Source organism: Calliphora vicina, chromosome 4, assembly GCF_958450345.1.
Source record: "Calliphora vicina chromosome 4, idCalVici1.1, whole genome shotgun sequence".
NCBI lineage: Eukaryota > Metazoa > Arthropoda > Insecta > Diptera > Calliphoridae > Calliphora > Calliphora vicina.
Genome location: NC_088783.1, coordinates 84,822,676 through 84,894,156, shown reverse-complemented (window position 1 = coordinate 84,894,156; position 71,481 = coordinate 84,822,676). Strand labels below are relative to the sequence as shown.

Here is a 71,481-nt window from a genome sequence, read left to right as displayed (position 1 = left end):
AGGAACCACTGGTTGTCAATGCGTCTAGCATAACCAGCCAGCTCTTCTTGTTGTTTGATATATTTAAACTGTAGACCTATATTTAATTTTGGCAAATTATCGGGAAGATCTGCTTTAGGACGCCTGCCACCTTTAACAACCAGCACAGAGCCTGTAATACGGGCTAAGCTTTTCACATGTATACCGATTTGAGCAGCTGCCTGATACGTATTTATGTAGTCTCTTTCAAGTTGGTTTTGAACGTATTTCGCTTCGGAAAAGTCCGGTTCTGGTAATACGGTAATATTTACTAAATTTCGGAACAGTTTATTATTTATTCAATTTTCTACATTAGCTTTCTTGGATTCTTACCTTTAAGCCTGCCACACTCATATACCAACATAGGATTCATGACTACACCCTCACTGCCGTAATATGGATTGCCCACAAAAAATATTTTGCTGTTTTCTGGAAACAATTGTTCAATTTTCTTATGTTGGTTCGTCACGGAATTGTGAATGGCAATATGAGACACCACCCCCTGAGCAGGATAGGCTGTAGTGAATTGACTCCACACTTCGTTGTTGGTGACTTTTCCCTGGCTGCCACATATATATGACGAACCTGTATATGTTCGTACATGAACCATAACAGAATAATCTGAAAATTCGATGCCCATGCGTGTGGATAAACTAAAAAAAATGTATTTATTTAGCATTAGATATTTATTACATTTGTATTAATTCTATACTCAACTGTTCTTGGGCTGTTTTAACATGAAAATCGAATATTTTCGGTTCCAAATCTTTAATACCATCCACATCTATGTATTTCTCCTTATTTGATACGCCTACAACTTTGGCCCTAACTAAGTGAGGCCAGCCAATGAAAATGATTTGATTTAGATATTTTTCAGCTACTGCATAAACATCGTCCATATTTTTGCGACTTTCCGGTTGAAGAATCATATTTTCGTTACGACTGGGATAGTCAAAAACTTTGACACGACCATTCTTAATTTGAAACTGCAATAAGCGAAACAAAGGCGAAACAATGTAATATATAAACAACAATTTCGAACATTTTCATTTTCGAATATTAAAACGAACCTTATAATTTAAATGTTTCATAGTAGGAAAACCTGGGAAAAATACTGAGCGAGCTGCGTTAGGCAGTTCGACACAGACAGTCTTTTGAGGAGATACTAAAATATCTTGCGACCAAAATGGTTTTTCTGTACAAAATACGTGGTATAATGCTTTGAGCGAATATACGCCTGCAACTTGTCCTTGGGACTCGGGATGGTAATCGTACTGCAACATAGGACCGTGTTGGTTACGTTTTCGTTCGCTAGGCATCAAATTTTGGTCACATGCTGCCATGGCTTCTAATAGTATTTTCTAATTAATTAATCAAAAAGAAATATATAAAATATTATGTTTAAAAAAGTGCAAAGGGATCGTACTTCATCTATAAAAGGAATAAGAACAACAGCCTCCCATTCATGCTGCTTGCCATTGAGATCGGTTGCAAAGTCTTCTGGATAATAATCTATCAAGTCGCTGCTAGCGCTGGTCATTAGATCTCTATAGGCTGCCGGCAATAGGGTCCTACTGGCGGCTGGGAGCACTGCCAACAACTACAAACAAATCATATAATTAAATAACCATAAAATTAAGAAAGAATGGGAGGAAATCGTTAGACATACCTGTTGAAAGGGTAGAAATGGTTTGCCCATGTTAAATTTGATTTCATAATCTTGGAAGCCTTTCAAATCGCTTATAAAGGGAGCATAATGGTGAGGATAATACCAATCCCATGATTGCACACCACGATAATAATAGTCTAATATCCATTGTAATGCCGTTATATAGCAAATCGCTTGTTCTCTTGTATGTTCGCTAAGACAACAAATATTCACAATTACAAATCAAAGATAAGCCTTTTTTACGAGTTCAAACCAAGGTTGGCTACCGCTAATTTAAATTATTTCGGTAACGGTAGCTTAGCGGAAACTGTACTTTGGCTTATTTAGGTAACGATAGCCAACCTTTCAAACATTAAATTCGTATAAACATTAAAACGGCTAATGTACAGTATCGGTCAAAACATGTTGGACTAAATTCGCGTTATAACTTTTTTCCAATCCCAAAGAATGTAAAGATTTTAGAAATAACAAATGCACTCTAAAAATAAATTACATTCTCAGTATTATTAACAATGAAATTAAATTTCGTTAACAAAAAGTAAAAAAGATAAAAAATCATACTAATATTTTGTTGCATATCCTCAATTCATCAAAACTGCCGCACATCTTTTAGGCATAGAACTAATAAGATTCTCTATTGTTGTCATTGGAATAGATGACCATGCCTCCTTTATAGCTTGACACAATTCTTTGGATTTCAATGTGTCAATTCCCGATTTACCTTTCTATTTACTATTTCCCACAATTTTTCTATAGAGTTAAGGTCGGGTGTCTGTTTAACAACTTCCTGTTCTAAAAACTAATTATCAATTTGGATGTGTGTTTATTGTCATTGTCATGAAATATCATGGGCATGAGGCGCAGTAGCTTCTCTTGGAATATATAGTAGCGAGCATAAAAAATTGAAACGCTATGCAATGTGATTTTTAACAGCACTGATTTTGCTCAAAAAGGTATCCAATTGTCCACATCTGCTGTTTTTATATTCTTATTGATCATAGGCAAATATTGTATGACATTTTGTCCAATATTTTTTTACGTAAGGATAATTATAAAATTTTTAGTAAAAACAGTGGTGACTTGACTTTTAAAATTCTGAAAACAATAATTATAAATAATTGCTAAAAACTATAATACTGTTACAATACAGTAATTTACTGTTAATACTAATAAATTCAAGGATATGAAATCTACAAAGGATAACAGAATTAACGAATGATGCATTTTCTGTTCAATATTGAGAATTTTTTGAAAACCAAGGAAATTTTAAGAATTTTTAATTCTTTACCAATTTAAAATATTGCGGATATTCTCAAGATCAAAAGGATATGACTAGTTAATGTTAGAAGGGTGCTGAATTTTAATGCAAAAATAATATTTTCATATCCATTTATTTTGGTAAGTAAACGAATTCCAAAACAGCGGAAGACAACTGTCAATAATATTAATTTTGACACTGTTCCTATTTCAAAGAATCCTATATTTAGCTTACGTTATTACTAAGCTATCGCAATTTTTTTACTATTTTAATTTAATATTTAAGGGAATATCTGTGACCAGACGGCCTGAGTAACAGATCGAAACTATCAGACACGAATAAATTAAAATTACATTAATCCTGCTTCGAAAAGCATAGGCGCTTAATTTATTTTTGTAAATAATCACCCTTATCGTGGTTGGCGTAGGCGTATTTAGACGACTGTCGTATTTGTAGGCGTATTTAAAATTCAATTGCATCGTGAAAAATGTTCGACTACGCCAGCAAAGTAAAATAATCATATTGTAACAGATTGCCTAATTTTATTTGATTCTGAAACAGCCTTTTATAACAACTGTCAAAAATCTCAGCTGTTTACAAAACTTCATTTAAATATTATTAACGCGGCATAAATTAAAATTAATTAATTTTTTAAATAAATGTGTTGAGTGTGGGCTTTTATTCATCTTTAGAAGAAGGTGATGGCGATTTTTTTAAAAGTAACACTAGAACTTATTTTACGCTTTTAGCAGTAGTATCATCGTTTTCTTCTATTAAAATAATATCAAACATTTGTTCAACCGATATATTTTGCTTTGAAAAAACACATAACGGTCACTTAAGACCGAAAGGTTCTTTGTGTTGTACAATAGTGAGCATATCCAATAAATTTGCTGCAGCCTCTTCTAATGGTGATAACTAGGGGGCGGATTTTCATGCATTTATTATTGGAAAATATGCGCCTAAAATATGCTTCAACGCTGTTACCAGCAGTTAGAATTCTTTAAATTATACCAGGAATTAAACCATTAAAGTTCTAAAACTATTTTTAAAATAACTTTTCTTCTGAAAAAACGATGGATATTTATATTAATTGTTTTATCTTGGTATGAATACTTGTTTAAATCCATAGAGCTTCTATATTGTAAATTTCCTTTTAAAATCATCAATATTTTGATCGTGCTGTAAAGTAGCATCCAATCTTAGTTTTTATCTCGTAATAACCCAGCAATTAAGCAATTAGTAAATGTATCCCTTATAGACGGAAATTGTTAATAATGTCTGATCACTTTTCTGACTCCAATTTATATATTTTGGGTCATTTGTAATGCAGAGAGAAGTCAATTGGTTACTTTATACATCCCATGTAATCTAGAATAAAGACAATTGTCACTTAAGTGTCTCTATGTAATCTATAGTGTAGGGACTTTAAACGTTAATTGTGTAGTGCATTTGTCTCTAAGTTATCCAAAATCACTAGTTTACGACAGTCTCGTAGAACTGCTTGGAAATGACTGTCAGAAGTGGTTGCTGTGTAGGTGAAGTTACAAAATCATTCGATAACGAAATCTCTTATAAATCGAATTTGCAATGAAAACAAATATGAATGTTTTCGGCACATTTAATGAATTTTTGATACTTGAAAAAAACTAAACTTTTTTGAAGAAAAATGTTTTGAAATGATAATTTTCAATTACTGATCGAGAAATGATGAACTTAATTCCAGTTTCTCGATGTCGAAAGAAGTTAGTCGATAAAATTTACTGCTATTTTTATAACAAATTCGACAAAAAAAATTTGTGTCGAAACAATGTATTGCCCATTAACAACAAAAAATTATATTTTTTATTAAAAATTGGCATAATACGCATATAAATCTGCATTTTGAAGTAAAATATAACAAAATATGCATTATCAATAAAATATGCAAAAATATGCACTAACAAATCGATGCCATTTTGCAGCAAAATGTGCGATTCGGATAGATAATTAGTCTACATTGTATTTGGACGTTCGAGAAAAATCATGCATTTGCATATAAATCCGCCCCCTAGTGATAACTTAAACTGTTTCACTGGCCTTGTGTGCCAGTTTTTTTTTAAATTTAAAGTCCGCCCATATCTACAACCAACCCTCACCTGTACGGAATGGTGGTCCAATACAATTTAGGTCGTCTGCGATTTCATTCCTCTCTTTTTTAATGTTTATTTTATTTAAACCTTTATTAAAGCCTCTAGCCAAATACGTTTTCTTCTTTTCCATTATTTTAACCAACTTAAAATATTGTGCTTGCGTCGTAATTTTGTAATCTAAAATGTTTGAAAATCATCTGAAAACAATTGTATGTAAAATTTATTACTTGTTATCACTTTTTCTACTCTTGTCGTGAGTAAATTTTTCTAACGACAGTTTTTTTTTGTTTTGACAGGCAAATACGCCAAACACGATACCGTTTTAACGGGTAGTTTGTAATAGATTTGTATACAGAGTCGTATTTATTGGCGTTTTCGCCAACCTCGATACCATTTTATAAAAACGCTCAATAAACGACATAAAAACGCCAACTACGATAAGAGTGAATATATGGTTTAATGAACTGGTTGCTTTCTCCTTATTATATTTGCATCATTAAATTATCTTTTGGAGGTTGCAATAGTCATAAATGTTCACATGTGTTCGTTTGGGTAGCATCAAATATATGATGTCACCTTCCATTGATTAGGTAACACAGCCTTGATTACTTCAATGTCTAACATTTTAGTTTTATTTTAAATTATTTCGGCACTCTAATCATAACACAATTTTTAATTATATCTAAATGTTTATAACGGAAAAGGAGTATGGCATTTTTTGGATAAAATGTTTATCCTTTTGAATTTTAATTTCCTTACATTTGTTTGTATTAATAGTAAATGATGGTAATGCAACATTGTTACAGTTTTTAGCAATTTTTTATAATTATTTTTTTCAAAATTTTAAAAATTAAGTAAATTTCCGTACAGTTGCATTTTTTTGCTCGCACAATTTTACAATAATTGCCAATGATCAATAAGAATATAAAAACAGTAGATGTGGACAATTGTATATCTTTTTGAGCAATATCAGTGCTGTTGAAAATCACATTGCATGGCGTTGCATTTTTTATGCTCGCTACTGTATTTTTGTAAACTTGTTTGTCTATAATACCGTAAATTTTGTGTAAAGGTTCTAAGCTATAACCAGAAAAGCAACCCCACACCATTACATGTCCGCCTCCATGCATAAATGTTTTAGTACAGTATTTAGGATTTAGTCTGTTATATTGGTCGTCGATTTAATTTAGATTCAACGAAAAAAAACTGTATTCCATTAAGGGAAGCTTTGCAGCTTGAACTGATCTTCTTTGTACAGCCAGTGCACTCAACACTATATTGGTCGATCGCTTCAGAGAATAGTTTCCACAGTTTTAGGTTTTTATACTTATTTATTATGTAGCTGACAGTCATAAGCGTAGCTAGACTATTATTCTGGGGTGGGCAAGTTCCCTTCCAAATAGTAAAAATAAACAATTTTTTTTATAAAAAAAAATATTTTTTTATTAAAACAAAACTAAAATATCACAAAAATTCAGTTTGCTGACATAACTACTTAATTTTCAATATTTAAAACTGCTAATTTATTTTATAAAATCTTCTTTATATATATAATTCTTCTGTACGTGTGTTAGTAACTAAACTCCTTAACGGCTGGGCCGATTTCGATGAAATTTCTTGTGTGTATTTGAGTGGGTGCCTGGATGGTTTAGATTCACACCTCCTATACAAAGTAAAAGTTTATTATTGCATATCTGGAATACTATTATAGTGGGAGTCTTCAAACTTTGTGTGAGCTATGGCAGAACAACGTTTGTCAGGACAGCTAGTATTTTTATATATTTAACTTCCAATAATCAACTGAAGGAATAGAATCCGACAAATCCAGATGTTAGCTTTTACCTAATGTTGATTCTATATAAAAATCTTCAAGAACACTTTTAATTACAGCGTAATTTTTAATTACTGACTTACAATTTTCATATCTACAACTCCATCTAGTTGTGCAAAGGCTGTTTATTTTATACTGTTTAATTTGAAGAGCTTGGCTTAGGCTTTTTAAATCATTATTATTTTCTGGTTTCGAAAAGTGATTGAAAGTTTTAATCGCAATAAGCAAAAGAATGGAAAATAGTTTAAAATTTTCCCACAAATACATTGATAAATGGAAAATACAAGTAAATGATTGTAAAAAACAAGCAATTGTATTTCCATATACATAATAAGTCGCTAAAACTTATTCCTATAAGACATTATATTCTAGGGGACGATAATATCAAATATCTAGGAATTATTTTAGATACAAAGAGATAATTTAAACAGAATATCTAAACTTAATTTAAAAAACAAGATTCTTATTTACAAAATGTGTGTAAAAAAATCTGAAAATAATACACGACTGTAGGTTGTGTATTATATTCTACTGATTTACTATGACAGATTCATTATTAGTGGTTGTTTTTAAAGTTTCTTATAATATTTATTTTTATACAATACATTAGCGGTATTCACAATGTAGAGTACTTGGCCTGGTAATGTAGTAAAAGAGCACAATATCAAAAAACCAAAAACAAAATACATTAAAAATAGAAATGTTTGTCAATAAATAGCTCTTCTGCTTTTTTACAAGTACTCTACATTGTGAATACCTCTATTACTTAATTATTAAGTGGTTAATTGTTGTAATACGTTTGTAACTAATTATTATATAAAGGTTTCAATAAATATATTAATAATAATTGCAACTGTTCTGGATTATGGTATCCAAAAAAAATCGGTTTCCAGTTTAACCGAAAAAGTTTATATTTAAAAAAACCGGTTATCGGTTTTATATTAATTTTTTTTTATTAAAGATGAAATAGGGTTACTTAAGTTTTTTTATAGACATTTTTGTTAAAGAAGACCCATTACAGGTGTAAATACATGTTTCATAAGAAAAATAAATGGATTTTTAACATACAATTTTACCTTTTTTATTATTTTATCAGAATAATGAAATAAATAATCACCCCTATCGCGAATCAACAATTCACATGAAATATTTTCCCTTTTCCTTTTTTCGTTCATCAACTTTGTTCACGTGAAAAAAATTCCCCTTGTTGTGAAATTTTAGATGGAATTTTATAAACAATAAACAGCTGTTACGAACAAACTCAACTATTGTGAATGTAAAGTTCATCATGATATTCCCGATAGCAATTTTCCCTTCGAGGGAAATGAATATTTCATGGGAACAAAATTTCACATGTTATTGCCGATAGGGGTGAATATCACCAAATAAACTTTTTGGCTTTAACTTCATTTCCTATCTTAAGAATATTAATTTGGTTTTTCATTTAAATAATGTGATTACATTTACCTTTAGATATTAATATTAGAATGAAATCGTTATTATTTTGCCATCCTAGCTAAGAATTGTATACTAAATTCTCGCAAATTTGACATTTTTTAATATTTTGGGAGACTTTAACTTTTTTAACTTTAACTTTAGCAATTATTTTATATCTTTTACGAAATATTGTCTATCGCTAAAATTTTCTATTAAATAAATAAATATTTTTAAAAACAAGCTTTAGAGCAGGGAAAGGCAAAACATGGGCGACGCGTTTTTCATTTACTCTTCACTTACGTACGTGTGCACACGCATTGTAGAGAAATAAACAACTTTTAATCAGTCTAGCTTGAGAACTCAAACAAGCAGGTTGTGTATCGTTTTTTATCGGACAATTTAAGAATTAGCGTTGCCAGTGAAAAAAAATATGTCCCATCATTTAAAGATGTATGATGAACAATATGAGATTTTTAATTGGGGAAAAGCGACGAAAGTTTACTGGCAACACCGATTCGTGGTGAGAGCGTATAACCAATTCAATCGTAAAATGCAATAGTATAGGTTGCCTTTCCCTGCTTTAGAGTCAGCGCTGCCAACTTTGACGATTTATCGTCATTTTGACGATTTTTTAAGTCAAATTTATTAAAATGACGATTTTTCATTTTTCCCGCGAACAAAAATGACGATTTTTTAAAAACAAAACATATGGTAACCTTTTTTCCTAAAATTAAAATATTGTAAGTCTCCTTTTGCAATGTACAAATTGAAAGGCAGACAGCGTCCAATTTAATATTGAACTGGTTTCACAAATTTTAAAACGTTTTGATTTTGGCGATAAACTTTTAGAAGGATTAAACTCCATTGAACAAAAAAAATTATTAAATTTTACAATTGGCCAATATTATTCCAAATTTATTAAATGGAAAAGAACTTAAATAGAAATTCGAACTCCAAACATTGGAAAAATATTTATATTTTAAAGAGTCAATAATGCAAAGCCTTCCCAATTTTAACACAATTTGTTTCAAGTTTAATGACACTACCACATTCTTCGGCCAACGTTGAAAGAATTTTTAATATTGTAAATTTAAATAAAACAAAAATCAGAAATGCTTTGGATTCTTCAACATTACAAGGAATATTGTTTTCAAAAGATTATATTAAGTTAAATAATTCTCAGTGTTTTAATATAGCAATTAAAAATTACTTATTAAACAAATGTCAAACAGAAATGTACCAGAGTAAAGTCACATAGTACCAAAATTAAATTAATTATTTTTTTTTATTAAATAATAACTTTATTAAATAAAATAAAAATATTTAAAAAGTTAATAAAAAAAATGTTTTTGGTATTTTTAACGTATTTTTGTCTTGACGATTTCTTGATGATATTTTTCTTTTTAACTTGACGATTTTGACGATTTTTTTTTAAAAAATTGACGATTTCTCCAAAAAAAAAGTTGGCAGCACTGTTTAGAGTATATCGTTAAAACACGTTAACCGTCTTAAAAATAAATTTTATCAAAAAACCGAAAAAAAAAACTGAAACCGGTCGAATTCACCGGTTTCGGATACTCCATTTCTGTTATTAATTTAACGTTAAATTAAGAATGATGTATGATAGTAACGATAATTTTTTTATTTTCTTCTTCATACATAACCAGTTTTGTCGCTTTCTTATTGCATGCTATTTATTGTTTTATTAATTTTCTTACATTTTATGTACAAAAATATTTATCATTTTGAGTTTTTTTTAGTTAAATCATGGTTGGAACTTTTTGTATAATATATTTTTTGTTTAAAAAAGCAACTAAATTTGTTTCCCTATAGAAATTTTTGTCCAGTGTATTTTGACCGACACTGTATATACTTTTGTTACTTTTCACTGACATTTAATATGCTTGCCATTCTTTGTAACTTCTTTAAATTAATCAAATAGCTAATTACCTGTTGGAATTGTCCTTGTTCAATTTGTTCATATAATAATTACGTTTGTAGTTTTCAAACTCATCGTTTATGTGTTGATCATTATCTGACAAGTCTTCATCGTCATCTTCAAGAAACTAAAATTAAAAAACAGCAAACTTTCCACATTGCTTGCAATTCATTTTCATTATTTGGATGCTTTACCTGTCTACTACTTTCAATTAAAGCTGCCAAATCGTTATCAGTATTTTCATTATTAATTTCATTCACATCAAAGTCAAAGGCTTCATCAACGCCATTCTAATGGTAAGAACATTTTGCTTTTAATATTAATAACTATTTACACATTTCGAAATTTACCTTTGATTGTTTAGCTTCAAAATATTTGAGATCTGCATGATTATCCTGAAATATTTCAAATTCTACCTCGGCTAAAGCTGCAAAGTACTTTTCTAAACGTTCCAAATTTAGTTTGCCGTTTTCGTTAATGTTGCCTAAAAAATACAATCACTCAATTAAATTTATTAAATCTACACTTGTGGGCATTTGAACTTACCACCCAGACTGCTATATATCTTTTTATATGTTCTATATAACAAGGGCAAAGCATTCGATGAAATATGCAAACAGGGTAAATGGGGTATAAAATCGTTACCGACTAGAAATCCCATTAGTACCCAATCATCTATTAATTTGGCAATATCGAAATTCGGGTCTTGTTGTTTTATCTCATTAAATTCCATTTCCAAATATTCACGCATTAAACCCAAGTGCAACAAGAAAAATCGTGTTTCTTCAACAGATGCCTTCTTAGTTTTCTTACCGAATTTAACTTCTTCGCGCAACACCACAAAATGAAGCTCATGGGTACATAGACCCAGGATAATTAAATCAGCATCCAAACCATAGAGGCAGTGACGAGTGTTTGGATTGAAATCACTTTGAGATTTCAAATAGCGTATGTAATCCATAATTTTATGTTCACCTTCACCAGGAGACTATGAACAAACAAATGTTTTAAAGCTCAATTCAAAGTCATGGTTAAAATTACACAATGATTAAAAATATAATATTTTTTAATTTATATATAACAGTAACTAATTTAAGAAATAAAATTTAAAGAAAAGAAGTTAGAAAGTTCAATCATACCTGCCCTGACCATATGAAACCCTACAAAACTACTATAGAGAGCGTTAAACAATTTTCAGCGGAATCATTTTCGGTCAATTCATGGTTTTCTAATAAACCATCATGTATAACCAGACATGGTGATAATGGGTTAGTATACAAAAAAAAAAAGAAAAATATTTGTATACAAATACAAACTACATACACAGATTGTCATTCCCACGACAGCCGGTTCTACGCAACGGAATGACCCGAGTTCACTCGGACAAGGGCTGTCAACTCATTCAGAATAACGTAAATTTTAGCTTTTTTGCATATCATTAAATATAATAAAATATCCATATACATTAAGCATGTCATCCCCTTAAATAAATTTAATCAATTTCGCGCATATTTTCTCATTTTGTAGCTGAAAATCATAAAAATAAATAAAAGAAATTTCCAAGAAAATTTCAAACATTTTTCAACAACATAAAAATATAAATGAAAATTTATATTTGGGGGATTCAAATGGTCTCCTATTAGGTCGTATTATCATAATGTCCTAAAATATTTTTTTAGTTTAAACAAATTCTTGTTGTGCTGCAAACAAAAAAAGAGTTATTTTATGACAAACCAATAAACATAGTTCAAAAAGTCTTATCTTTATCATCTTTCTTTATATATATAATTCTTCTGTACGTGTGTTAGTAATTCAACTCCTCCATAACGGCTGGGCCGATTTCGATGAAATTTTATGTTTGCGTTTGAGTGGGTCCCTGGATGGTTTAGATTCACAGTTGACCTATATATGTACAATGGGCGTGGCACATCTCATATGAAGTAAAAATTTAATATTGCATATCTTTAGCAATTTCAATTTTAACAAACAGTGACCATAGTTTTTTAAAAAAATGTATTGCAGTGATGTAAAGTGTACTCTGATAAATATTTACAAGTGGTAATTTTCAAAGATTAAACATTAAATATAAAATTATTCGCAAATTAAATGAAATGTCGATATCGTATGTAGAGTTTTTCGACTATGTGTATTTATAAATGTTATGAATTGAAATCAAATCATAACATTTATGTTGAAACATTGTTCTGTATTAATGAAGTTTTTTTTTACTTTATTAAATTTAAATGTTTTTTAAAAACTATAGCTATGTTCAATAACTAAAAGTTGTTACTAGTTAGTAACAATTGTTACTGGAAAAGCGTTCATTAACTCAAAAAACTTGCAAGTAGAGAAAAAATCAAGAGCATATAAATTTTAGAGAGTGTTCTCTCTTTGCTAACTATTAGAAGCAGCGTTGCCACTCATAAAATATTTTTCCTACCAAATTTCTAATTAAAAACTACCAAAGCCTACCAAAACCTACCAAATTTAAAATATTTGATAAATGCTATATGAATTCGTTTCAAAATTAATAGTTAACTTAAAATTATATTATTGCTGCTATAAAATTATCCAGAGGAAGAATGATATTGAAGCAGAGTTTAACACATATTACTAGAAAATAAAAGTTTTGAGAGCCCTTTGGCATTTTTTGAACTCAACCCTACTAAATAAATACACATTTACCTGACTAAACTAAATATTTTAGAAAATGCTATCTTCATATTTTGCAAATATGTAGTTTTATTATTTTGGCTTAACATAAGTAGTTTTTTCGTTATTATATTAATTATTTTGTTCTTAAAAATACTTCTGTATTCAGAAATATCGTAGCCTACCAAAATACAACAAATATCGGAACAAACCAACCAAACTACCAAAAGTCAATTTGTTAACTTCAAACTACCAATTTTGGTCCAATTGGACCAAAGCGACAACGCTGATTAGAAGTTCTATTTTGAACTCGTTATATTTCAGCTAATATTTCATATGTTTTGTGTTATTGTTTATTTATTCACAATTTTATTTTTGTGATGAAAAAATGTAAAAAAAAAGAATTTTCAATAAAATTGAAGAAAATGTGAGTATTTATTAGGGTATCCGAATTATTCGATTTTTCTCTTGTTTGAATAAAACGAATAATTCGAATAAGAGATTTTAACTTGTTCGAATAATTCGATCACACGTTTAAAATTAATCGAATAATTTAAATTTTTTTAAAAAAGTAAAGAATGTAGTTTTGATGTCGGTTTTTTAATATTTTATTGTTAAAGAAAAACAAAAAATAAAGTTAAAGTTAACAATTCTAGTATTGATAATGTTTCGAAAACATTCGAAAACAAAGTCCATCATTAAATTTTCAACACAAATATTCTGATCAGATTAACTCCCGAACAATCTACAAAACAATTGACTAGCAAACCCTTTAGTTTCCGTTTTGGAGCTATGCTTTAAAAAATTTTAGCTGAATTCCAGTACAATATAAACGTATTAAGAACTTTTTTATGTCGTTCATTAATTCCGGTTTTAAAATGAGTAACTAATTCTTTAGTAAATTAATTATTCACTATTTCTAAATTATTTATAACAAACTAGCTTGACCCGGTGCGCTTCGCTACGCTACCACTGTCGTAGTAAAATAAAAAATATATAGCATATTGACGCTTCCCAGTAAGGATCTATCTACATTCCAAATTTCAATAAAATCGGTTCAGCCGTTTAGGCGTGATGCTCAAACAAATAAACAAACCAACAAACAAACTTACAAAGACATTTATATATTTATATAGATTGTATTATACATCAAGATCTATCAACGTTACCGAATCTTTGCTTAATAAAGTGGTCTTGGGGAATTACACAATAAAGGGCATCTGTCCAAGGTTTGATATCATTGTCAGTGAACGTGGCTAATTTGAAGTCAGACAGTGCATGATTAATCATGTATAAGACGAACTCCATCCTTTTCTTGCAACTGAACGTTAGTTTGCAATATTTGTGTTTATCATTCGATTTATTATATATACATATACAGTAGTTTTGACTTACCTGCCTTTCACTTAAGAGCATTTTGCATATAAGTGCACAAAACTTGTGTTTTGTATATTTATTTACCAAACTCCATATAAATTCGTTAATTTAAGTGCATTGTTCATACCTGCACATTTAAGATAAGTGCATAATACTTTTGGAAGCTATAACTGCTTTTCTTGAAAAAAAATTTAATTTAGCAATACAAAATTAAATCAAAACAAATAAGAAAAATACGATTTTGAATGAAAAAATATGTTGTACACTTCTTAATAATTTTAAAAGTAGCTAAAATATCAATTTGACGTTATTTTTAATCACAAAGCTTCGTGTAAATTATTTGCCGTTAGCTGCAGTAAACTGTAAATGCACTCACCAGCATCAATGAGCAGGTAAGTGCATTGAGGTTAACTGCATTTTTAACATACCTGCACAAAATATCGTGCAAAGTTGATTGTGCAGGTAAGTCAAAATTACTGTACATACATATATTTTAAGATCGTGGACTTCATCTATTTCAATGTAATCATTATAAATGTCATCCTCAATATCACATTCAACTCCACTTAAATCTAAGTTAATATTTTGATTATTAATTGCGATTCTTCTAATATTTCGCCAGCTAAATAACAAATATTTTATTCCGTACCTTTTATTTTGATTGGTTCAAGTCCTAAGTTAAAAATTTTGAAAGATTTGTTTTTAGAATTGTCAATTCTTGCAGTAATATTTACATATATATTTATAGAAGGAGCTATCGAAGAAACAATACAATTTTTGTGAGTCATTATTACTTATTTAAATTTTAAATTATGAAAAATTTTAAGCAATTTAATAAATTTAAATATATATGAACATTTATTCGTTTTATTCGATTATTCTACATAAAATTGTTCGAATTATTCGTTATTCGAAAATGGCCATTATTAAATTGTTCGAATAATTATTCGTAAGAAATTATTCGATTAATCGAACGATCATTAGTCGAATAAATACCCTAGTATTTATACATTTTAATAGGAATAAAATAAGAAAATTTTGTGTATAAAATTTTTTTGAAGAGAGGAATTTTGTAAATTTTTATTTTATTCTCTCGATGCAAATATTTACTGGGAAAGTAAATGAACAGACCTTATATTATTGTTTTTTAGTTTCACGAGTAGGCACATGATTAAATTTTTTAATTCGTAAGCTAATCCCCAAACTCGTACAACTGTCATAAATGTATAAAATTTTTTGTGAATAATTTACATTTTATAGTGCATTTATTGCTAATGCATGTTTTATGTGCATTTTTTTTTAATTTTTTTAGTTCATGAAAATGTCAGCCCTGGTAATGACTTTTAAAGGAATTAGTTTACAAAATACTACTTACATTATGTCCGCTAAGTATAACACGACACTTTTGCCAAAGTGGATCAGCGCTTATCTTACTTTTAATAAAATAGCGCAAGCCCTCGTGTAAGCGATCCATGAATTCCGTACCCGGTGTAATGCAATTACTGTCAAAACGTTCATGTTCTCTAACTTCACCACGGGTGTTGGCCAACTTCTCAAGTGTTTCAGCTTCTTTGGCCGAACGGAAACGACGACTTCTTTGTTGATTCATTTTAGCACGTGGCGCAACGCCATCAATTGCCATAAAGAACAGTTTTTGAGGTTTTATCAGAAAGAATAATTTATCAATATAATTAAAAATATCCTTAAACATTTCTTCCTCTGTAATGTTGAAATGAATATTAGTATCATCTGGATGTGAACAGTTGTGAATGATGCCGTTCATGTCCAAGTATAAATTGTCAAAATCTGGAATCTACAAGGAAATAAATAACCGTTTCACCAAGTTTCATTAAGACCCTTCAAGATGATGTATCACCCATATCAAACTTACAGATTGCTCTCTTGCCAATTCACTAAGGCATGGATAACGTTCACTTATGTAGCGGAAAAACTTTGGTACTCCCATGATGAGATCCTTTGAGTAAATAAATAAAAATATATGTACTTTTACAATTTCTACTTTGTGTATGTACGCTTGAAAGATTTGCTGTTGTTGCTATTTTGCTGATGCCTTGTAATCTATTTTCTCCTTTCTCTTTCTTCCAAAATCAACAATTGGAATTTTTGTGTAAGCTTTTATTAAGTTTAATTTTACTTACTTGCTTTATTATATTCCAAAGTTATATTAACGGTGTACGTCTTTTATTTATTTAAATGTAGTATATAAATTACTTTTCGTAAGAAAATTCCAATTTGCGAACAATTCTTCAGGAAAATTTCGCCACAGTCAAGCAACAAATTGAACAAAAAATATAAACTGTCATAATTTTTATTTGGTTTCCAGTGTTGTGTATCGAATGTTGCAAAAGTGATATTATTTTCCAGTGAACTAATTATAAATAAAAAAGAAGAAGATAACTTTGGTAGGCAGGCCAATAAATTCTTTAGCAATATTTAGAAAGTTCATGTAGTTCACAAAAACCAGAAAATCGATTTTGGAAGGCGATCAATCGAAAACTGTATATGAAAACAAAAGTACCTAAAATTTAGTACATATTGTCTACTTTTTTGATATCATTTTTCATCATTATAATTATTATAATCATTATATTACGTTTGCAATAATTTATCAAATACATATCTGTTCCAAGTTTTAAATCCTCAAAATGTCACCTGTTAATGTCGAACTATTTTTGGCTATGCTGAATCATACAAAAAGTTCCATAAATGTCCCAGATATATGGTATCCCGTTTCTATAACCTTTGAAAAGTTTTTGAATCAAAAAAAAAAAAATTCGAATAGTCATTCAGTTTTTAACAGGATTCAAACTGATTACATTGAAAGCATAGAGAAACATAGAGCCATGGTAGGCGTTCATATTGTTCAGGTTACGATGATTTTCGTCAAACAACCCGAATGTGAACAAAAGAGCGTAATAGAGCGTAAAAATACACACAATTCATTCAGTTTCTTGTGTTGTTGTGGATATTTTATTTTTTTAAACAAATTAAATGCCTCTTTTTGCCTACCAATGCATAGAGCCATAGAAAATATACATAGAGCGGAAACTCTCCTGTCAAAGACCACACACTACGAGAGTTGTTTTGGTTTTCACATTGGTTTTTCTACTAATACATACTCACCACTTAGGTTTCTGACAACTGAGTTAGGTCTTTGACAGGAGAGTTTCCGCTCCATGTCTATTCTCTATGATTGAAAGTACAGACACACTAAACGATTTACTCCTGTGTTTAACAAAAGGTTTATAAATATTTCGAATGAAGTTTCTCGCATACAATATAGAAACGAGGTACAGGATTTAAAATCCGCTTTTGCATATCTTGTTAAATTTTTTAACTCTATTAAAGTTTATTCTTGTGAGTACAGAAAAAGTTATTATCGGCTCCAACCTGGACTCCTGCCTTATAAGTTGGAAGACTAAGGATGTCCGAAATGTCAGTGTAGGAAAAGTATAATTTTGTAAGGAGTAAGAGATAAGTAAGACTTATTATTATGAGTGCCACCATACGTGACATCTTCACTACCGTTGAATATAACAAATGAAATTATTTAGGTTTTGGCCTATTTTCGCTCAAACTATTCAATGGCATTAGTTTAGGCTGCATAATATTTTCCTAAGCCTAAAATTTTTTCCGATTTTGGTTCTATTGTTGGAATATAGCATCGATTGTTCGACTTCTTACGTCGAAAATGTCGATTCAACGATTTTTCGAAAGTTGTCTTACAGAACCCTACTCTCAATCAGCTGACTGTCGGCTTTTTTGTTTTTGTTTTTCCAATTGGACCAATTTATTGTTATTTTTTTATTGTATTGTTTTTGAATTTTATAAAAACAAAACCACAAACGTATTGATAAGACACTCGCTCAATTTAACCCAAAATCAAATACAATAAAATGTGCAAATTAACAAATTCACATTATTCGATTAAACAACATCGAAGACGTTAGAGGAATAAAAAAATCATAAAATCAGAACAAAAACATATAAAAGGCGAAAATTAGTATAGCAAAATAGTTAAAGAAAACCCCCAAAAATAAAAGTTATATAAAAGGGATGGCGACACAATAGAAGTGAATAATAAAATATAACAATAATAAAAGTAAAATTGCAAAACAAAAACTGATGTGGAAGGAGCAGTAATAGTGGCCCCATTATATGTACTAGTTGAAGGCGAAAGTCATTGTGCAGTGGAAAGAAAAACGATTGATTGATAAGTAATTGAAGGAATTTCATTAAATTACTGGGATTTTTGTTGATTGATGGCATGTGAGTTTTGCTGGACAAATTAAACATCAAAGTGGACAGAAAGAGTGGTATTTTTAATAAAATATTTTTGTTATTTTTATTAAAGGTTGAAACAATTTGTGATGCATCTAAATAATATTTAAATGAATTATTATTCAATACTTGGCGTCTTTACATCTGCATTGTTTTAGTTTTATTTATTTTTGCTCACTTTTTTTATTTTTAATCATATGCAAGCAGCCACTGCGCCATTCATTGTACATTTCCAACAAGTGATTTTTGTTTGTTGTTAAGTTATTTTTAACAAATAATCAGCCAAAGAGGAAAGAACAAGTTTTTGTGTTAATTTTTATTATACGCCAATATCGTCAACGTGAACTTTCGAACAAAAATATTTCATAACCATGCAAAGTCAAAAACAGACTGCAACGGCTGCAACTGCAACAATTTCGTCTGCAGCTGATGCCACAACCAACACAGCAACAACGACAGCAAGTGCAGACAACTCTACCGTTACCCGCAATCAAATGCGTCCCGTAAAGTATGACTATGCAGATAGTTTTGCCTGTACGTATATTGTGTCGGTTGTGGCAGCATCAAATGCTGAATTAGTTACATATCCTTTGGATCTAACAAAGACGAGATTACAAATACAGGGCGAGGGTGCAGCCAGTGTCCAACATGCAGTTAGTAGCGGCAAATCAGCAAAGCCACAGGTAAGCAATTTTTAAATAAATATAAAATGTTTTATAATCTTGATTGAATTGATGAGTTCCGCACTTGTCAAGTGGGCAGTTTTTTGTATTCAGGATTTACAGTAAAGCATTAACGTACAAAAATATTTTCTGTGTTTAATGCTTAAATTATATTTTCATTATAAAAAAGTGTTTATTTTTTTTTTATAAAAACAAAAAATATGATAAATTTGAGTTTTAAAGAGGATTTTAAACTTTTCAAAATCATCCGCTTTGAATTTATATAAGAATATAATGAGCAATTTGGTTCAATTGGAAATTTTTAAAATTATTTAAAATTTGCCAATAATCTAGTTCCAATTAGAAGTCTTTTACACAATGTGTTTGGTAACTTCCATTTAGGAAATTTTTGGCCACAATATTTTACTTATTTGCAAAAATACACAACAAAAAATAAACTATGTATTTTATATTATCGTCGTTTCGACAACAAACAGTGTACAATTTTATTCGACCATATGAAAGCCTTACTGATTGAATATCGCCAAATTTTTGTCCATATGCAGTCTAGTATGTTCAATTTTTTTTTTAAACAAACACAAACTGCGAAGCGTTTTGCTTGTCTGCAGATACACCCAGAGTCTCTGACGGGAATCGAACCCGCAACCATCAGATTAATAGTCCAGCACACTATCGCACCCGATTAACAATGGTAATAGTGAGGTAATATAATTTATAAGTGCTATAACTGTATGAAAAAGATCTTAAGGAATGTTAATCACAGAGCAGATGACCCAAAGTCATCTTCACTTCTTTTACAGATTTACAGTAATTAAAAAAACTCTAACTCATTTCAAAAATAGTTTGAAAGAAAAAGGCCTAACTCATTTAAAGTTCAATGCTTATTTTTTGGTTTATATTAAAATAAACAACTTTTCTAAAAGTTTTTTTGTATATATTACAAATTATTAGTTGTTAGTTTTGGCTTTCACTTTCAGATTTTATTGAGTTTGTTCCTTCTCCTGTAAAGTAACTAAAATTTGAGATACGACCTTTCTATATAAAGCCATCGATATGCAAAATCAATTTTTCAAAGTTTTTTTTCACATAATTTTAAAAATGTTTTTTTATTATTTTAATTTTTTCTTACAGATATTTTAAAAACTTACCCCCTTCTATACCTGATAAATTGTTATCATGATAAACGTCAAAAGTTTCCTTAATAAACCATAGGTCTAAAATCAAATCCTATCTTGCGCATTTCGTCTTTTTTTTTATTTATTTATTCATTTATGTAATATCAAGCCTTATAGGCTTGATATTAATACCTGAGATTCTTATAACTATTTTCAATTAATAAATTCAATAAAAATAAATTATCACTTTAGATTAAGGCTCCCCAGCCACATCAAAACAAATATGTATTAATAAATATCTTAATTATATTTATTGTCCATCAGTAGCTATTAGTGAGTATTTAAAAAGTCTAATATTTTTAAACGAAAGGCATTGTTAGAACAAGAAAAAATACGTAACGTAATAGGTAAAAAGTTCCAGAGTCTTGCTATCCGCACAATAAAAGATTTTTCAAAAAAAGATGTTGAGATTCTAGGTAAATATATTTGGGGATTTCTAGTAGATCGCGTAAAAACAAAAGTTCTGCGTAACCGAGGAGGTTTGGCATTTTTTATAACTTTATAAAACAAAAACAAATTTCGACATTTAATAAAGTTATTAAAAGTACATCCAAGAAAACGAGAAGCAAAGTTCGTAATATGTTCATAGCGTCTAAAACGCACTATTAAGTTAAATATACGACAAATCCTTCTCAATCGCATAGAACCAGTACCAGAGTAAACCTCAAGACCATATAAGATTTGTGAAAACATTAAAGCATGAGCCAAATTATATCTAATTCGCAATGGTAAATATAAGTTAGTAGAATAAATTTTACGTAATATACCACAAATTTTTCCATAAACCATATCAATGTGGGGATCAAAAGAAAATTTGCTATCCAAATGTATACTATTTGAACGTCAACCAAAACAATATTAATGTCAGGAAAGAAACGACTAGTTGGACCGAACATAATGGCTTTAGACTTTGCGGGATTAATAGGTAATGAATTGAAAGAAGTCCACTCACAAACTCTATCCAAACAAAAATCGATATTGCTCTGTAAAACATCACTAAAGTCAATTTGGCTATTGAAAAGTATTTTTATCCAATAAAAAAAATAAAAGACGAAATGCTCAAGATAGGATTTGATTTTCGACCTATGGTTTCTTTGGGGAAAATTTCTTAGAATTTTCCGTAGAATGCGTTTCTGCTTTACGATTTTTTGTGAAAAAAATCGACCCACCCTAATTCTGATACTATATTGAAAATACTTTAAAATGCACGTATATTTTTAGTTTAATTTTTAACTTCGTAACAGAAATTCTCTGTGCCATTGTCCCATTTACCTTTGAAGGCTCCAATTGAGCAATGACCGGTTATCACTCCTACTAGAATCCTGAGATTATACCTATCCAACTCTATCAGTGTTCTGTTTGCATTCAGTTTTGGCCAAAAGGCCCTGGACACTTGGCAATCCATCCTACTAGTGTAGTAGTAACATATAGGTGGTTTTACTCCCCGTTCCCTAGTATCATGATCTAGATCAGAACCATGTCTAGCCAGTGCCCCAGTACCCAACATTTTAAAATTATGCTTAAAAATGTTAATGTTTATGCTTTAATTTAAATATCTTGCGACATTCTTATGTATATTTTTTTTAGGTTCAATATCGAGGAATGTTTGCAACTGCGGTAGGCATTGCCCGTGAAGAAGGAACACTTAAGTTATGGCAAGGCGTTACCCCTGCCTTATACAGACATATCGTTTACAGGTAAAACTATAGCTTTTATTTGTAACGTATTTTTAACAATATTTTTATTACAGTGGAGTAAGAATATGTACTTATGACTTTATGCGCAAAGAAATGGCAAAAAGTGAAAACGGCATTAATACGTCTCTACCATTGTACAAGTCTGCGCTGTGTGGCGTTTTTTCTGGCGGCTTGGCACAATGGTTGGCCTCACCGGCCGACTTAGTCAAAGTACAAATACAGATGGAGGGTAAGCGACGACTCATGGGTGAAGCACCACGTGTTCATGGAGCAGCTCATGCTTTAAAAGAGATTGTTAGAAGGGGAGGTGTAAAAGGACTGTGGAAGGGTAGCATACCAAATGTACAGCGTGCTGCTTTAGTAAATTTGGGTAAGATTTGTCTTGCATTGATAAATCATTCTTATGGCAGGCCATTTCACATTTCTATTAAACAAATTATATAGGTGATTTAACAACCTATGATACTATTAAGCATATGATTATGAATAAATTACATATGCCAGATTGTCATACTGTTCACGTTTTGGCTTCTATATGCGCTGGTTTTGTTGCAGCTATTATGGGTACTCCCGCTGATGTTGTAAAAACACGTATCATGAATCAACCTACCGATGATAAAGGAAGGTATGTATTAACATATTAGTAAATGTGATACTGTCTAAATGGCACTAATGACGCTATTCATTAAAATCGTTAGAATGTTTTTAAAGTTATCAAATTCGTTTTGTTTTTGAAACATTTTTGAATTTTAGTTTTGTTACTGTTCGATATTGTGTGTAAAAAAATCCATTTACATTTAAAATTGTAGCCAAAAGTAAAAACGTATTAATTCAAACACTGAATTTCTATCATTGGTAGTTCGTAAAATAACTATTTCAAAACAGATGATTTAAAATCCTACTTGTCCACATAGAATTAAATCAAAAACTTTTCCATTTAATTTCAGAATTAATTGCACATACATATGTATGTATGTATATGTATGTATGTACATAAAAATTATTATTTGAAATATTAAAATAAAAAATTAGAATTAATTGGTAAATATTATCAAACTAATCTTACTAATATCACACTATATTTGATGTAGTGGTCTCATATTTTTGGATGTTGTTGATTTAAACAAATTGATAAGATTAGCACAGTTGAATACAAACAAAAATATACAAACATTGTTCTCTTCATACTCATAATATTTTGCACAAACATTGATAAGTACAGAGATAAAATAATTTCAAATAAACAAATGTCGATTTGGAGGCACGATTCTTTAATACTAATCTAAATTAATTGATTGTTAATTGCGTATAACTTCTCCGGAGATAATATTTAATCGTACATACATACATCATATACTAAATATTGGGAGTTGTAGCATAGTTATAATTGCTACAAAATGTTTTAATCTTCTTTTGTTCTATTTTTAGCTTATGCTTATTTTAACAGAAGTTTAAAATATGATTGTAGTTGATTATGTTATCTTTTATACCTGTTTGTTTAACAATCACAACTTAAAGTACAGATAATTTAATTTATTATCAAAATAATCAATAAACGGATTATATTGAAAAATTCCATTGATATCTTAGTCAAATTTTAGATAATCAAAAACGTTTATAACATGCAATTGTTATGGACATTTTAAAATCGAGTGGCAACAAAATCCTGCAAACCATTATATGGAAACATTTAAGATAGTAGTCATGTGATGCAATTGTTTTTTAATAGGAAATATTAGTATACATATATTATATAATTGATATAGTGTAGTTGGCAACTGTTATCTTTTTTCAATAGGAATTTATAATTTATTTTTAATTGTTTAAAATTACGATAAAAATAATTACCAATGGTTATTTTCAATTAAATAGAATTTTGAAAATAAATTACTACTAAGTATAAAATTAACTAATTTTGCTCAATATAAATGCGAAATTATTTTTTTATATTTCGAAAAATAAAAATTAAAACTTTTTATTTGATGGAATCGTTTTGTGTGACCTGTCAAAATTAACATATCTGTATCGTATTGAGCCTCGTGCTCTTTTGAATTGGTTATCAAAGTTATTTACTTAAAAAAAGATACACAATTTTATTTTTTTAATTTTTCATATGCTTTTCATTCGGTTCAGGGATCTATTTGTAAGTTAAAGGACCGCAAGGTACAGGTGAGCGATATATCTATACATGTGTTTTAATCATCGTGATTGAAACATCGCTGATAACAACTGTTTATGAATACGAAAAGTAACAGCCTTACCTAACTAAAAGCGTCGAGCGTTGCCTTTTCTGCTAGCCAGTTTTTACGCTAACGTAGCATATCTAAGGGCACTGCTACACGTTCAATATATATTGTGATATTTGGATCGCGATCCATTGTAATGGATAACGCAAAATTAGGTTATTCTGCGATTTGGATCGTGATCCATCAATACTGCATGCTACACGTTCAATAAATATCGCGATACAGATATGAATCAGCTGGATTCAGAAATATTGCAATATAGTAAGCATGCAAAAGAAACTGTCAAAATCGATGTGGGTCGGAAAGAGGGACAAATATACATATACAATACACAGTCGTTGCCTATTGAAAATGTTATTTCATCTCTAGCTCCGCAAACCACATTTTTTAGAGGTAATGGCAATTGCAGTTATATTGGTAAAGGTAGTTTGTCTGAAAGGGTATTTTAGAGGTAACTGTAGCTCGGCGTAAACGGTAGCTTTTCAATATACATACTTAAATAAAAAGATAAATAGGTAAATATAAAAAACATGAGAGAAGTCCAATAGATAGAATATTTCGATGGCTTAATATAAAAAAGGCGTAACTCGATTTTTTGTTACTTAAAATCCATAAGAATTTAGGCACAAAAAAGTTTTTTTTATTTCTCATTTAAAATTTATATTTTTTTTATTTTAATATAATACATATATTTTTATTTTATTTTTATGTATTTTTATATAATTGGTCAATTCACAAGGTCTCTTATCATGTCATATTGTCCTAATGTCCTAATGTTTTTTATTGTTTTTCAAGCAAAAAATGTCCTAAAATAATACTACTTTGTATGCTATGTTTATTGTGATATCGTAACCAACAAGCAGATACCTGCGCCGAATGCCTAATAGTCGGTTAAGCCGAGCCGTCGAGTCGTGTTATATTAGGACATTATGACAATATGACTGATAAGAGACCTTGTGAATTGACCAAATATATTTAATATAACCCTTTTTTCGTTGATAAAAAAAGTAGTTGTATTAAGCCATCGTGTTTCGTTTGCTTAAAATTTGTTTGGTAATAAAAGTAAATCAAATATCTAATATTATAATAATAACTGAACTTGAAAACTAGAGCAGCAGATATTATTTTTCTTGATAGATCTCAATAAATTGATAGCGTTGCAACAACATATCATGACAATATGTTTGGTTTGGCAAGGAAATGGAGAACAATTCGATAGAGTCGTCACAAAATATTTCTGCCGTATACTTGTCTTGTGTTGGAGGAAACCTAATCTGTATTTGTTTAGGACAGATAACACAAATTTTAATACTATTACTAAATTTGTACATACTATTTTATATTCTAATTTGAATTATTTTTGAATTTTCAGAGGACTTTTATACAAAGGCTCAGTGGACTGTTTACGTCAAACCGTAAACAAAGAAGGATTGGCTGCACTATACAAAGGTTTCTTGCCCTGTTGGATTCGAATGGCTCCATGGTCTCTAACCTTTTGGTTATCGTTCGAACAAATACGCACAATGTTGGGTGCTTCTAGTTATTAAATATGAGATGCACAAAAAATCAAATATAATTCAAAATTTTTATGGAAATTGATTTTATACACTAATCCTAATGCAATATTATAATAATTATTGTTGTTATTTGTTGTCATTGATATAGAATTTTTTTATTCAACAAAAAGCGAAAAAAAAACATCATCCAAACACACACACATGCATATTGTATAAAGTTTGTTAAATCTTATTAAACATTCTTGTGTATATATTATGTAAAATGGTTTTTTTACGATTTTACGATTACTTTATGTTTAACAGTTTTATGTTTCTTTCTATATCTATTTTTTTATTTATAATTTAAAGTAACTTTGCTTTCCCCTACCTTGAATTTAGGTTTTTACAGTGCCTGATCATTTTTTTTGTAATAATATTCAATTAAGATTTTTATAAATATAAACAAAAGAAAAAAAGTAATAAATAAATGTTAAACATTTGCCTTATACGGAAAAAAGGAAAATATTTTTTTTAACTTGTATATTCATTTACTATTCAAACGATGTTCACAGTTATGTAGTTTTCGTTTTCATGGCCGCCATTGTGTTAAGCAGATATACCAAAAGGCAAAGTACCATCAATTTGCATAAGATTGCACTAGAAGCAGATAATTATATAAAATGGATAACTATGTATATCGAAACAAAATTTTCAAATCTGGATTACAGTGAAACAGGAATATATTTTATTTATTTAAGGTGGCTTCTCTTCCAAATAGAAGATGTATTTCCAAATAATTGAGTTCTTACTTATAACTAACTTACTAACTAACTATAAAACAATATTCAGTAAAGGGAATGACACTATTTTAAAGCGAATTAAATTATTTCATGGGGAACAATAAAAATAAAAGAATACCTCTAACTGCGCAAGTCCGGTTAAGGACCTACTTGTTAAGGTCGTAAATTGATATTATAGAAATTACAAACATGATGGCAAACTTACATACATATATCCATATAAATATCTTTTATAATCATGGTGAGCAAACAGAACATGGATTTTGTATGACACTTTTTTTTACGTATACTTAATATTAATTAGCTTACAATAAAAATTTATCATACAACATGATCTCCAATAACTTTAGAAATGTCTAATCACCAGGGGAAACCAAAATATGCAAATGCATGTTTTTCTGGTGAGTCTAATGAGCACGTGGATCAGAACTATTTAAGAATTTTGGCATCGATTTGTGAGTGCATATTTTTGCATATTTTATCCTTAAATGCATATTTTTGCATATATTTGTTTTAAGAGCATATTTATGTCATATTTTTGCGTTTTTAGAGCATATTTTACTGTTTAATAGCATATTTTGACTTTATCAAAAACAAATTTTGTCTTACTTATTATACAGGTTTTTTCTTCCTTTGTTTAAAATTCAAAATTGATATTTCCGATATTAAAATGGTTTTATATCAAACATCCTTAACATTTAATGTGGTGACTTATGGCAGTTAGATGTATCTATTGATAAGTAAGAAACTTGTTACCATTTCCAGGTTCGTGCAGTTTTTTAAGGAAGCAAAATAAATAAAACTCATTTTCCAAAAAATTTGAAATGTGCGAAAAAGTACCTTTTGTTCTGCGGCTGCTCATTTGCTCCTATAACATCAGTTGATGTCCAAAGAACATTTTCTATGTATAAAAATGTTTTCATATCCAATAGACAAAAATTTTTATTTGTAAGTCATTATTTTGTGATTAACATAACCCTAATTAAAGAAGTGGCTTTATATTTATATAAAATATAATCAAAAAATACCTCTCGATGCTTTTTCATAGCTTAAGTTCCTATTGTTTTTATGTTGTATTTATTTTTTGTTATACTTGTTTTAGTTCATGTTATTTTTGTTTATTTTATATTACTTTACCTTTTTAGAAATGAATTGTATTGATTTTTTTAAATAAAAGTATATTTTTTGGTTAAAAATTATGTAAAAGTTTGTTTTTTTAAGAGCATATTTTTTAAATTTAAGAGCATATTTCAAAGTTTTTACTGCATATTTAAAGCGCTTAAAACGCTTTTTTAGAGCATATTTCCGGTTTCCCTGCTAATCATTATGAGTTAGGGATGCCAAACGGTACTAGATTTTACAAAACTCGGGATTTATAAATGTAAGTCCGGACTTCTGGACAAAAAAAATTATCCCGGATAACAGAGCCATATTAAAATATAGGTCTTATTAAAGAGATGTAAAGTTGTTTTGTGATGTAGGGTTCGCTAAATTCCTTAGCCCATCGTTTTATAAATGCAAGTACACCTCTGACTTTATTTATTGTCATAGTAATATGCGAAACAAAGTTTAATTTATGGTTTAGTAAAATTCCTATATCATCAGGTCCAGTGATATTCTGGTTCAATCTGGGGCATAAGGCCCTAGTATCTATGTAAAAGGAATACCGAAGACTGTTATTTGGCCAAAACGAATATTTTGTCGGATTCTAATAAATTACGATTAAAGGGGAAAATGACGAAATTACAATTGATCCTCTGAATCCCTAATGCCTTTGTTGAAACATAGACCACCATCGATTCCCGATTCCCACCATTTCAACAGAATAAAAAAAATTGCTTGGATTTTAACATATAAATTAAAACAAACACTTTTTATGTAAAATATTAAGATTTGAAAGGCATTTCCATGTTTTTTTTTTATTTCATTAACCATTTTTTTGATACTTCTTAGTAACAAATAATTGTTTAAATAATAATGAATTACAAATGTATAGATGATACAGAACTTGTTTGTCAAATTGGGATTTTCTTACAGTACTGATTATTGACAATATATTTAAGATTTTAAAGACTTAGTAGCCAACTGTTTAGTAAGTCAGCAAGTAAAATAAATTTAAAGATTTTAAATTAAAACAATGATATTTCGTTGGTCATTTTAGATAAGAAACAATTTTAGAGAATTTGTGAAAAGGCGATTTAAAACAGAGGAAAAGAGAAATGTAACTTAATATATGCAAAATTAATGACGTAAATCTAATTTGACTAGAATTTGAGGCAATTAAATATTATTCTAAGCCCAATACCCAATTTATACCCTGAACAATGAAAAATATTAACGGCTGCCAAGCCACCAAGAAACGTATCCAATCCAATAAACGGCCATACAAAACATGAGGTCGTTCCCAACTGAAAATAAAGAAAGCAAAGGAAACAAACAAACATATTCAATGATTGGAATAATAATACGATAACATAAATATAAAACATACACAAATGACATGTACTTACGGATTACAAAACATTTTCTTAAGGTCCACTTTTTCCTTGCAATAAGGGCAGGTTTGTTTCTTTCCCACGATGCACCAGCCACGTATGCAGAATTCGTGAAATACATGATTGCAAGACAACTTATAGGTGTTTTCAATAATTCCCTCTTCCTTTTCACTAACTAACAATAAATTGCCACAAACTGCACACACATTGTCCTCCAAATGTCTTGTAGGAATTCCTTGTGGTGTATAGTACTATAAACGAGTAAGCAAAATATTGTTTAATATTGAATAAATGGTATTTGTTAATAATTAACAATTCTGCACTTACACCAATTAATGCTGCCATCTTTTCTGAGCATATTTCTGATATGTCTCTACCCAAAACACCAATATAAAGACCATAAAATACAAACATTAAACCAACATCCATCCACACATTTGGAGCTTGATTAAATATAAAATTGAAACCTAAAAACGTGGCCATCATTATTAAATAGCCAACAATACCAAGGCCGTAACTAAGTTTATAAATAAAATAAAACCATTTATAAACTAGCCTGTTGAAATGTGAAAAGAAATTCAATAACAGTTATTAGCAAAATATTTTCAGCGATCGATAGAAATTATGTATGTACGTACCTTGGAGTGGTTCCTTGAATCGGTTTACTAATTGCTCGTCTCATGACTATGGCTGTTATAACTGAGAACACAGACCAAATGATAATGAAACGCATCCAACCATAAAAAAATGATATGCCTAAAGGTATAGTCCACATTGCTAAAAGTGTTACGGCCTTAAAGAAATTAAATAAATTATTTATTTTATTTTATCGGCCTTTTAAGAATTGCGAATTTTGATATAATATGAAAAGAGATATAGTTTTTGTTTTAAATGGTTTCTTCATATTCCTCATATTAGATATTTAATTATACATATTAATATGTTAACAGAGTTTTTAGAAAATAAAAAATTTTAAAGAAAATATTAATTTATATTTTTGGTCATTATGAAACTTAGATATCATCTAGCTATGTCCGTCGGTTTGTCTTTCTGATGAAGGCAAAAACAAGATTTTTTATGAACATTATTTAATTTTGTTACAAAATATTATTTTTTTTAATTAATTAATTAATTAATTAATGGGTCAATTTTTTTAACAAAAAAATTTTAAAATTTCCCAATGATTTTTCTGATATTTTTGAATACTTTGAAACCAAATAAAATATTTTTTAACGGGTTTACTATTAAATGAGAATTCAAAGAGTTTAAAGTTCTCATTTCTTAGTAAAAACTCTTATTTAATAGTAATTAACCGTTAATAAAAAAATTATTTGGTTTTTAATACAGAAAAATCATTGGAAAAAGACGAAATGCGCAAGATAGAATTTGATTTTAGACCTATGGTTTCTTGGGGAAAGTTTCATAGAATTTTCCTTAGATTTCGTTTCTGCTATACGATTTTTAATTTTTGATGTCCATACAATTTGACCCAGCCTAATATCCATGCTTTTTTCACTTTGCCATCTAAAGTGTAAAATTATTTGATTGCGATTATCTAACAACAAATAATTTATAAACAGTTATGTGGTCAAATAAAAACGTCGCAACACCCATTGATCAGATCTACCTTTTTAGACTGTGAAGAAGAATAAAGAAAGCACCAATGGAAGAATAAAAAAGTGCCAATAGTTTTCCCTATGTTTCTAACTTCACATCTAACTTTTATGATGATAACTTTAATAATTTATAATGTTAAAAAAGTACCACTAGATATTTTTTTATTTACATTTCGTTATCACTCTTGAACACCACACAGTGGGGTCAACCATGAAAAAGTGGTAATTAATCCGAATCTTGACCCACTGTAAAAAAATTTCAGAACAGCTGACTATAGGTTTATTCTACAAACATTATCTACTCAACATGCCCTTTCAGAATTATATGGTCGCTATTCTGTACCAATCAAAAAGTCTCAATTTGTTGGACAGTGTAATTAAAATAATTAATATGCACATTTCAGCCTAAGTCGACATAGAATGTTTTAAATACACATAAAACACATTTACGAGCGTATTCTTTGTTTATAAATAAATTAACATAATGGAAGGGTATATTGTAATTACCGAATAAGATCTATAGTGCCTTTTCTTCCATTGTACCAAAGCAATTTGTGCCACTATAAGTGTGGCAAACAATATAAGCACCATTTCCGAGTGCATAGCTTCATGACCTTTATGTTTTTCGTGTCTCATCTGATGTTCATATCTAAAATAAAAAATACCAACATATTGTAGAATAGAACAAAATACATTCACAAGTTCTGGTTGATATCTATAGTTTTGTTATCATATTTTACACGACACTCACCTCATTTTTTCTTCGGGTGTCATTTCCTCCATCGACTTTATTTTAAAGAATGAAATTAAATTGAAGTTAATACTTTTTTGATTTCTTAAGGATAAGTGAATAAAAATTGTTTACCTTGTTAAAGTCGACTGGAGCATGTAAATCTCGATGATCCATCATGCTAATTCCAATTGTATATTATTCACTACTTGTTTTTAATGTTATTTATGTAGTAAAGTAATAAATACTAATTTTCCTAAGTTTTTTCTAATTTTAACATTAAAAATTACTAAAAATTATAATTATCTCGGTAAAAATTGTAAAAAATTGAAGTCTGTGCAAATGCACAGAAAAAAAAATTACAAATGACAATTCACAATAACATGACAGTTTAATTTGTTTACTGTGACCAAGGCGAATTAACAAGGTGAGTGCGTCCCGGCAACAAATACAACAAGGCAAAAACAACAGGCATTTTGTTTTTGTTCAAATGTAGACAATATGTCAAAATCAAGGCGAATTAAAATATAAACAAAATAAAAGCGAATTAAAATTTTAGTTTGAAGTCGTTTGTTTTGATTCGTTTAGGATGTGAAAATAATTGAAATTTAAAATATTTAAGTAAGGAAAAGCACGTTGACCTCGGTTTCTAAACAAATGAGTTCCTTAGCACAATGAAAACTTATTAACTTGGCAAAATGATTGCAAGAATCGTTTCCACGAAACAATAGGAATTTGTGAAATGGTGAAATGCAAATTGTTTAAGTTTTTTTTTTGTAAATTTTATTTTTAATTTCATATTTGAATGTACGCTAAATTTGGCGTAAAAATATTGAATAAAACTTTACGAAAATTACAAATTTTTGGCTACATTTGCTAAAATGGTTTTTGCTCTAGATTTACTTATCATTCACTTTTTAGTCCTGTTTTGTTATCCAGCGCCACTGTGTTATCGAGTAGGGTACATTCTACAGTTTTGATCATAATGCTGGCATTTAAATTGCAACTTAAATCCAATTCTAGTGTATAAAAGCGGCCTCTACGGAATTTGGTATTTTCATTCTCTATAGTTTTAGACCGATTTATGTCTATTGCTATTGTTGGTATTGGTATTTAAAGGATGATGACTAATAGTACATATACTGCTACGGTAACTCGTAGTAGTTTGATCACTGCAGTTACTGCTGCTGATGGGGGTACTAACACCTCATCCACTCCGTAAGTAGTTGTTTTGAGAAAAAAAGGCAGTGGTTGAATGTATAGGGTGGGTTATATTGGAGGAGAAGGCTGGGTTAAGACTATTTACTGATGATGATGAACACACAGCAGTGCCATAAATTTCGTCAGAATGTTGCTGTTTTTGTCTTTGAGAAGAACGAAAATGACTGCAGACAGTTACGTAGGCTGCTTTGAGTTCAAGACATTCGGATTCGTCTGAACAATTGCCACGACATACAATATCTGTTTTGCAAGATGTGATGGCCAATAATTAAAATTCTTTATTTTTAATTTTCACAGCACTTTTTAAATGTTAAATTTCACAAAATATTTGTATATTTTTTTAAATTACAATACTCGCTTGCTTTTTTTTAAATAAAAAATGTAAACATAAACAAAGTTTGACATATAGTCTACATTAAATTACGGCGAATTTAGAATCAGCTGATTTTATGCACTCACCTTGTTAATACGCCTTGACTGTGACGTTGCGAGTTTTTTTTTAGGATGTGTTGCCATTAGACGAAAAAATACCAAAATGAAGGGATCTTACAAATTTGTGTTATGCGATATTGCATTATTACAACATCAAAAAAACATCAAAAGTACAAAATTGAGTTTTTGTTTATTAACATTATAAATTTGTATTTAATTAGGCCTAACAATTTCAACTATAACCCTCGGAGGTATAGGGGTTTTTTGGCGCTAAAAGGTATAACCAGGTCTGTGCAGACCTATATGGGATTTGTATGGAAATACATAGTCAGGTCTTCTAAAAGTATGTGTAAATTTGTTTGTTTGGCATTCAATGCACGAATACCTGGCATGTGAATGCTGTAAGCAAACCGGCTTTGTGCAATACATGCAATGAAACCACAATTATGTACTATATAATTTTTTTAATTTTTCTTAACGTTCAAATCAAGGCGAATTTATACAAGGTGGAGTCAGTCAAACAGCTGATAATTTTTAGTTTCGCTTTTTGGTTCTAATAACTGTCAAAGCTTGTTTTTATATTTAAATATCTACATATTCTAAGCTTATTAACAAAATGTTTATTGTTTACATAAATAAGTAAAGCCCTCACTATTGAATTATCTACACTATATTAAGTTTAAATACTTATTTGTTTAATTTTTCATTTTGGTTTTTTGACATTTGTTAAGACCAATCGTTGTTTTTGTAGAACTGACACCACCTTGTATGAATTCGCCTTGGTTCAAATTATTCATAGGTCTGCACTAGGGTTCCTACGCGGGAAAAATGTCCCGGGAATTCCCGGGAATATTTTTTAAGAAATTTTTGTCGGGACTTTTCGGGAATTTGTTATCTATATATATAAAAGAGTAACGTTACTGACTGACTGATTCATCATCGCACAGCCCAAACGACTGAAGCTAGAATCATGAAATTTTAACTTGGGTTCCTCCCTCCCCAAAACGATCCACTAAAAGGGTAAAAACGGGTAAATTCGGTAACCTTATACAGTAATTTTGACTTACCTGCACAACCAACTTTGCACGATATTTTGTGCTGGTAAGTTAAAAATGCAGTTAACCTTAATGCACTTACCTGCACATTGATGCTGGTAAGTGCATTTACTGTTTACTGCCCAAAAAAGCTGCTAACGGCAAATAATTTACATGAAGCTTTATGATTTTTCGTCTAAAAATAACGACAAATTTGCTATTTTAGCTACTTTTAAAATTATTAAGAAGTTTACAATATAATTTTTTATTCAAAATCGTATTTTTCATCTTTTGTTTTGATTAAATTTTATATTAGTCAGCTAAATGAAATTTTTTTCATGGAAACTAGTTATAGCTTCCAAAAGTATTATGCACTTATCTTAAATGTGCAGATATAAACAATGCACTTAAATTAACGATTTTATATGGAGTTTGGTAAATAAATATACAAAACACAAGTTTTGTGTACTTATATGCAAAATGCTCTTAAGTGAAAGGCAGGTAAGTCAAAACTACTGTATCTTCAAAACTAATAAAGATACAAAAAAAACTTAAATTAGCATGTTACTCCATTTAAAAAATAAGCTGACAGGTGTCTGGTACTTTTTCGAAATTCGAATCTTTTAGGGAGAAAACGGGTAAAAACTGTATTTTGGTACTTTCTTTTAAACCATTAAACATAGAAACACATCTTAAAACGTATTCTTTACTTTACAAAAAATAAAAAATATAAGTTTGGTAGTTTTTGGAAATTCGAACCCTTAAGGGATGAAAATTTTGTTTATTTTTGGTACTTTTTCATAAAACATATTTTTCTATAATTTGACATAGACATACGAATATTTTATTATGAACTCCCAACACGATGCATATTTTTATTTGAATAAAATTTTACCAAAGCAATGGTTATAAAAAAGGTACCAAAAAGGGGATAAAATCGGGAAAATATATTTTATTTGAAATTATTAAGCCAATTTTGATAATTTTTTTAACACTGGTTCCTGGATTCATATAAAAATTAACTAACAGGGTGTTATTTGGAACTCGAGTGCCAAGGTGTATATTGGGCCAAATCCGGGTAAACAGTTTTGTACTTTTTTTAAAACATATTTTTTCTTGGGCACATTGCGATCCAAGTGAACCTTCACCACTCTAAGGCAGCTTCGGCTGCCCTGCTCCTCCACATTGCTAGATATGGGGAGGACATTGCGTTGGTCCAGGAGCCGTGGATACACAATGGCGAAATTCGTGGACTCAACGCCAAAAAGTACAAACTTTTGTACATAAGACGCACAGGTAAAATAAGATCTTGCATTTTGGTTAAGAACCATCTTAATATCTTCATTCTTCCTGATTACAGCGATGAAGATACAGTAGCTGCTGCTTGGGAGACAGGTGCAGGTAAGGTGTGGCTGCTCTCGAGCTATATGGCGCACGACCAGGTTGAACCACCACCGAATAACCTGGTATCTAATATGATGCGTGCCGCAAATAGGGCCAGAACTCCGGTAATTATCGGAGCTGATGCAAATGCTCACCACACAATCTGGGGTAGCTCAGATATAAACGAACGAGGTGAGTACATTCTAGACTTCATATTAGACTTTAATCTGGTAGTTGTCAATCGAGGTTCAGAACCTACTTTTGTGGTAGCAAATAGGCAAGAAGTTCTGGACATTACGCTTGTCAGTGCAAGCCACTCGCAACTCATAAGGAATTGGAAGGTTTCAGATGATTGCTCTCTGTCTGATCACAGGTATCTGACATTCTTAATAGAATTGGAAGTTGAGAAGGAAAAGCCTTTTCTAAATAGGAGGAAAACCAATTGGGATGATCACAGGCGGATCCTTGATGGTTTACTTCCCTCACCCCCTCTTATAGGTGACACTAGGGACATTGAAAGCGCTGTGGAAAAGCTCACACTTTCTCTCAGTGAGGCCACAAGACGTACATGCACTCCCTCTGCTCGCAGAGGAAAGGTAAGACCTCCATGGTGGTCTTTAGACATAGCGAACACTAGGCGTAATTGTCGTAAACTATTCAACGAGGCGAAAAGATCAGGCAACTGGTCAATGTATAAGTCTATGTTGAACAAATTTAAGAATATGGTCAGGAGCGCGAAACGTAAGTCCTGGAGGAATTTCTGCAGCGGCGTCGAAAGTTCCTCTGAGACAAATCGTCTGCGCAAGATCTTATCGAAAACACCAACTGTTCAAGGTTATATTCAGAAACAGGATGGTAGGTGGACTACTGATGGACGTGAGACACTAGAAGTACTCATGGACACTCATTTTCCGGGGAACTTGCCTCCAGATATTGCTAGTGCATCCCAACCGAACAATCGGACAACTTCGTCAATTATACTTGACGAACATTTGATAAAATGGGCCATACGGAGTTTTGACTCTTACAAGTCTCCGGGCCCAGATGGTATAATACCCGCTGATCTACAGAATAATATAGATCTAGTCACTCCTTGGCTGATAACTATCTATCATGCCTGTCTTGCATGGTCCTACATACCAAAACGGTGGACCGAATGCACTGTGACATTCATTCCGAAAGGGGGGAAAGCGTCACACACCAAAGCAAAAGATTTCAGACCGATAAGTCTATCATCATTCTTGCTGAAAACCCTTGAAAGAATCATCGACATCCACATACGAGTGTCTTTGAAACAAGGATCAGTATCTCCCTCTCAACACGCCTACATGAAAGGCAAATCCGTTGAGACAGCACTTCACTCCTTAGTGGGATATATTGAGAAATCCCTTGAATTTGGTAATTTCTCGTTAGTGGCCTTTCTGGATATAGAAGGAGCCTTCAATAACGTAGAATCTGCAACTATCGTTTCAGCTCTACAGGATCTTGGTTTAGACCAATCAACTGTAAGGTTCATCACAAACCTTCTACGATACAGGATCATTCGCTCCGAAAAGGGAACGGCAGTGATCACGAGAATGGCCACTAGGGGTACACCTCAGGGAGGTGTTTTTGGATTTTGGATCTCTTAGGTTATAAAACTGTCGCCTACGCGGATGACGTCGCGGTGGCAGTCTCTGGGATCCACTTGGACACGATATCACAACGCCTGGAACATGCACTCAGTATACTGAGTCGGTGGAGTACGGACAGTGGATTGAGTGTAAACCCAGGCAAAACTGAACTTGTACTGTTCACAAGGAGGTACAAGATTCCTCATTTCTCGCTTCCCCGATTAAATGGTGTTGAACTAACACTATCGGACAGTGCAAAATACTTAGGAGTTATTCTGGATAGTAAACTATCCTGGAAACCCAATACCCTTTCAAGGACGTCAAAAGCCTTGACGGCTATGTATGTCTGTAAGAGGGCGATAGGTACGCAATGGGGTATTAGACCCCAGTTTGTCAACTGGCTATGTGATGCGGTCATTAAGCCGACACTATTTTATGGAGTTTCTGTCTGGTGGAAGGCACTAGACAGTGGCTCGACGTGTATGCTATTCGAGAGAGTGTTAAGGAGAATGGCAATCCTGATAACAGGAGCTTTAAGAACGACCGCAACAAAGTCGCTCTTTACTATATTGAACTGGATCCCTGTGGATCTTATGGCAAGAAAAATGGCATTTACTTCTGCCTTTAGGCTAAACGCGATTGGTGCGTGGAAACACGCTCCATATGGTCACGCCAGCATAATAGGTAGTATTCAGACTCTTCCGGAGAATATCGATTACTGCATTTCTAGGCCCTTCATAGCGAGGAATTTCGATTTCTCAATTCCGTGTGGTACGGAAGCAATGAACGGGCCCTTACATGACACAACGGGTCTCTCAGTCTATACGGACGGTTCTGTGAAGGGAGATCGAGTTGGCGTAGGTGTCTATATTCGGGAACTCGATATTAGGTTATCTTTCAGACTTCCGAATGAATGTAGCATTATTCAGGCTGAATTATCGGCCATCAAAAGGGCGGCTAACTGGCTTAGTTATAACAAGATATCTGACAGGGATATTTGTATATATACTGACAGTCAGGCAGCTATAAAATCCCTGACAGGTGTATACACAACATCTAACTTAGTCCAGGAATGCCGGGCATCCTTAAACAGGATGGCGAGACATTCAATAGTCGTACTCAAGTGGGTACGGGGACACGGGGATATTACTATTACGGGCAACTGTGTTGCCGATGATCTGGCGAGAAAAGGCGCCATGTTACCTGACGGAGACATAGATTTCCTATGTGGGATTCCGTTATCCAAATGCAAGCTACAAATTAGTAACTTCTACTATGAGCTCGCTCAGGCAAGATGGGACTGTGAACCCACATGCACTATGACCAGGACGATATGGCCCCGACTAAATCGGGGACGGACAATTCATCTTCTTGGCTTTACACGCTCACAATTGAGTGGTGTAGTGGCGGCCATAACTGGACACTGCACCTTTGGTAACCACGCTAGGAGACTTGGTTTGCCGTACCACGACTTCTGCAGAAGTTGTCAAAATGAGGAGGAGGATGAAACTATTTTTCATCTTCTTTGTCATTGTCCGGCATTAGGAGATCTACGCCTAAGGTTTCTGGGGCATCGTTCCCTTGATAGTCTCTCTGAGCTCTCGAATATGAGGCTTGAGGGCATTAGTGCCTTTATAGGTAGAAGTAATTGGTTGAAAAGACCAGACACGGGGATCACTTTAGAGTGACCCAATGATCGCCGACTCATTGGCACGTAAATTCTCCAAGATCTCCTCCCTCTCTTTTTCTTCTTACATCTCCTCCTTAACTTCTTCAATCTTCTTCTTCTCCCTTTTTCACTTATATCTGTCCCTCTTTCTTCTTCTTTCTTCTACTTTCAGGTAACACAAAAGGACCATTGATGGACCCATGTGAGCTGCTCTTTCTCTCTTCCTTATTTCGTGGCTGCCTGGAAAACCTAACCTAACCTTGGGCACATTAACACAGATTTTAATATTTTGAGACATGCCTGTAGCATAAACAATCATGGCAAAATGGAATATTTTTAAAGTTCGAACTTGAGGGGGTGTTCAAGGAAGAAAATGGAAATTGGTATTTTTCTCCTAATGGTACTTTTTTAATATTTTAAATTATTTCACTTATCGACATTAAAGTTAGCTGATATGTATCTGAGTGAAATTTGTGTTAGGAATAGGGTACAATATTTAGGTACCAAAATGTGAGAACTGAACTATAGGTACTTTTTTATTCATCTAATGGTACTTTTTGAATTTTCTATAACAATGGACTTAGACACATGAAATTAAGCATACACGGTCCTAAGTCAGTGAGAATTCTAGGGGGAGACTTTTTCTTTATTCGAATGGTGCTTTTTGTAATTTCTTCACCAATTAACCTAAAACTTGTTACTTTTTCTTTGTTCTCATAGGTACTTTTTTGAATTTAATTTAATGGACCTAGAGTTTCCAAAAAACCGAAGAATTTCAAAACCGCGGTTTCGTTTTTTTTCGGTTTTGTGATAATTTATTAAATATTAATTGTTATAGAAACAAGATTAGTTGATAATATAGGAAATGCTATACAAATTTAAAATTCAAACTTGACGGGTTATGGTTTAGTGAATGCGAATTCAAAAGTGATAATCAATGGTACTATTTGTGTATTGCAATGGTACATTTTGAATATTTTATAATAATAAACCTAAAAATTTAAAATTAGGCACCATGATTCTGAATGAATTTGAATTCACAAAAGGTGACTTTAGTGGTAACTTTCTTTTGCATCTTCTATAATAATGGACCCAGAAATATGAAATTAGACATTTACAATTAGATTCACAAATGGAGACTTAATAGTACTATTTCATTCTTCTAATTGGGGTGGCGTAGCGCGCCGGGTCAGCTAGTGATAGCTAAATTTGTTACTAATCGGATGATTCTATTATATTCATAACTTTTTTTGAGTTCTTGCAACAGATAGTTGGCAAAGAAGCATCACGGTTAGAGTGATCAAATATTCGACATATTCCAAAAACCAGTTTTCGAAAAAGCGTAAAAATTAAGCTTAAATATTTTTTTTTTATTAAAACTAATTAAATAATCATTCAGTCTTTTAAAAATTTGTTTAACTTAAATTAAATTTATCGCTAGTGGTTGCAATACTAGTTTTTTTGTGTGGATTTCGAAGTGCTTCTAAATTTTGCGAGTCACATTCAATATATTGTAAACCTATATCTACGTATAGGAAGCTGGAACGGAAAAAACGGAAAATAACCGGTTTTTCGAATAATTCGAAAACCGATTTGACCACTCTAATCACGGTTCAAATAAACCAATTTTCGTTACTCAACTACAATTTTTCAGCCACAGCATATCAATTTTATCATTCATAATGAATCAAATTGAAATTGTATGTTCTCAAAGGAATTATTTGTGCACCTAACATTACAACTTCTAAAGATATTTATATTTAGAGAAAATAATAATAGAGGTTTAATTTGTTTATAAACAATATATTCTGCGAAATATTTTTTTCGAAGAGAAATATGCAGATTTAACATAGTCGCAGTTCTTATGTTTTTTAATAAAACAATAGACAGCCCAGTTATGAAAATAAATTCCCCGGGAGTTTTTTCCCTTTTCTCATTTTTCTTATTCAAATTTTATGTTAAAAAAAAGAAAAGGGAAAAAACTCCCGGGGAATTTTTTTTCATAATTGGGCTGAGAATTTATTGATTTATACCGAATGAAACTAAGTGTGCAATCAGACCGCTAAAATGCCATCATTATAGTATAAATCCTTAAAAGTGTTGGAAAAAATGTTTACAGGTTTTTGTTTTAACTTAGTATTAAAATATTCCCGGGATTGGAAAGCTTTTTTAATTTCCTCCCGGGAATTTAAAAAGTCTGTACAGACCTATGTTTGACGTTAGAACCAAAATATTTGAAAATCTGGATTAAACCGTACCGGATCAACAATGGGTTTGTTTTTTTTTGCTCATTGTGTCAGGAGTATGTTGCTCCAGGAAAACATGAGAGGATTTGTTTTTAACACGAAAAACAATCAAGTTATACACTTTTTTATGCAAAAGGTCTGCACAGACCTGGTTATACCTTCTAGGGTTAAGCAATCTTTAACACCCATATTCACAATCAATTTATAAATGTATATACAGTAGTTTTGACTTGCAGGTAATGCAGTTAACCTGAATGCTCTTACCTGCTCATTGATGCTGGTAAGTGCAATTAAGTTTACTGCCCCAAATAGCTGCAAATAATTTACAGAGCAATTTGAGTTTTCAATTAGTGCTTTCTGATTTTTCCGTCTAACAATAACGACAAATTTGCTATTTTAGCTACTTTTAATTTTATTAAGAAGTTTACAACATAATTTTATGGTAAGTAGTACAAAAATAATAGGCGAGTCTTTATCGTTTAGATAATTTTAAATTTTTTTATTTTATTTTCATTCCATTTATTTTTGAGCCTTAATTCGGTGAATTCATTAATCTCATCTTTAGCGTGACAAACACCACTGCTAGCCAGTTTATAGTGAAACACTTTATCCTTGCGTTCTTTTTTCTTAGCCCATGATTTTACTTCTGCACCCGTTAAAATATAGTTTCCATCAAGTGCAACTAATTTAAATATATCTTCTCTTCTCATATTATGGTCGGCTTTATTATCAACAATCCTTCTTTTGATGACAGGCTTCTTTTCCGGCCCTCTAGTTTCATATTCAAAATCTTCATATGGTTTGACACAACACTCATCACCTTTTAGCAACTTTACATGATTTTTGGATTTGGTTTTTATCTTTGGAGGGGTTTCACTGACGTTAGCTTCGGAAAATTCATAATGTTGTTTTAAAATTTCTGTTAACTTTTTTGCCAAATGCTTTTGCATGGATTCAGGTAAATTAAAATCAGTTACAGAATTAACATTATCTTCGTCGATATAACGTTGGGATTTGGGCAAATCTGTTTAAAGATAATAGTTAAAGTAATTTTAATATACATATTTTGAAATATATGTACTTGCTTAGTAATCGCTTTTCAATGTATATTTATTATGAACAATATTAGTACAAATTTTAGTGTATTTTGAAATATACTTGGTTAGTAATTGCTTTTCAATATATACTTCCTATGAACCATGATACAATAATTGTAGAAGGTAGAATCACTAGGGAGAGTTTTCAATATTTAGCCCTATAATGTAAAACTTTGATTTTGATTTTTTTCATATTTTCTTTTGTTTGACATTACAAGAATTGTATAATTGATAATTTATTCTCTACTGGGTGTACCTTATGTTGTTGTATCATGCTATGAACAATATTAGTACAAAAGGATGTTTCACGCCTGAAAAAACAAATTTTTGTTTTGTTAATATTCATATTTTCAGTATTGCGGGCCTTCGGCCGCGCGAATGGACTTAAAACTCTGTGACAATATTAATAAACAGTACCATATGATATATCATATAGGTAAGTAAAAGGTATTTTGAAGCACTACTCAATAATACCTATAATGATCAGATCATTTTCTAAATACATATATGAGAAATTTACTATTAATTAACGTTTTTGTGCTTATAATTATGAAAGCTGTTTCGTCGATCTTGATTTATTCCGAGCCTTACCTTTTTTTAGAGCTTCTACTGCATTTTCAGCAGCTATTCCTTTATCTTCAACAATTTCATTTTCTTTATATTGAAACATAGAATTATTTAATAATGTAGTATCCGCAGCCTCCAAGAATTGTTTCATTTGGACATCATCATCGGAATCACTCGACATTTTTTATATTAATAAATTAATTTTTAATTTTCAGTGAGCGATATTTGTTTATAAACAGTGTTCACGTGCAGTGTTTTTTTCTGACAACTTCTTGTTTATCTTACAATTCACAATGAGTTGATAGCAAATGAGCACAGGAAAAACCATAGAGAATATACATAGAGCGAAAACTCTCCTGTCAAAGACCTAACTCAGTTTTCAGAAACATAGAGAATAGACATAGAGCGGAAACTCTGCTGTCAAAGACCTAACTCAGTTATCAAAAACCTAAGTGGTGAGAATGTATTAGTAGAAAAACTATGTGAAAACAAAAACAACACTTGTATGTCTGATTATTTTGAGTAATTTTTTTGTTTGAGGTTTTTTCTATGTTTGGGTTTTTTATGATTTTATGGATTCTATAGATCGGAAACTCCAAAGTCAAAAACCTAATTCAGTTGTCGAAAGCCTATGTGGTGAGAATGTATTAGTAAAAAAAAACTATGTGAAAATAAAAACAACACTTGTATTTTGAGTAAGTTGTTCGAGTTTTTGTCTAATTTCAGAAATACAAAAGGAAAATAATTTTAAAATTTTTAATCATAGAGAATCATAGAGCGGAAACTAGAAAAAAACTCAAACAAAAAAATTACTCCAAATAATCACACATACGAGTGTTGTTTTTGTTTTCACATTAATTTATTGTAATAAAAAGCATTTTTCTTGAAAAAACAAGTAAGAAAGTATGGTCGGTCAAGCCCGACCATATAATACCCTACACTAAGTAAAAGAGCAAACAAAATTTTTCTTTTAAAATTTCAATAATTTATATTTTTGGAAGTGGGCCTTATATGGGGGCTATGACCAATTATGGACCGATCACCATGAAATTCGGTCGTGTGATTTATGTCTATATTAAAGTTAACTATGTTGAATTTTGTGTATTTACCAACATTTTTAAGCGATTTATGCACGTTAAAGTGATTTTCGGAAGCGGGTCTATATGGGAGCTATGAATAATTATGGACCTATCGTAACAAAATTTGGTGACATGAATTTTGTGTATATAAAACTTATTTGGAGCGGAATTTGTGGAGATACATATATAAATTAAACATTTATGACCGATAAAGTCCAATTTCGGGAGGACATTTGTATGGGGGCTAGGTGAAATAATGTACCGATTTCAGCCAGTTTCAATAGGCTTGGTCCTTGGGCCGAAAAATTTGTACCAAATTTTATCGAAATATCTTCAAAATTGCGACTTGTACTCTGCGCACAAGGTTTACATGGACAGCCAGCCAGCCGACCAGACGGACGGACGGACATCGCTTAATCGACTCAGAAAGTGATTCTAAGTCGATCGGTATACTTTAAGGTGGGTGTTAGACTAATATTTTTGGGCGTTACAAACATCTGCACAAACGCATAATACCCTCCCCACTATGGTGGTGTAGGGTATAATTACCATACTCATGAGTAATATAAAGAAACGAAATATGATTTGTTCGAGAAAAAAAGAAGTAATCAATTATTTTATGTAATTTATTCATGGCTTTGAAAGTTTGTGTTAATGTCTGAGCTATATGTATGAATATCAACTGTAGTGGGATGAGAATCTTGTTGTACAGTTATTTGGTTTTGACCTTCTAATAGACTCATTAATGTATTTTGGTTAACAACATTAATATTATTTCCACCACTGGCATTGGTACTAACTCCTGTACCGCTAGCAGCCACTACACCGTTAAAATCCTGCATTCCCATTGTATTACCATCGGATGTTGCTGGCATTTCAAAGATATTCATAAAATCGCCTTCTTGAAATTCTTCCTTTTGCATGTTTTGGCTTTCCTTCATCAATTTGTCGTACTCCTGGAAAGCACCATTAAATTCGGCAATTTCCATGCGATTGCGAGCAATCAGATGATGTTTAAAATAATTGTGAACCTGTGTTAAAGAATTGTTCGTCATTGAATAGTAGGCTTTTTCCAAATTTTTTACTTCGATATCTCGCTGCGTTTCTAAATTAACATCATTTGCATGTACTTCCCTAACATGTTGCATTAAATTGAGTATGAACTCTTCGCAAGCATCAGCAAATAGTATTAAAGCCGATTCAGCTGTATCTGTAAAACCAGCAACTCTCATCTGACCACAAACTGCTTTACGCAATGAAGCTCTACATATTTCTGAATTAACTTGCGGATAATGTTGTGGGACTCCTTTTGCAAAATCGCTGTCCCTTGGGGGGACAAACCAAATGGGCTTGTTAAATTTTTCGTCTGAAACAAAGTCTGCTGCATTTTCTGGTGGAAAATCGACTTCAGGTATCATTTGGCAAGGATTCAGCAAATAATTTGAAGTCCCCTACAATTCAATAAAAGTTTGTGATTATTACCCTTGTAGAACTAGATCTTAATACAATTTTTTTTTTCATACCGATTTGTTGGAATAAGTGTCGATTAAAGATTGTAACATTTCGGTTTGTTTCATTACTTCTATGGTTTGTGTTACAAGAGGATTCTTAACTTTAACCAACACACTAAAATGGAAGATTAAACGTTAATTTATGTTATTTACCATTAAAACTCTTACTTTTTATTCGCTTCCAAGGGTGGCTGATTCTGCATTTCTGTTAATTTAATGCGTTTAGCTCCTAAGGGTATCATTTTGTTGTCTTCGTCTTTAATAACTTTATCTTCTTCAACAAATTCGCCCCATAATTGTCGTGGCATTGTTATTTATTATTTTGAACTTTTTATTACTTAATGAATATAATAATTACAAGCCTAATATTTATAAACTAAGCTGAATATGGAAAAAGGAATTTGCAGTAAATATCATCTGTTTATTTTGTTTGTATCTGTTTAAAGTAAACAATACATTCAATGTGGGTTGATAACATATTCATAAAGAATATGCATAATTCACAATAGTGTTTTGTCTAGTGTTGGTAACCCTCTGGTTATTCTTCTTCTTCGAAATTGGCGTTCATAATCCCCTGTCTATACTTGACAAATATTTATCATAACAATAAATGACATTTGTTGTCAAGACAAAATTGTCTTAGCAAAAGCACTAACAATTTTGTCATAACGGAGCAATAATACTAATAAATGGAGACTGATACCTGATAATTTTTTATCTTGACAACCATTTTGACGTTTATCATGATAAAAATTTATCAAGTATAGACAGGGGGTAAAGAACGACAACCGTGATGCCAAATGGTAAAAAAAACCGCCATAAACGCTGGGTTCTTTATTGCGGAATTTGCTCCATTCCGAAAACTATGGTTTCAGAATGATAATTTTTTATCATGATAAACTTCAAAGTGGTTGCCTAGATAAAAAATGATCAGTATTATTGCTTCGTTAACCCCTGGTTATACCTGATAATTTTTTACCATGATAAACTTCAAAATGGTTATCTAAATAAAAAAATTTCAGGTATAGTCCTTATTTATTAGTATTATTGCTTCGTTATGATAAAATTGTTAGTGCTATTGCTTAGACAACTTTGTCTTGACAACAAATGTCATTTATTGTTATGATGAATATTTGTCAAGTATAGACAGGGGGTTATGATAAAATTGTTAGTGCTTTTGCTTAGACAACTTTGTCTTGACAACAAATGTCATTTATTGCTATGATGAATATTTGTCAAGTATATACAGGGGTAATTAAATGTCTACGAATTTTCTCAGGTTGGAAGTTTGAAAGTTGTCAGACAAACTCTCAACGTAAACTTCCCACATAACCTGGCGTTTACACATGTAAGTAACAGTGCAAGTAATTGAACACATTTATAAGTTTGCACTAACGCAATCACTATGAATGTGTAAATTTACAAAAGTATACTTTCATATATGAATGTGTTTAGTTTTTGCAAATGTTACTTGCATGTGTAAACGCTAGGTAAGAGTTTGAAAATTAGATATAATTTAGGACAACCAACTTTTACCAAATTTATGTATTAATACTAGGGTATTCAATTAATCGGGTTTCTGGTTTAATCGGTTAATCGAGCAAATAATTAATCGAGGTTTAGATTTATTCGGTTAATAATCGGTTAATTTAAAATTATTCGATTAACCGAATAATTTCTATTTTCATTTTAAATTGAAAATAAAACAACGAATTTTGTGTACAAAAATATAAAAAACAGCAAATAAGGCATTTGAGATCATTTTTGATTAGAAAGATATTAACATCTACTATTTATATTTCTGAAATCGCATGATTTGTTGAAAATTTATTTAAGAAATAGTAAAATGTCATAATATATTCAAAAACGTTTTTCTCGAAACGACTTTTTTGAATTATGACGTTGTTGCAGTTTTTTAGGGTTTTAGTGAGATCTTCTGAAATAATGTTTTATAAAAAGAATATAATTTAAACGATTTTTTCTTTAGATTTAATAAAACTTTTCTTGGAAAAAAAACTCTCTCGCTGATTGTATATGTTGGAGAAATCAAAAGCATGATAAAGAATATTCCTTTTTGGATTGTTTTAGATTTTGATTAATTTAATAGTTTCGTTTAGTTATGATAAAAGACTCATTTCAAAAAAAAGTTTCGTCTATACATGTAAATATGTCAGTTGTTATACATACTCACTAATCATGTTTATTGGATGTTCAAAAGATATCTAATTTTAATTTGAAATTTGTATTTGAATTGAAACGGAAAAATAAATACAAAAAAAAGGAATTTCGGTTAATCGGTTAATCGACACAAATTAATCGGTTTATTTGTTATTTGAAAATCGGCAATTTCAAATTATTCGAACAGTTAACCGTACAAAATTAATCGGTTAACCGATTAACGGTTAATCGATTGAATACCCTAATTAATATATAAATTTATGTTGGATGGAAAGTTTTGCGGATACATAAATATTAACTACGGTTGTGGACTAAAAAAATACTGACAACACTGATCCTAGACCATAACTATTTATTATTTCCGAAACTACCATTTTAGCAGAATGTTTCAATTAAGACAGAGGACTTTTTCAAAAAATGTCTTCATATGGAGTTGTTTGACAGCAAACACACAAGAATCCAATAGCTTTAAATATATTAGATGTTTCACAACACTGGTGATAAGTTTCAACAGCTGTATCAGATGTATTATTAAAAAAATATTTTTTTTGGCGCTTAACATGTTTAAATGTTCACTATTTTTAATTTAAAAACTAATAGCTTAGTGAATTATTTTACAGTTAAAAGAGGATTAAAAATGACAACTCAAGGAACGATTAAAGTAAATGCAAAAGAACTTAATCTAGATTTAACTTTGCTGGGAGGACAAAGTTTTAGGTAAATATACATATGTACATAGATTGTCTTGTTGGTCAAAGATACTTAATTTAAAAATATTAAAAATAGATGGGAAAAACAAGTTAGTAATGGGGAATGCGAATGGCGAGGTGTGGCTTTTGGTGCGTACTGGATATTGAAACAAGATGAACAGCGTTTATTTTACAAAGTTCATACAGGTGTATCCTCGGAAAATCGGAACAAAGAGTTTTACAATAAAATGCTTCAACGATACCTACGTTTAGATTTTGATCTATCTGCACAAGTTAAACAATGGCGAAAGTCGCATCCTCATTTCGATAAGCTGGCTCCTCATATGAAAGCAGTACGTGTATTGGACCAGGAACCATTGGAAAATGTAATATCTTTTATCTGTAGCCAAAACAATCATATTAAAAGGTGAATAAATACCTTACGTGTACTTAAAAAAATATATATATAATAAAATTTCATTACCATTTCAGAATATCAACTATGATTCAATGGCTGTGTATGAATTATGGAGAAAAAATTGGTAACTTCCAATCAAGCGATGTATACAGTTTTCCTAATTTAGATTCTTTTGTTAAGGCACAGAATGAGGTAAGAAAGTTTGCCTGTATCTCTAAATGCGAACTAACATTTTGTTTCGTATTTTATATTGAAAACAACAGATGAACTATTCGTTTTTCAAAACAATTGTTGGCATAAATCAAGATCAGCGAAACAGCTTGAATTTTTATAATTTTTTTTTGGGGTTGATAGCCCTCATAATCAGAAGCACAAAAACGTTAACATTTTTGCATGCTCTCTCTTAGTTTAACAGTTATAGGAATTTAAAGTCAATAGTATATGAGAAATGTTCTATTTCTCGATTTTAGCGAAGCTGGTGTTCGATACACCCCAGAGTTTATATACAGAAAATATGAATATTAACAGAAGAATAATTATGAAAATATAAATTGATACGGGGATCTTGATTTGTTCCCAGAGTTTCCACTCTATGTATATTTCTCTGTTCCTAAAACAAATACCTTATGTTTTAGAAAAAAACAGACAGTCAATTTAGCATTTGTTATTCGTTATTTATTACTTGTTTAAACAATTTAAAAATTAATACTGCTACTATTATTTTACTAAAGCTTTTAATCAATTTATCATACGACAGTTAGAATCCCGATTACGTGCAGCAAAATTTGGATACCGCGCAAAATTTATTGCTCAGTCTGTAGCAAAAATAAACGAATTTGGCGGCATGGCATGGTTTGAACAATTACGTTCTCTTCCCTACCAAGAAGCACGTCAAGAATTGGTAAAACTTCCAGGTATTGGTTTTAAAGTGGCCGATTGTATATGTTTGATGTCCCTTGGTCATTTGGAGTCAGTACCGATCGACACTCACATCTTTAAAATCGCACAATCTGTTTATATACCACGATTGGCTGGTGTTAAAGCTGTGACGCCTAAAATTTATGAGGAAATCGCTGTACATTTTCGCGAAGTCTATGGTCCCTTTGCTGGCTGGACGCAAGCGGTTAGTACACATACATTTTTTGTGGAATTTTAAATATATTAGACATCTGATTATTATTAATATATACTTGGGTATCCATTCGAATATAGTTCGATAAATCGAACGAAGAATTATTCGAATAATTTAAAAACAACTTCTAACGAATAATTAAAAGTGACCATTTTCGAATAACGAATAATTTTATTGTATTTGTTATAATTTATTATGTTTTTTTAAATTGTTAATAATTCTAAATTTCACAATAGCTCGTTCCACTCAAAACGAATAGATTTGTCCCAAATCAAGGTTTTGGGTTCATTTTTACCCATGCAATTTTCAGTAAACCTAGACCAAGTTTTTCTCAAAAAAAAAAAACAAATATGTAAATGATTTTGTGTCATCCTGGAATTTATTTAGATGCTGAAATTGTAGGTTCCATATATGACAGCCGTAATGCGAAAATATATTGGAGAAATATTGACAGAATCGCAATTACATATCTATTAACCACTCTATAAATATGGATGTTAGCGATACTTTTTTGTTAAAATAATACTCAGAAATAAAATATTAACTCAGAAAGTAGTAATATTGAAACCCAGCTAAAAAATAAAGTTCAAGAATAATGGATATTTTCATAAGTTCTTTAGTACTTATTTACTCAAATTCATTTCAAATACCTTTCTAAATTATTTAATTTCATTATAATAAATTATAATAATTTTATCATAACCGAAACCATGAAAAATCACATCCAATACTCTCATTCAACTCTACCCAGAAAAAAGTTTCAACTTAAATAGAATGAATTGATTTCATTGATTTCAATTCATAAAATTTATAAATAATTTCTTAAATAGTATGATTTTTTCCAAGGCGAATTAACTGTACAGGTGGCGTTATTACAACAAGTACAACATTGCAGTAACAACATTGTGTTTTATTGTTGCTTGGGGGACAAAAGTGTCAAAAAACAAAACAAAAATTTGTGAAAAAAAAACAAAAATAAAATCAATTTAATAAAAAATAAAATAAAAATGTAATAAAGTCAATAAAAATAACGTTAATTTTACATCAACGCTAAATTTATTTGCGAGGACATCGATCAGCAATTGGGTAGTCCAGAAAAAACATCCAAAGCATTTTGCGGTGAAAATGGTAGCGCTAATGCTCCAAATGTATGCACGTGTCAAATGGTTGTGATTGATCGAATGCACTCTGGAGCTACGCGTTTTGTTGTACTTTTATCAGATCTTATAAACTTTTTTTGAAGCTAAAAAGGTAAACAAAACAAGTTTTGACATAAAATAAATTCGTTTTGTAAAAATTTTTTGACAAGTTTGTCTCCAAGGCGAACAAAAAAAGTAGATCAGCTGTGCTGTTAACGCCACCTGTACAGTAAATTCGCCTTGATTTTTTCATATTTTTTGTTTTCATACAAAATCTAGGAGGCTTGAAAAAAAAAATATTTCAATTTTCATTTATATTTTTATGTTATTCAAAAATGTTTGAAATTTTCCTTGGAAAATTTATTTTTTTTTTATGATTTTCAGCTAGAAAATTAGAAAATAGGCGCGAAATGTACGAAATTTTTTGAAGAAGATAAAATGCTCTAATCTAAATGGATGTTTAATGATATTTTTTACATTTTAGGCTTTAAGATACATCTTGAAAGATTGGCCAATATAGGGCTATTATACAAAAATATCTTACCTAAATCATTAGCTAATGCAATTGTAATAAAATTTATTATAAAATATCAGCAAATTTGTGTAAAAAAGCTAAAATTTCCTTCATGAACAATTTTATAATATTTATGAACATGTTCTTATTCTGAATGAAAAAAGTTTGGGAAAAAGTCAAGTTCGATTAATAATCAGGGATATTCCTGTTCTCATTTCACCATTCACCTTATTTTTGGAAGCATAATTACAACAATAGTATTAAATTTTCTCAGCATTTCTAATTATAAATGTTTACAAGTGATTTTTTTAACCTTAATTATATAATTTTCGAAATCTTATTTTATATTATATTGTTGTAATTATGCTTTCAAAAATAGGGTGAATGGTGAAAGTGAGAACAGGAATAGCCATGAATATTTATTGTAAAATTCATTCCAATTATGAATTTCTTTTTTCTGTGTAATATAGAAATTTCAATATTTCAATATAATTTGGCATTTTTTGGATTTTTTATGTCTAATTTGTATATCAATTTCACATTTAAAAATTATTTTCAATATTAATAGAATGTTTGAAGTTTTATTCTTATGAAAAACCATATTATTGAATTAATAGTGTACACTAATGAAAATACGTATTAGAATCATACAACTATCATTGGTTTAAAGCACTCATTTGAGATCATTTGCAGATGAATAAAAAACCTAGTCTATTCACTGAACTTTCATTGATTTTTAGCACTACTTTTAATGCCAATGACACGCTAATGTTAAAATCATGCATGTTTCACCAAAAAAGAACCAGTTCATTGTCAGTGGCACCCATTCATTTACTACTTCTTTTGCAAGTTTTTTTTAACTGGAAAGTAATGGTGAATGTGGTATTTATATATTTATTGATCTTTAAATGTATATAAGTGATGTATTAATGGCAGCTTTAGACGATACTAGTCTAGTTAATATTTTAAGTTATTAAAAAAAAAATGAAATTATTCGAATATTTAGATAAATTTTAAACATGTAATCGAATTATACGAACAAGTTTAAATCTCTTATTCGTTTTATTTGAACAAAAGAAAAGTCGAATAATTTGGATGCCCTAATATATATGTATATACCGACACATTTTATATTTGCCATTTATGTTAACATTTCCATAAATCAATTAATTAATTATTTTAAGGTTTTATTTTGTTCGGAACTTCAACAATTTCAAAGCGACAATGACAAAGAGCCATTATCGCCGACCAAAAAGAAACGCTGCAAATAAAAAAAAAACACAGGTACTAAATTTATAGATTTTTATTATAAACAATATGTTTATTTTTATTTTGTTAATTTTTTATTTAAAGTTTTAATAAATACAAAAATACACATTATTTAATAACTTATTTATGCATAAGAAAGTATACATACTAGTATGTACATATAAATATTGAAATTGTTTACACGTTTAAAACAACAAGAGCAAAATATTAATGTAAAAAATTATTTTCTGCAATTGTTTTACCCGTACTACATCATATAGATAATAAATAAAAATTTTAAAAACTGTTTTCATTAAATAAGAATTTTTTTTAAAATTAAACTTACACTCAACTTTGAGGTATTTTTGAACTACACAATTATTCACACTCTCAGTATATCTGTAGTAGATGCCTTTGAAGATTACGATTTCATGCAGGTTGCTAGACTTTTCTCTTTTTTCGTTTATTAAAGTATTTAAGACTGTGTTTAACTATCTCCATGTTGTGTTTGATCCTCTTCAGCATTTTCCATAAGTTTTTCAGCTGCCTTTATCTGAATTGCAAATATAGAATATAATCATTAAACATATGAAGATGTTATTTAATTATTTATTTTATTTACCTTAAATGTCCTCTGCTTTGAATCTTTGCTTGTTTCGTTTTCTTGTGGACTATCGGAACCATCGGTTGTTTTAATAAATGATGAATAAAATGATGAAAAACTTGAACCATCCATATCGTCACTGTTACCATTGCTATCTGTATTAGGCTGTTTATTAAAATTAAACAAATAGTAGAATATCATGTTTAGTATTTGATTTTAAATAGAAATCTATAAATGTATTTGAGTTTTTTTACTTTTAAACTATTTGCATTGTGTTGATCTGATACATAGTCACCCATAACGGATGCAATGGGCGAATCTGCAATACCTTTTTTCGATGAATCAGATGGTGCCTGCATAAATCAAAAAAGTAAAAATCATCAAATCATATTAATTTGTGTGGTGGGAGGAACCTTAAATCAAAGTGGCTGTCATATTTTCACACAACCTAGAATACGATTTTTGTCTTTGTAGATTAAGCCAATAGGCTTAATATATTGTACTAGAAGTAAGTGTCCTAAATATCAACCCTACATAATCTAAAGCTGTTCAGTTAAAAAATGAAATGTCCGCGTGACGATTGCCTCTAAGACCAAAATATAGCCAGATATTTCTTGAAATCAACTAGAAAAAACTCTATATTACGAATTTCACCAAAGTGCATACAACAACACACGTTTTGGATTCCTTTGGACATTTTCAGCCCAATTATGAATAAAAATTCCCCGGCAGTTTTTTCCCTTTTCCAATTTATCCTATTCAAATTCAATGGAAAAAACTCCCGGGCAACAAACTCCCGCGGAATTTTTGATTCATAATTGGCCTGTTTAATTTTTATATTTTTAAACTTCGAAAAACTCGAGATATTATTAACCATTTCAATTTTATTTATTTTTAAGGGTTGTAACATTAAATACTGTGGTCGGATTTAATTGATTTAAGATGCATTTGAAAGGTAATTATGTCTACTTTAGACTACATTTGGTAAATTCATAAGGTCACCTATCATTTTATATTGTCATAATGTTCCAATGGTTTGAAAATGTTGTTATTGCCTTTCAAGCAAAAAATTTCCTAAACTAATACTGTATACCTTCTGTATGCTATGTTTATTGTAATACTGTAATACTGTCTGTATGCTATGTTTATTGTGTTAGTGTAACCAACCAGCAGAGATCTGCGCAGAACGCCTACGAGTCGGTTAAGCCGAGCCGCCGAGTCGTTAAATATTAGGACATTATGACAATATGACATAATAGGAGAACTTGTGAATTGACCAAATATTTTAAAATATTAGTTTTCAAAAAATTTGTTCATGATGCACTTTTGGAAATGTTCTTCACCTCAAATTTACATTTTTTTCTAATAAACTTAAAAAGTGTTAAATTGACTAAAAACAAAGTCCCATTTATTTTGTATGTTTCCAAACGTTGGACAAAGTGCATAGAGCTCAAAAGAGACTATGTTGAAAAATAAAATAATTTTGCATCACCCTCGTGTAGAAATTCTGTAGAGTTGTCCTACTGTCGGAAGATAAATTTTTACAAGCATTTACCCTTACAATAATTAGTTAATCAGGCTTATTATGAGTGTCATTGTCGAAGACGTTTTTTTTCGACAAAATATACAGGAAAACTAATTTCACAGTCAGCTTTTTAGCAGTGTATACCAACCATACAGAACTAAAATAAAGTTCTACAAGTTTCTGATTGCTATTGATAGTTAAAGTTACTCCGCAAACTACGAGTGTTTGTATAACTTCAAAAATCATTGCGCACATCCTCAGTTAGCCCGAACCGAGAGCCCGAACCTTTCTCATATACATATTTTGTTATGAAAATATAATAGAAGCAATTAATAGGAAAATAGTTGGTATAACTTTGTAATTAAGGGCAGAATTTCTTATACAACAGACATACCATATTTGATCCAGGTTCTGCTTTAACTGATGTTGCTTGTGATGATGGACGTTGGAGTTGAGAGGGTGTTATAGAATGAAATGCACCTTGTTGTTGAGGCTTTGTAGTTGTGGGCGCCACCATTAGTGTTTGGGCCTAAAGGGAAATTGAAAGTTAACAAAAATTTTGTTTATGTTATAAAAAAATGTATATTTACCCGTTTGTAATCAGTCGTTAAACTTGAATGTTCCGGCGCCAAATTAATGGTACTGGCAACATTTGAGAATGACACCGGTTGGTACATCATGGCAGTTGCGGCAGCGGGATGAGTGTAAAATAATGAAGGATGGGGATACATAACACCGGCCATATATTGCAGAGGTAGAGCTTGATTTGAAGTACTTGGCATTTCAGCGGATGAAAGTTTTTGGGCTTGATTGGCAGCAGCTGCTGCAGCTGCGGCAGTAGCGGGTATGTAGTAAAAAGTGGGAAAAAGACTGTGCTGCGGTGTGAAACTACTTTGTGCTATTTGTGCTGTGTGCGAGGTAGGAGTAGTGAGACCAACAGAGAATGGTGGCCATAAATTAACATTGCGGGAACAAGATAAACCACCTGCATATGGAATGGATAAGGCTGTTCCACCCAAAGTGGTTTGTAGATTATTGAATATTTTATTGCTAGAGGTGGGTTGATTATGGTGATCGGTATAATCACGTTGTATATCCATAAGATTTGTATGCTGTTGCTTGGGTTTGTTGGCATCGCCCTCCCACGAATGTGAGCCAACTCTCTTTATTCCATGCCCAGGACCAGTATACTCCATTATCTTTTCCGAGTTCTTTTTATTCTTCTCACCACTTCGTCCGCGAGATTCTCTGTGTTTCTTTAGCATAAACTTTTCCATTTCATCGTTGTGTTTATTTAGTAGAGATTCCGTCAACGTAACCATGGGTACACTTCCCGATGAAGTGCCTGTACCGGTATTGCTTGTATTAGTAACACTGCCCATATTCAAGTTGCTACCCGAAGTAAAATTTCCTGAGGATCCACTACCACCGCTACCCTCAAAGCACTGAACCGGACTCAGGGTACTGCGTGCTTCAGCTGGTGCATTGTAGGTTTGTTCCATTTTAATGGGATCAAACTCTACGGGTGCTGTCACAGGTTTGCTGTTAAAAAAACGTTGTAAATTCTCATTGTAATTCAGTTGATTGTAAGAAGGCGGAGTCTCCGTGGAACTTTTACTGTCGTAATAGTCATGATGCGGTGATATTTCGCCTAACATCACGGAATCTCTTTCAGACACAGTCAACTCATTTTCATTGGGTAACTCAAGCTTTAAATCTGTGCGCGAAACTTCATCCATTAAAGTTTCCATAAATGAGGCTAGAGCCTGACAACGTCGCGAAACTTCTTGTTTGACAGTGTCCGAAGGTCTGGAAACTGTTTCCGCCAAAAGCTTAACAATGTCTTCTTTGATATGTGCAATCCGAGTTTGAGAGTCTTCTGATAATTTAGGCTTTGTATTCGGAGGAGGTTCGAAAACATGTAAGTTTTTGGGGCCTGGTTTTAAGATTTTATAATAAGAAAATATTAGATTTATTATAAATATTGATAGATGTGCATGTTTTGAATAATATATACCTTGAAATACCCGATGATGTCCAATAACAAATTCCAATTTTCTCGACCAAGGATTAACAAAGCTTGTCCACTCAGTTTCAAGTAGAACATAACAACCATTTTGTATAAGGAAACGATAGGGTTTGCTGCAAAAAGATGCACCTGCCGTTTGACCTTTTTTCATTACAGTCTCATAGATTTCTTTTAAAACAATAAGATCTTCATGATGATAAAAATCAAGTATTGAACGACCTATAAGGTCCTGAGGTAAATAGCCCAACGCCGATACGGCTGCACTATCCACATGTGAAATTATACCCGTGGCAGTATGACGTATTGTAAATTTAGCACTTTTGTGCGAAAGTAGCTCATCAGATACTAAAATGACAAGGAAATTATTTTCTTTATTTTCCAATTTTTAATACTTTAATCAAAATGTATACGCCTACCTTTGTAAGCACTTTTAATGGGCGTGGCACATATAACCAATAACATATTGGTGCCACTTGGTAAATAATTATCGGATCGGGCTTCTTCTGGTGCTTCGCGGAATGTCAATCCCAAACGAAATGGTTCATAGTTAACCGAACGTCCTATTACACCATAACCACCCGACTTAAGTCCCCGATAACGTCGTAACATAACGCAAAATGTACTTCGGGCATCTTTCGGCAAACTACTACGCGATTCAGCTATTGGTATTCCTGTCGTTATTTGACTGGCAAATGTTGCCCGATCTTTGGTGTGAACAAAGTCAATAAACGAACGTCCCAGCCACATATCCCGTGGAAAACCCAGTACATCAGTAATGCTGGGTGTAGTATAAAGAACAATGCCATCGTGCATTGAAATTACACAACAGAAACTATCCTATTTTTTCGAAATTAAAAACATTATTTAGCACTGTATTTCTAATTTATATATCGGGATTGATTTACCTCTTTGAGTTTTTCGGTTTTACCCGAGGATTCTAATTTACCAGGCGCTGATTCACATGTTTTTTCCGATTTTACCCCCTGCTGGGTTGTAGCTAAAAGAAAAAAATTAATATTTATTAGAAAAATATAATTGAGAGAACTGTAGTCTGATCTATAAGTATGATTAAATCCGATATCATACCTGATAATGGAGATGGAGTGGGGAATTGCAACAATGATTTTTCGGATATAGGCTCGCTTGTTTCTTTTTCTAAATTCTCTTTATTATCCTTTTGTCTGCTACTTTGTGCTAAAATATTAAAAAAAGCTTTAAAATTTCTGCAAATAATAATAATGTATTTTTTTGTATACCCATTGTTATGTCGTTAATAACGATTTCTTCTTCATCCTGGACTTCACTTGTTTTGGCAACATCTTCTTGATTTTCTATTACATTTGTGGTGGTACTGGTGGAACACTTGAGCTTCTTCTTCTTACGAGTCTTATCCTTGACACGCTTGTTGAGATGAATCTCACTGCTAAGTGTAAGTAAATCGATGTATTGTAGAAAAATTGTCTATGAACATTTAATTTAATTACGAACCTGCTGGTTTGTGTTGATGGTTTACCGCCATAGCCACTACTTCCCGATGAATGACTTCCGCTAAGGCGTGATTTTGAGCTTCCACTGTAATGTAAACGTAAAAGACCAAATAAATTATTTCTCATCTAAAGAAAAAATATATTGCAGAAACTCCGGTTGTTACCACCAATATAATATGGGACCCTATTTAAAAAGATTTATCTGCTTTATACGATTATGTGGATCTTATATGAGAGCTATTGCACACATAGTACAACTGATCTGTTTAAAATATTGGTATCATGTCGAAATTTATTAGACATTTATGTTGGTTAATGTGATTTCAGGAAGTGGTTGTTATATGGGAGCTATGGTCAATTATGGGCCGATCTTCACAAAATTAAGTACTGATATTTTTGTATACTGAGGATTATTGTCTTCAAACTGATTAAGATTATGGGCCGATCTCCATAAAGTGCGATACGTCGATTTTTATATTGTATATACATATCGCACACCCAGTTCAAAAGTGACACAACTCAAAATTTTAATTTTTCAGAAATCGAAAATAAATATACACCAATTGAAACATACAGCCCAATTATGAATAAAAATTCCGCTGGAGTTTTTTCCCTTTTCTCATTTTTCCTATTCAATTTCAATGAGAAAAAACTCCCGGGGAACAAACTCCCGCGGAATTTTTTATTCATAATTGGGCTGATAATGAAAGACATTAGTGTATTTTTTAGCCACAGTTAACAACAACAGAATACACTGATATCTTTTGTATAGATAAACAAGTGTAGTATTGTGCATAGTTTAAGTGTAAAATTAATTTTTCGGGTATATATAACCCGACAAATTAATTTTGAGTTGTGTCACTTTTGAACTGGGTGTGCGATATGTATTAGGATTATTTAAGTCGGTTTGTGATTTCTTTTTAGGTGAAACTTATTTTTGCTGAGTTTTGTATGGCTGTTAACAGACGGACGGGCATAGAATATATATACTTTTTGGTTCTACGACCTACGAAATCGACATCGTTATGAAAATGGTATTGGGTATATATTTTGGATAACATTCCAGGCTTCGTTTCTAGAATATTTCATTTCCAAATTGTTTGTCTTCATACAAATCGGGAACACATAAATAATTCAAATAATTTATTGTAATGATTGGTGGTCATTAATTTCTGAAACCTGTTGAGGATTTTAGCAATACGTGCTGGTTCACACACGTCAAGTTTACTTGTGCAATTCTTGAGTTTGTAGAAGAGAGAGGTTTGAAAAGATTTTCCTCTTTTTCTTCCTCTATCTTCTTTAAACTCAAGACTTGCTCAAGTAAACTTGACGATGTGTGAACCAGCACTACCTAATGAGTTAAATAATAGTTTTTATTAAGTATGTACCTTCTTTGTGATTGACTGTTACTGCAACTATTCGAATATGCTGAATCCGAAACTTTTGTATTGTGAGTTGATTCTGTAGATTCTCCTTCCATTTTGTATCGAATTTGCTCAGAAATTGTGGGTTTTTTATTTATCTTTATATGTTTTTTTTTTATTAAATGTCACTTAATATGCACTTAAATTTCTGTATTGAATTTATATCGACTCGTTAGCAGAAATTTGTTGTTGTTTATTTATTCACTTTCTTTACACAAAATAAATTCTTAAATGTGAATTTATTTAAATATCCGTTACTTTTGCAATTGTAAATTTTTGTTGCAGTTATAATCGTTGATTAAGCCTCGAACTGTTGCTTGAAATATATTAATCTGAAAAAGAGAAATTTTATTGATTTATATAGTCACGTATTTGGCACATTTTTTCATATAGCAATTCTGGTGTATTGGAGTAAATAAAGTTTGGAAATATTTAAAGATTTTCTCGATAACTTTAGTTTAGTACTTTTTTTTATTAGCAAATGTAGTGAAATAAGAATAGTCTTTAAGTTACAACTTCAAAAAATCATTAGAATGTTGCTTCGAAATTGATTTTAATGATATATACATATTTACCTTTCAAGTAGAAGGGACTTTTTAAAAATCGGTAGGAAAATGTCTGAGCTACGCCGTTTAAGTTAAAAAAAACGCAATTTATCAAAAAATTTTCCATTTTCTTTAAGCTCTAAGCTGATCGTGAAGCAGTAAAATGTGTTTTCTTATTTTACCATATTAATATGCATATTACAATAAAAATTTACAAATGTCGGACAAATCTGACCAGATAAGTCAACGATACATTTCTAAACCAGTTAATTTTCTCTAAGAGTTCTGTTATTTTGTTTAATCAGTAAAGTATGAAATACATACATGTAAAACAGCGGTTCCTAATTTCCCAAACTTTTTTCATATCCCGAAAATAATCAAAAAATCGTATAAGTTTTATAATAATTATGCAATATTTTATGTTATCCAATATAGGTCCAACGCTTAAAGAGATTAAATCAATTAAACAATTTAAACCACTATTGTTGTCATTAATTCTTCTAACTATGAATATCTAGATTAGTACGAAATTGTCGATGACGTAAAACGCCTATGCCAACCGTCACACAGATGAAAATATTTTGTAAGTAAAAATCCAATTTGTTCATAAATTAGTTTTAAATACTCTGAAATTATACTGTAAAGTTTGCCGAAAATCTGGCAACATTTGTTCATATTCCCCATACAATGTCTCTCTCAGAAAATGACTTGAAAATTCATAATTGAGGAGATGCAGAACAAAGGGTACTTTTTTGAAAATTTAAAAATTTTGGGAAATTGATTTTTTCTAGAAGATTTCAACCCAAATATTATAAAAAATACCAAAAAATCAATTTGTAAAAAAATTTGAAAAAGTACCTTTTGTTCAGCGGCTCCTCAATTGTATTATAATAATTAATATCGTAATGAAATAGGACATAAACAAGTTTTAAATGTAACTAAATCTTCCAACCACATTAAACAACACATTCGAAAAATGGAATCATTGAATAAATATTTAGAAAGCCTGGACGCAACCCCACAATCGGATTACTCATTATGGCGAGCAACAAAAAATCTTAAAAGACCCGTTATATGTAAGTCCCCCTTGCGAAATTCAAGTGGTGGTTGGGCAAGAAATGATACTGAAAAAGGGAATCTGTTTGTTAATCATTTAAAAAAAGTATTTACACCGAACACATCAAACGAAGCAATTGAGTTGCCACCTGTTGCACCCTATTTTGCAGCAGCCGTACCCCTACGTTTTGAGATTCGAGAGATCGAAAATGCTATTGCTGATTTAAATCCCAAGAAAGCGCCTGGCATGGATAAGATCAGCAACAAGATGCTTATGGAGCTACCCCGGATAGCAATAAAAATAATTCTTTTTATTTTTAATGCTATATTACGACTTGAATATTATCCTCCAGAATGGAAGGTTTCACTGGTTACCATGATACCCAAGCCGGGAAAAGATCACACAAAAGTAGAATCATACAGACCCATCAGCCTATTGTCTAATATATCAAAGCTATTTGAGAAGATACTTATGAACAAGTTGTACCCGATGTTAACTGAAAACAATTGTATTCCGAATCATCAATTTGGATTTAGAAGAAAACACAGTACTATCGAACAAACCCATAGACTTGTAAATATGGTGAGAAAAGCGTTTGAGGAAAAGAAATACTGTTCTGCACTCTTCATCGACATCTCTCAAGCATTTGATAAGGTATGGCATGCTGGATTAATATACAAATTGAGTCAAAATTTACCGGCAAACACACATAAGCTGTTGGAAAGCTATTTAACTGGTCGAACATTTAAGGTTAAAGAGGGAAACTTTTTAAGTACTGCACAACCCATTGAAGCTGGAGTCCCCCAAGGCAGTATCCTGGGACCTTTTTTATATTTGATGTATTCGTCTGATATGCCAACTAACAATCGCACTCATACATCAACATTTGCTGATGATACTGCTATTCTAAGCATTCATGAAAACCCTCAAGAAGCGTCTCGTCACTTACAAAACCACATATTTGAATTAGAAAAATGGTTAAAACAATGGAAAATTAAAGTCAACGAGCAAAAATGTACACACATTACATTTACATTGCGTAGAGAATCATGCCCCCCTATTCATATCAATAACCAAACAATAATTCAACAATCGGAAGTGAAATACCTCGGAATACATCTCGATCGTCGCCTTACATGGAAAAGTCATATAGATGCAAAGTTGACTCAAATGAAATTGAAATCAATTCAAATTAATTGGCTTATTGGCAGAAACTCCACGCTTAGTTTAGATTGTAAACTTCTACTTTATAACATGATCATAAAACCGATATGGTGTTATGGCATACAGTTATGGGGCACGGCCTCAGCGTCAAATGTAGAAAAGATCCAAAGACGCCAAAACAAGTTTCTAAGAATGATCACAGTTGCCCCCTGGTATATCAAAAACGCGAATATACACAAAGATCTAAACGTGCCCATTGTAAAAACTGAAATCTCGAAAAACGTACAAAAATATTTAAAAAAACTTGAAGTTCACCCAAACCCGCTGGCCCGCAACATATTAGATAACCGTGGCCACACTCGATTAAGAAGGAGGGACACAGCAGACCTAATCTAGAAGGAAGAATGCCAATTTAACCAAAACAACCATGAACACAAAATTTTTTCGTCCGGCACTGGCTGGACTAATCAAATAATAATATTAGATATAAGATTTGAACCACTTATTGTTAGTTCATTAAATAATGAAGATACAATAAATAAATGATGAAAAAAAAAAAAAAAAAAAAATTAAACAACAAAGCGTCACATGCGAGAAGTATTGCTGTACTTCTTTAATTTGAAGCACAATGATTGCTCACCGAAGCTTATGGTGAATGTGTTTAATCGGTTTGAACGAGCCAGCCAAAAAAGTTTGAAGACCAAGAATTTGAAGGCATTACTCCAAGAAGATTGTTGTCAAACTCAACAAGAGCTTGCAAATTCATTGGGAGCTACTCAATCGTCCAATTTCAAAATGTTTGCAAGCAACAGGATTTATCCAAAAGCAGGGAAATTGGTTACCATACGAATAGAAGCTGAGAGACCTTGAAAGACGATTTTGTATGTCTGAAATGCTGCTATTAAAGAAAATCATTTTAGCACCGAACCATCGCAATGATGGTAAATAGATCTATTACGATAACCCGAAGCCTTTTTAATTGGAGGTCAATAATATAAATTAAACTGAATCTTAAATTTCTATCAAAAAATAATTGTTTCAAATCAATATTTAGGGGGAAAAATTACCAAATATTTTTACACCATATAGTTACTTATGGAGTAAAAATATTTGATAATAGAGTGGTATAGCTAAAGAATTTCAAGCAAATAATATGCCAAAGAAATGTGAAGTATGAAAATTTGGCAGCGGAAGATTTGAAGAACGCTATCTGAGCTATTAGAAACAACAAATGGACCATTTGCAAAGGTAAAAATTTGTTATAATTTACCCAAGGTGGCAATGATCAGTCATTCAATGTCTCCTATGAAGCGAAGAATGTATTGAGGAGCTTCTGGTAAGCTTGGTTAGTCGCCAACTATAACCGAATCCATTGAATATGATTTAAATAAAACGTAACTCATTTACAAATTAAAATACTATGCATCGGTTATGTGGTTTAGTATTCAATATTAAAAGAACATGGTATACCACATTACCCGCCAATTTTTTCAATGGCTTGTATATGGGTTTTTTCTCTTTTTCCCAAATTTCTCTAAAACTTGAACTTAAAAGACTTTTTTACTTTCATGGATGTAAACCTAACACTTGTAGAAGAACACCAGCTGAGAACTGTTCCAGATGGTTAATTTTAAAAATTATAGTCAAATAAAAAATAGGTATACCACATTACCCGAACTTACTCTAATCACTGATAGATAGATATCGATTTGTTTAAATTACGGACATTAGTCACATCCATCCAAAAGAGGAAGTTTAAATGTCTGTACAAAAAATAATTATTTCAAATCAATATTTAGGGGAAAAAATTAACAAATATTTTTACACCATATAGTTACTTATGGAGTAAAAATATTTGATAATAATCACTGATAGATATCGATTTGTTTAAATTACGGACATTAGTCACATCCATCTAAAAGAGGAAGTTTAAATGTCTGTACAATTTCAATATAATATAAACAACTTCTTTGCTCTCAGTGTACTGAGAACAGATTACGCACCTGATAGAGAATTACATTGAATTCCATGGAGAAAAAAGCTCTATTATGAATGTGTCATACAAATTATATTCACGTGCAGAAACATTTGACGCTGCTGCAGCGACTACTAAATTGCAGTCAATGTTACGACAACATCCATTAAGTACGGGTACTCGTACAACAACCATTCAAACAAATGTTTTGCATTCTACCAACAATGTGTATCTAAACGCTCGTTATTCAAACACACCCGTATTTGAATGTATCTGAGTTGAGTTTGTGCACATTTTAGGTTCATACGTCGGTTTTTGCTATTATACATAGTCTACTTATTTTTAGCAAGTGGGTGAAATAACACTACATGGCCACATGTAGGCATACTAAATGTGTCAATTAATATGTAACGTAGTACATCCGATATTTTCTACTTAACTTTGTATACCAACATTTAATATGACAAACATGTGTTCTTTTCCTAAACACGAATTCTTACTTTTGGACCCAGCCGTTAGCGTTAGAAACACTTTTTGGGGCAATAAACGAACTGGGAGCATAGATGTAGGTATAACATTTGGCACATCTATATATTTCATGAATATAGGCAACGCAGATCCAATTTTTTTTTTTCTAAAATTGATCCGATTTGAATACCGTATGTGGAAACAAATTCCAACAAAAAAGTTAATGCTGGACAAAGAAAAATACTTGAGCTATAGGTTTTTCAGGACACATTTTGAAACGTCATGTTTTGTCATAGTACTTTAATGGTCGTTTTTAAATCTGGCCTTTAGTTATTTCAAAATATTAACAAAAGAAGAACTGCTTTCGAAAAATATTTGTAATTATACCCTTCACCTTCGTGAGAAGGTTTGTAATTTCCACAATATAATTTTCCGACCCTATAAAGTATATATATTATGGATCCTTATAGATAGCGGAGTTGATTAAGCCATGTCCGTCTGTCTGTTGAAATCAACTTTACGAAGCCCCCAAATAACTTACATACACGATTCACAATAATTCCGGAATTCTTCCGGCTCGGTTGCCATTTAAAATCGAGAAAATCGGTCCACAAATGGCTGAGATATAAGAAAAAACCAGGACAACTTCGATTTTTTACCTATTTTTGACCTATATCTGGATTATTAAGTCATTAATATAGACAATATGGATATCTAATGATAGATATTTGAAAGACCTTTGCAACTACTCATATAAGACCATACATAGTATGTTGGACCTACAATGGGTCAAAATCGGAAAAATATTTTTTAAAACGAATTTTTTTTTAACCAAATTTTTTTTTCGATAAATATAAAAAAAAATTTATAATTTAAAAAAAAATTATTTCCAAAAAATTAAAAAAATAACTTCGGAAAAAAAAAATTTTGTTTACCTAAAAATATTTAATATTTTTATTTTGAAGTATAATTTCGGCACAGCCGAATATAACTCTCTTACTTGTTTTTTTTTTATAATTATTCTATTTGCAACGGTAACAATTTGTCATAATTTACCCCAGGTGGCAATGCTAGGCAGAGAAGTCTCTTTGAAAGAAATAAAGTATAATTGAAAAAATATAGAAATTGGAACATAATAATTAAACAAATGTTATGGGTTTTAATAAATCTAGAGAATTGCATTTTTTAAATTTTTCTCGTTTTTTATTGAATCTTTCATTTTAGAAATTCACAATAAGTGTTAATATCTTCACCTAAATTATAAATAAATATGTTACTGATACCGCAATGTCCAACAAAAAGTTTCAATTTCTAACCTACCAAGAATCACCTGTTATTATTCTTAGGATTCTTGACTGTTTCTTTGTACCTTTTCGATATTAGAAGAAGATGCTGTATTCCATAGTTGGATACCATACTACCATATTGGTTTTATAACCGCCTTATACAAGATAACCTTATAGGCCAAGTCTAGGGCTGACCGAGGACCAAGAAGCCAGTGCATTTGAATTCACTTCAGCTTCAGGGTCCATGATTGACGGCGCACAGTGTGTCAAATTTAAAAATAGCTGCCAAAAGTCTGTAACTTTTGTCACAGGCAGAATTTTTTAATGCGGTTTTTTTTGTTTGATAGCTGACTTTTTTACCCTTATTTTGATATATTAGTTTGTATATTAGGTTATGGTGGAATGTAGTTATGATGTCTAGAAAATTGATAGTTATTTTCTTAAGAATAATAAGTCAAGAATAATAAGTAAGAACGATTTTTTCTTTGCAATTTGCGTATGAAATTTATAACAAAAAATTGAGTATTTATTGTATTGTATAACATAAAAGCCTTTCCGAGTCCATCTTTTTGACGAATAATTAAAAAAAAAATTAAATAAAATGTTGATTTTTTTTAGAAAAGTTTATTATTAGAAATATTCTACCAACATTTTTAAGAAATTTACGCTCGTTAAAGTGTTTTTTGGAAGCGGGCCTTATATGGGAGCTATGACTAATTATGGACCTATCGCTATGAAATTAGGTGAATTGACTTCCGTATACATAGAACTTATTTGGAAAGGAATTTTGTGTAGATACCTATAGTAATTAAACATTTATGACGGATAAAGCCTAATTTCGGGAGGACATTTGTATGGGAGCTACTTTGTACTTTGTTTACAATAATGCATTTATCTATACAACATTTACGGTGGCATAGAGTATAAACATCAGACTTGAGTCAGAAAAATGAATCAAGCTCAAAAGGAGAAAAAAGAGCAAAACGAAATGGTTATGTAAATAAAGAAGAGAATACGTACTTTAAAATGGTAGTAAGTTTTTTACGAAATATTAGGAATACCCTAAGGTTCTATTCCATCAAACCTTATATTTATGTAAAATTTAATACATTTTTAATATATGAAAATAATATGAAAGCGATTTCAAAAGTGGTTGTAACATATATTTTCATTGAAATTAAAGCTTCATTTTAACGAATACCCTCTATTTCATAAAAATCCCTTTTGAAAATAAAAAGTTATAAGCGGTTGAATTTTCAAAATTTATTACAAAATCCTACTTTTCAGTCAGATAATAAAATGGTGCATATTTAATCATCCTGTTTAACGTTAATATGAGTATTTAAAATTAAAAATTTTGGCCGCTATTTCAAAATCAGCAACACTATGCGGCGGTCAAGATGGACACCAAGACACCTTACATGATTTTGTTCGGGTATCCTGATAGAATACTGTTTGCTCTCGAAAGCATTCCTGATAAGGGTTGTTATTATATGTACCAATTCAATAGTACTGTGTCTTCTTCTGAAGCCAAATTAATTATCAGGAATAATGCTATTGGTATTAAGTTGTGGTATCAGTCTTTCAGGGAGCAACATTTCAAAAAATTGTGAGAGTATTGCAAACAAACTGATTGGGCTATAAGACTTCATTTGATTAACGTATTTTCCCGGGTTTAGGTATCATAAATATCTCTGAAAATATCCAGGAGTTCGGGAAGTATCCAATTCATAATATGAAGTTAAAAATAATCAAAATAAATGTCATTGCTGTGTTTGGCCGGACACTTATTATTGTGGAAGTGATTTTATCAATAGCAGGAGATTTTACTGCTTTGTGACCTTTGATTACAATCTTCACGGTAAATAACCGGAATTTTATTGGGCGGGGCACTATTTCATTAATAACACTAAGCTACATAAAAAATATGCAAAAATAGCAATTCTATTTTTACTCGGTAACTTCGTTTAGTACTTTTGTCATTAGCAAATGTTCTGAATAACGATTAAGTTAAAAATTAAAGTATGTTGTCTTGAAATTAATTTTAAAATTGATTATTTTTTTTAAAAGGGACTTTTTGAAAATGTGTTAAAAAATGGTCTTGTTCTTCACGCTTTAAGTTGTTTTAGTGAACAAAACATTAGACGATATTGTTTCTAACATTTGTCTCCCTCTTGGAGTAGTAATGAGAGAGCCCCAAAAAGTATTTTTCGCATTGTAATCGCCGCTGCTATAAATCTTGGAACTAATGTCGAAAAATGGTTGAGAAACTGATCTAGATTTATAGTATGCTTTAGAGAAATGTTATCGTGAAGATAAAATTCAACATAAGTAATTTTCAAACAATCCAAAATTACATTGTATGTACCCTATTCCCAAAATAATTTAGAGACACATGTATCTCTTATCTCAAATTATGAAATGTGATCTAACCGTTTCGTTTTCAAAAACGACAGGATTTACAAATCGAATAAAGGACAATTTGGTGATAGGCAAATCTCACGATATACCACCTTGTACACTCGAAATTAAAGTGAGTAAATCTCGAGTATTTGAACACCAAAATATGTGGATTCATTTTGAAAACGAAAAGGCTGTATGAATTCGGTTTACAGAATAATACCGAATATTAATTAAAATTAAAAGTGTCAGGAAACCTTGGATCAAGTACTTTTTCCAAGTACTTTTCATGGCTGTCCCCAAACAAAATGGAAAATATCCAAATATAGTTTTTCTTGGAAAAATACAATTATGCAGAGTAATGAATCTTAATATTAAATTAATTTTTGCATTTATCGGCATTTTTGCGATGAGTGCCTTGGGTATGCTTGGGTATTAGAGGGTTAAACTTCTGAAATAACGTTTGTGGAATAAAATACTTTTTCGTTAATTTATCAACAGATTTATAAACTTAAACTAATAAAATTATTTTTTTGCAAACATATTCCCCTAATCGTTCTCTCGAATGCGTTGAATATTTACAAATTTAGTTTTGTACATTTCAAGTAATTTTTTTTTCTTGTGAATATAATAATTGGAGTACGTGATTTATGTGATTATTAATTTTCGAATATTATTATTTCACACACAGAATACATAGTATGTATATATTTTATTGTTGCTGTAAAGATTTGTCTTTATTTTTTAAAATTCTATAAAACTAATTGCAAAATTGTATAAATAAACAAAAACAAAGTGTTAAAATAATTTTTCTAAGGTATAAAAAAAACTTATAAGTGTTTTAAATGAATTTGAGAGTGTGATTTCCAACACAAAATAAATTTCTAATAATATTTACAAAATGTTCTTATCATTTGGTTTTGTAATAAATAAATATTTTATTTTAATCTTAAAGCATTTTGTTTGTGTTATTTTACCTTTACAAATATATTTAATATATTTTCAATTATAAGCTAGCATAAGCTTTATTTTGTTTTGTATGCAAATTTATTAATAACTTTTTATTATTTGTTTTAAACTATCGCTCTTTTGTCACTTTTTTCTTCTTTTATTTTAAATTATTTTATATTTATTACTTTATTTTTTCTCAATTTAGTTTAACTTCTATTCATCATGTTAGTATTTTTAAAAATCTTTATATCTTTTTTTCACTTAATTGTATCTTTAAAAGCGACTTATCAGCGGCAGACTCATACGAATACTAAACGATTGACTGTTTGAACAAATGGGCATTGGCTGTTGTCGTTTGGAAATTTTTGCAGTGAGCTTTAATGTAAAGTAAATGCAAAAAGTTTGCAAACGAGGGTTGTCTGAATAGTGTTGCCTTTTTACATGACTCGTATCATTGTTTGAATAATACTCAAAACATTTCATGCACCTTCTGAAAATCTGAAAGTTAGTGCAGAGGTTTGATGGGAGCGCTTACATTCACGTAGATTATCTTTTCGTAATCCAGCAGTATTTTGCAGAAGAGGGCAAACACTCACGAATTTAAAATTTCATCAAGTGGATTTTAAAATCGCATCGCAGACAAAAGCTGCTCATGTACAACTCTTAAAATAAGGATTCGCATGTTTTAATATGATTCTCAAAATATTTCGGCTGAATGATACCATTTTTAAGATCAGGACAGTTTTCAAAACAACATTTAAATTGGTTTTCTATCATTGATGATTTTTTATTTTATTTTTAATTTCATATATTTCACCATTTTCATCGTAAATTTCAATTTCGGGTATCATTGATAGGCCCCTTCCGATGTCATTGATGTAGGTATGTGTGTATCAAACTAACCTTTTAAACTCTGCGGTCATTATTCCACATATTTGAAAGGCAAATAAAAATTATGTGTTCAGAACCATAATTAATAACACTGTACAACACAAAAAATTACAAGGTCCGACCAATAAATTTTGATAGACGATACAAAAAAAAAAACAAGACACGTGTATCGTCGTTTTGAAAGTTTACATCTGAATTTCATTTGTGGGGGGGGGGGGGGTTAAATTTTCCCAATTCTGGCACATTCTTATTGTTAATCGGCATAAGAAACCATATGATCCTTACATTTTAGGTATAAAATGTGTTCAGCTAATTTTTTTTTTATTATTATTTATTTTCAACAACCTAGCCTATTGGCCATAACCGGTTATAAATTTCTGCTTAATTTATGTAATATGTTACGGATAACATTTTTGTAGAATATGTTAACCCTATAATTCCTCAATGCATGGGTCTTTCTTGTCCTTCTTTTAAAAAACAGCAAAAAACACTATTAAAACATGTATTTAGGGGTTAAAATGTTCCGCAAAAATATTATCCGTGAAATTTGACTATAAGTCCCTGAATACACCAAAACGAAAAATTCAATTTATTAAGAATATTATTTTAAAAAATAGTTCAAATTTAACTAAAAATCACTAGTATCTCTATTATTTTACCTTCGATAGCAAATTTGGATAGGAAGTGTTCATTAATTACATTTTTTAGCTTTAGGCAATTCCACTTCATTACCATAGATACAATGTCCAGCATATTTCAGCGATAAGCGAATGAATGCTTTTGAATTTATAGCTTTTTTCAATGGATGCGCATGTCAGATGAAATTTTTGACCAAAATTCAACAAAAAATGTTTTTGGTGTATTCAGGGACTTATAATAAAATTTCACGGATATATAACATTTTAACCCCTCCAATCCCTGTTTTAATGGTGTTTTTTGCTCTTTTTTAAAA

General features: G+C 30.9%; 7 protein-coding genes across 10 annotated transcripts in view; 2 read left to right on the top strand and 5 right to left on the bottom strand.

Annotated features, from left to right (window-relative positions):
• Window positions 1–16,630, bottom strand: part of pcm (pacman) — a 19,656-nt gene extending 3,026 nt beyond the window's left edge. Inside the window, exons 1-13 of the mRNA XM_065506701.1 lie at window positions 16,473–16,630; window positions 16,205–16,288; window positions 15,689–16,126; window positions 10,831–11,272; window positions 10,635–10,768; window positions 10,479–10,574; window positions 10,296–10,411; window positions 1,688–1,880; window positions 1,445–1,618; window positions 1,089–1,379; window positions 736–1,004; window positions 352–671; window positions 1–289 (exon numbers count right to left, since the gene is read on the bottom strand). The exon at window positions 1–289 is cut by the window's left edge and continues 265 nt beyond it. Of these exons, the coding sequence (XP_065362773.1) occupies window positions 1–289; window positions 352–671; window positions 736–1,004; window positions 1,089–1,379; window positions 1,445–1,618; window positions 1,688–1,880; window positions 10,296–10,411; window positions 10,479–10,574; window positions 10,635–10,768; window positions 10,831–11,272; window positions 15,689–16,126; window positions 16,205–16,279 (2,837 nt within the window). The 5' untranslated portion in view covers window positions 16,280–16,288; window positions 16,473–16,630. The remainder of the gene's footprint in view (window positions 290–351; window positions 672–735; window positions 1,005–1,088; window positions 1,380–1,444; window positions 1,619–1,687; window positions 1,881–10,295; window positions 10,412–10,478; window positions 10,575–10,634; window positions 10,769–10,830; window positions 11,273–15,688; window positions 16,127–16,204; window positions 16,289–16,472) is intronic.
• Window positions 16,631–18,174: 1,544 nt separating this feature from the next.
• Ucp4A (Uncoupling protein 4A) lies at window positions 18,175–26,435 on the top strand. Of its 2 annotated transcripts, XM_065508926.1 has the most exons (6): window positions 18,175–18,603; window positions 18,689–19,298; window positions 22,061–22,170; window positions 22,224–22,540; window positions 22,615–22,795; window positions 25,789–26,435. In XM_065508926.1, exons 2-6 carry the CDS (start codon window positions 18,987–18,989, stop codon window positions 25,961–25,963), a joined length of 1,095 nt encoding a protein of 364 aa, XP_065364998.1. In that variant the 5' UTR covers window positions 18,175–18,603; window positions 18,689–18,986; the 3' UTR covers window positions 25,964–26,435. The 2 variants fall into 2 exon arrangements, with proteins under 2 accessions (XP_065364998.1, XP_065364999.1); XM_065508927.1 differs by having other exon boundaries at window positions 18,175–19,298.
• Window positions 26,436–28,583: 2,148 nt separating this feature from the next.
• LOC135956487 (E3 ubiquitin ligase RNF121) lies at window positions 28,584–31,898 on the bottom strand. The gene is made up of 7 exons (XM_065507003.1): window positions 31,689–31,898; window positions 31,575–31,609; window positions 31,331–31,472; window positions 29,846–30,000; window positions 29,535–29,763; window positions 29,223–29,458; window positions 28,584–29,120 (listed from the first exon to the last, which is right to left on the bottom strand). Exons 1-7 carry the CDS (start codon window positions 31,731–31,733, stop codon window positions 29,000–29,002), a joined length of 963 nt encoding a protein of 320 aa, XP_065363075.1. The 5' UTR covers window positions 31,734–31,898; the 3' UTR covers window positions 28,584–28,999.
• Window positions 31,899–41,538: 9,640 nt separating this feature from the next.
• On the bottom strand, window positions 41,539–43,030 carry LOC135957324 (uncharacterized). The gene is made up of 2 exons (XM_065508050.1): window positions 42,840–43,030; window positions 41,539–42,175 (listed from the first exon to the last, which is right to left on the bottom strand). Exons 1-2 carry the CDS (start codon window positions 42,994–42,996, stop codon window positions 41,631–41,633), a joined length of 702 nt encoding a protein of 233 aa, XP_065364122.1. The 5' UTR covers window positions 42,997–43,030; the 3' UTR covers window positions 41,539–41,630.
• Window positions 43,031–44,502: 1,472 nt separating this feature from the next.
• On the bottom strand, window positions 44,503–45,781 carry Spt7. Its single transcript, XM_065507595.1, has 3 exons — window positions 45,574–45,781; window positions 45,418–45,520; window positions 44,503–45,345 (listed from the first exon to the last, which is right to left on the bottom strand). The coding sequence occupies exons 1-3, from the start codon at window positions 45,711–45,713 to the stop codon at window positions 44,521–44,523; spliced, it is 1,068 nt and encodes a 355-aa protein (XP_065363667.1). The 5' UTR covers window positions 45,714–45,781; the 3' UTR covers window positions 44,503–44,520.
• A 2,356-nt stretch (window positions 45,782–48,137) lies between these two features.
• Window positions 48,138–52,855, top strand: Ogg1 (8-oxoguanine DNA glycosylase). Its single transcript, XM_065507194.1, has 5 exons — window positions 48,138–48,300; window positions 48,370–48,699; window positions 48,765–48,882; window positions 49,448–49,813; window positions 52,660–52,855. The coding sequence occupies exons 1-5, from the start codon at window positions 48,152–48,154 to the stop codon at window positions 52,744–52,746; spliced, it is 1,050 nt and encodes a 349-aa protein (XP_065363266.1). The 5' UTR covers window positions 48,138–48,151; the 3' UTR covers window positions 52,747–52,855.
• On the bottom strand, window positions 52,764–69,939 carry per (period). Of its 3 annotated transcripts, none has more exons than XM_065507192.1 (13): window positions 69,665–69,939; window positions 59,757–60,124; window positions 58,370–58,453; window positions 58,138–58,301; window positions 57,968–58,075; window positions 57,787–57,878; window positions 57,298–57,718; window positions 56,870–57,226; window positions 55,443–56,788; window positions 55,247–55,381; window positions 53,582–53,680; window positions 53,346–53,492; window positions 52,764–53,276 (listed from the first exon to the last, which is right to left on the bottom strand). In XM_065507192.1, exons 2-13 carry the CDS (start codon window positions 59,846–59,848, stop codon window positions 53,211–53,213), a joined length of 3,111 nt encoding a protein of 1,036 aa, XP_065363264.1. In that variant the 5' UTR covers window positions 59,849–60,124; window positions 69,665–69,939; the 3' UTR covers window positions 52,764–53,210. The 3 variants fall into 3 exon arrangements, with proteins under 3 accessions (XP_065363264.1, XP_065363263.1, XP_065363265.1); XM_065507191.1 differs by having other exon boundaries at window positions 58,138–58,304; window positions 69,665–69,938; XM_065507193.1 differs by lacking the exon at window positions 53,582–53,680 and having other exon boundaries at window positions 58,138–58,304.
• Window positions 69,940–71,481: the final 1,542 nt, after the last annotated feature.

Bases quoted from the DNA above. Each gene is read 5' to 3' on its own strand.
- per (XM_065507191.1), bottom strand. From the start codon at position 59,848: ATGGAAGGAGAATCTACAGAATCAACTCACAATACAAAAGTTTCGGAT. The intron at 57,719-57,786 runs GTAAATCAATCC...TCGAAAAAATAG, and splicing joins AAACCGAAAAACTCAAAGAG to GATAGTTTCTGTTGTGTAAT. The intron at 53,277-53,345 runs GTAAATAAAATA...TTTGCAATTCAG, and splicing joins CAAAGCAGAGGACATTTAAG to ATAAAGGCAGCTGAAAAACT.
- Ucp4A (XM_065508926.1), top strand. From the start codon at position 18,987: ATGCAAAGTCAAAAACAGACTGCAACGGCTGCAACTGCAACAATTTCG. The intron at 19,299-22,060 runs GTAAGCAATTTT...TATTTTTTTTAG, and splicing joins GCAAATCAGCAAAGCCACAG to GTTCAATATCGAGGAATGTT. The intron at 22,541-22,614 runs GTAAGATTTGTC...CAAATTATATAG, and splicing joins TGCTGCTTTAGTAAATTTGG to GTGATTTAACAACCTATGAT.
- LOC135957324 (XM_065508050.1), bottom strand. From the start codon at position 42,996: ATGTCGAGTGATTCCGATGATGATGTCCAAATGAAACAATTCTTGGAG. The intron at 42,176-42,839 runs GTAAGGCTCGGA...ATCTTTAAACAG, and splicing joins AGTAGAAGCTCTAAAAAAAG to ATTTGCCCAAATCCCAACGT.
- Spt7 (XM_065507595.1), bottom strand. From the start codon at position 45,713: ATGCCACGACAATTATGGGGCGAATTTGTTGAAGAAGATAAAGTTATT. The intron at 45,521-45,573 runs GTAAGAGTTTTA...CTTCCATTTTAG, and splicing joins CCCTTGGAAGCGAATAAAAA to TGTGTTGGTTAAAGTTAAGA. The intron at 45,346-45,417 runs GTATGAAAAAAA...ATTGAATTGTAG, and splicing joins ACACTTATTCCAACAAATCG to GGGACTTCAAATTATTTGCT.
- Ogg1 (XM_065507194.1), top strand. From the start codon at position 48,152: ATGTTCACTATTTTTAATTTAAAAACTAATAGCTTAGTGAATTATTTT. The intron at 48,883-49,447 runs GTAAGAAAGTTT...ATCATACGACAG, and splicing joins TTGTTAAGGCACAGAATGAG to TTAGAATCCCGATTACGTGC. The intron at 49,814-52,659 runs GTTAGTACACAT...AATTATTTTAAG, and splicing joins TTGCTGGCTGGACGCAAGCG to GTTTTATTTTGTTCGGAACT.
- LOC135956487 (XM_065507003.1), bottom strand. From the start codon at position 31,733: ATGATGGATCATCGAGATTTACATGCTCCAGTCGACTTTAACAAG. The intron at 31,473-31,574 runs GTGAGTGTCGTG...TTTTTATTTTAG, and splicing joins ACACCCGAAGAAAAAATGAG to ATATGAACATCAGATGAGAC. The intron at 29,121-29,222 runs GTAAGTACATGT...CTTTATTTTCAG, and splicing joins AAGAAAATGTTTTGTAATCC to TTGGGAACGACCTCATGTTT.